This window comes from Bidens hawaiensis, unplaced genomic scaffold (assembly GCF_021521415.1).
Source record: "Bidens hawaiensis isolate Kalapana, Puna unplaced genomic scaffold, B.hawaiensis_p1.1 tig00018130_1, whole genome shotgun sequence".
In the NCBI taxonomy this organism is placed as follows: Eukaryota; Viridiplantae; Streptophyta; class Magnoliopsida; order Asterales; family Asteraceae; genus Bidens; species Bidens hawaiensis.
Window position 1 is genome coordinate 144,504 of NW_027492738.1, and position 71,834 is coordinate 216,337.

At 38.3% G+C, this 71,834-nt stretch overlaps 3 protein-coding genes across 3 annotated transcripts; all 3 read right to left on the minus strand.

Moving 5' to 3' along the window:
* Positions 1–18,973: 18,973 nt before the first annotated feature.
* On the minus strand, positions 18,974–43,626 carry LOC143555409 (uncharacterized). Its single transcript, XM_077044972.1, has 8 exons — positions 43,578–43,626; positions 43,319–43,469; positions 41,984–42,912; positions 41,522–41,852; positions 20,582–20,779; positions 20,127–20,347; positions 19,905–20,024; positions 18,974–19,533 (listed from the first exon to the last, which is right to left on the minus strand). The coding sequence occupies exons 1-8, from the start codon at positions 43,624–43,626 to the stop codon at positions 18,974–18,976; spliced, it is 2,559 nt and encodes an 852-aa protein (XP_076901087.1).
* An 11,570-nt stretch (positions 43,627–55,196) lies between these two features.
* On the minus strand, positions 55,197–56,949 carry LOC143555410 (uncharacterized). The gene is made up of 2 exons (XM_077044973.1): positions 56,560–56,949; positions 55,197–56,042 (listed from the first exon to the last, which is right to left on the minus strand). The coding sequence occupies exons 1-2, from the start codon at positions 56,947–56,949 to the stop codon at positions 55,197–55,199; spliced, it is 1,236 nt and encodes a 411-aa protein (XP_076901088.1).
* Positions 56,950–65,999: 9,050 nt separating this feature from the next.
* Positions 66,000–70,520, minus strand: LOC143555405 (ras-related protein RABH1e-like). The gene is made up of 6 exons (XM_077044969.1): positions 70,398–70,520; positions 69,754–69,824; positions 69,572–69,660; positions 67,898–68,009; positions 67,228–67,318; positions 66,000–66,355 (listed from the first exon to the last, which is right to left on the minus strand). The coding sequence occupies exons 1-6, from the start codon at positions 70,512–70,514 to the stop codon at positions 66,212–66,214; spliced, it is 624 nt and encodes a 207-aa protein (XP_076901084.1). The 5' UTR covers positions 70,515–70,520; the 3' UTR covers positions 66,000–66,211.
* Positions 70,521–71,834: the final 1,314 nt, after the last annotated feature.

Sequence of the window (71,834 nt, forward strand, 5' to 3'; positions counted from 1 at the left end):
ACACAGGGATTCCGCACCTGTGTATATCGGGATATCTCGTGTGATCCGTCCAGGGAACCTACAGGCGGCAGCCCCTAGCGGGGTCCAAGGGGCAGAGCCCCTCGCTGGGGTCGAGCTGCCAGGTCAGCTTGGAAAAATTTTATTTCCATTAACTGTCATAACACATTTTCCATTAACATTTTGAATCGTTAATTATTTTCTACTTAAAAGTTCAAGGGCCTAATTGTAATTAAATCATTCTTTTCTAAGTCCAGGGACTGTTCTGTCATTCTTTCAAAGTTCTGATTCGTTAAGATGCTCTTTAGCGAATTGGTGTTCATTCGTTACTTCTGTCCTTCATAACGAACTGGCTAATTTGTTACTTCATAACGAATTGGCCTTTTTAGCGAATTGGTCCATATTCGTTTGGTCTCCTTAACGAATTGGTCTTCTTGGCGAATTGGACCCTCATAGCGAACCAGTCCTCATAAGGAATTAAACCTTATAACGAACTGGTCTTCATACGAATTGGACTTAACGAACTGAAGCTAGTTCGTCAGTCTTTCCTTAACGAATTAGTACACGAATCAAAGCTAGTTCGTTATATTCCCTTAGACGAATCAGCTAGCGAATCGCTTCTAATTCGTCAATTACTCCCTAGCGAACTAGGGTTAGGTCAGGGGATGTCAGAACATTCCCTGACACCCGTAACCTCGTATTAACTTTTCCGGCGCCGCCTTTCCGGCGCCGCCATTGCCGGAAAGCCGCCGGAAAAAACGCGAACTCACTGGAAAAACGAGTTTTAACTCGTTTTTCGCCGTTTTTCGCCCCGTTCGATCCAGATCTGAGCTAGGGTGATCCCTAAGCTCATCATAGGTTCGGTTTATACCCGATTCCACCCGGATCTCGTGATTTAAACGGTTAAACGGTGTCGGCTCGTCGTTTCGCAACTATATCTAACGGGTTAAGCTCATACAATATAATACTATCATTACCTCGGGTCGGTTCTCGGTTTCCTTCTTGATATCGGTTTAGAGAGAGAGAACTAGAGAGAGAATCTTAAGTGTGTGTTTTGGATGGTGTAAGGGATATGTGTAAGTGAATTAAATGGAGGATTTAAGGGTATATATATTTTTGATCATGGGCTTAAGCCCATGGTCTTTCCTTCATTCCTCCATACCAAAATCCATAACCCATATCCATTTACCCAACACAAGTCCATCTCGTATTCTATTCAACTAAACCGATAACGACCCGCTATAAAATAAACGAACTTTATTTTATTAATATAACCGAAAGTAGGATGTACATAAATCTATAACTAAAACATACCTGTCACAGCAGTGAGAGAAGCCACGACTGATAAGATTGATCCAGATGACATGATAGTCAGCTTGGTCGGGTTCCCCTTTAGGATGTATATTAGTGATGGGGATTAGGGTTCTTGAGAAACCGAATAATATAGAGGGAGAGAGGGTGACGAATTTTTATGTCCGGTTTAGGGTTATGTCATGTGATGTTAATTAGTCTCTCCATATATTTATATACACCCAAGGGGAAACCCTTGATTAGCAAGAAAGGGTAATTGGGTCCATCAACAATTACCTAGCTAATATAATTATAAGGTATAATTTAATATTTTGATCTAATTATTATATAAATGATAATGATGGCCATATATAAATATATATATCCATATATTTATTCTTACATTCTCTCACTTGGCCGAGTAATCATTTATTATGAGCATTAGATTAGTCTGCAGATTTTAACACTCATTTTAGCTTTAAACTTAAACTGGAGCAGAGAAATACAGTCATTGAATTGAACATCAGCTCAAGACCCCCATTAATCATACTGCAGTCCTTGTTTAAAACCTAAGTAGTTATGATCAAAATTTTATAAGTAAGCCCTTCAAATATTTGATTTGTATACTAATTTTTCTATATGTCATTAAGCATGCAGAACATATTAAGAGACATACAAAATCAAAATTGATGAGGAAAGTTAATAATTAGTCATTCATTTAACGATATACAGTTACATGGTCATTAATAATCCAGTCTTTATTATAAGCGCTTTCATAAGACTTATGGGTGACAGACCTTTGGTTATAGGATCCTTAAGCATATCATGAATGTATTCGATATGAAAATGTAGTTTCCTCAATTCGTTCATAAAAGATTAATATATTTCAAATAGAAATTTAATGCAGCACCTCTCGAACTGTTACTGTTTGAGAAAACATTGTAGCTGACTTTATCACAATAAGTCTTCAATATAATTTATATGGAGTTAATAACTTGTGAGTCCAATGATAAATTTTCAACAAAATTTATTGACATTTGCGTTGTGATTTAACCACATATTATGCCATTAAAATTTAGATTGTTGTTATAAGTTCATTATGACTTCTCCATGAGATAGATATATCTGCTGACATAAAAATATATCCCGAAATTACATTATGTTATATTTGAATATAACAAAGTTTTAGAGTAATCAACCGGTTTGAATTTTCACTTCTTCTTCTAAATTATAGTCTTTCGTTTCTTTTAAAGATATTTTAATACTCTTTTAAATGCTTCACATTAATCTAGACATATCTAGTGTTTTGTAATTTGAGCAATATCTAAACGAGTATAGACTTGAACTTATATAAGGCTTCTAATTGATAAAGCATAAGGAAATAATCTATGTGATCCTATTATCCTCTAAAGTAGAGCAATACTGTTTGTTACATGTGTATGGAATATCTCTGAGATCTATAATATCAAAGTATGTGTGAAAAATGCTTTGACTCATGTAACATATATTTGTCAGAAGAATGTCATCTATATAAGGACAAGTTTGTTTTTAGTTGCTTCCACTCATCTTGAGGTAGGTACATTAATCCACTAGTTTTTTAATGAAAATAATTGTATAAAGATTTCATCATATTTTGATGTTTGCATTAACCCATAGATGAATTTTATTGACTTATAGACTAAATGTTCTTTGACCTTCAGTTTATAACTTTTAGGTTGTTTTATGAACATATAAATATGTAAGCCGATTGTTAGGAAAAGTTGTTTTAATGTTCATCTAATGTAGCTCTTAACTATTATAAGCTACTGGAACAATAATGATCCTTAAAGAAATCTTTTATAATATAGGTAAGAAGATTCTTTGATAATTGGTATATCATTGAATATAACCTTTAACAATCAATCGTGCTTTTTATTGTCTTAACATTTCGTATTGGGATTTAGTTTAGTTATGAACACTCTTAGGTGATTCAACCAAATCTCAAAACATTAGCCTGACTTGTGGAGTCAATTATGATTGATGATAATGGTTTAATTATAAGGGGTAGGATCATTAACCTTTCCAACATCCATTTCAACTTTAGTTAGGGAGGTGACATAATCATCAGTGTTAGTAGGTTTTAAAACCTAGATGGCCTCCTGAGTTGATTATTGGATTAGCTCTTGTTTAGGTTGCTATCATTTTTAGGATTCTAAGTATGTAAGAGTTGGTGCAGTATGGTGTACAAGAGGTGCAATTGGAGTTTAAATACAGAGTAAAATTTAATGACTCTCTTCCCCCCGCCTCTTGTACTTCTTACAAGTCATTATAAGGACTTTTACTACTCCCACTGACCTTAGAAACCTTTAGAAAAATTTACATGCTTAGGGTCAATATTTAAAGACCTGTAGATTCTAATAGAAAAACGAGTTAATGATGTAAGTCGTCGCAGTTTCTTTTGTGAGGATCATTTCAGTAAGAAATCGGAGTATGCCCATATTTAAGAAACACCGAAACTTTTGTAAGAGTAGTAGTAAATTCTACAGAGATAAGTTTTGATGGAATAGTGTTGTGATGGAGCAGTGTCTTGTACAATAGGTGTAATTAAGATAATATCAAGTTTTCACTCCCTCACCTCTTGCAAATCTTGTAAGTTATGATTGAGACACTTAAGGCTCCCACTAATATTCGATATCTCTAGGAAAACTACATGAGAAGTTTCAATGATGTACGTGATGTGGGAATTTGTCATACATACGTTAGACTTAATTTGATTTCCTTTATGTGTCATAAGAAACTTAGGGACATATTTAGAAGAAATCATATTAAGTATATATGAATGGATCTCTTTAAGACCATGAATGATAGAAGACATCTATAGATACAAGTAAATAGCCTTTTAAATGATAAATAATTATGTCTGAATATTCTGTTTGAATAAGTTACACTAATGTAAGTGAAATATAACTTCTGGTGGACCCATACTTATTTCTTAAGCCAAACAATGTTTAGGGCATCTAACACATGATTTAAAATCACTAAGAATGATATTATATGAAAAATCACCCTCATTAACCATGTCATGATTTCTTATGAAATTTGGTTTAATGGATGAATTTTATATGTCTCATTTATCTTTTGTTAAATATTTATTTGTATGATAACAAAAGTTGTGAAAGTATATAGTATCATCTAGTTGTATTTTATAAATGTTTCAATCCAAATATTGATAACAAATCATATGAGAGTTTAAGGTAATTCAAAACATGAATATTATGATAAACCTACAACTAAAACATACCTGTCACAGCAGAGAGAGAAGCCACGGCTGAAGAGAACGATCCAGACGACATGATAGTCAGCTTGGTCGGGTTCCCCTTTAGGATGTATATTAGTGATGGGGATTAGGGTTCTTGAGAAACCGAATAATATAGAGGGAGAGAGGGTGACGAATTTTTATGTCAGGTTTAGGGTTATGTCATGTGATGTTAATTAGTCTCTCCATATATTTATATACACCCAAGGGGAAACCCTTGATTAGCACGAAAGGGTAATTGGGTCCATCAACAGTTACCTAGCTAATATAATTATAAGGTATCATTTAATATTTTGATCTAATTATTATATAAATGATAATGATGACCATATATAAATATATATATCCATATATTTATTCTTACATTTTTTGGTTAAAAAATCATCTAGTTTTTTTTACTTTTATTGTAAGAACAGTCGTTTGAATGAATGAAAAACTTTTTGATATATACATGCCATATTGTTTGATCCGATCCGAACCACTGACACGAACAGAATTGTCGACCCAAAAATTTTTGGGTCCGTGACTTCGGTCACCGCTGTGACGAAGCCCAAGCTTCGCCATTGTCTGTAATTTACCTAAATATTAATTGTAAACACATGCCACGTGTGACTTTTATTCTCATAAATTACTACAAAATTATTTATATAGAGAAAATGATGGATTTCAGAAATTTTCTTATGGGGACAGAAAGAAAAAATCAAGTTAAAATAAGTTGAGTCAAAGAAACCAGATAATCACATTTGATATATTATTGCTTAATAAAACAACTGATGCAAAACCTAGTGGACTAATAATTGCTAATATTCTGTGCTTTGTTTAGTGGTTGCAAAAAGAGGAGTATAAACTTCGAAACTACCGTTTATGATGATTAATCTTTTACTAGGAATTTACCCGACGCAATAATCTGGGTGGTGGTCAAACTCAAGCGTTGTCGGTCTCGAGCGTTGAGATGATAAGTCGACTTAAATTCATTCGGTTTCTTATGATACCAGAACTAAAACAATAAATAAAAGCAATAAAAGCAATAACTTTGATAAATAAAAGCAATAACTTGGATAAATAGATAAAAGCAATAACTTATGATAAGCCGACTTAAATTCATTCGGTTTCTTACAAAACTCTTATACGAAACGATAAATAAAAGAAATAACTTGGATAAATAGATATCGCTAATAGAATTACCTTAGCACACCTAGCTATAAGGGGATGCCAAATAGTCTAGGATTTTATAGTTATCGTTAATTGCATTACGTTAACGATACCTTGCTATAAGGGGATGCCAAATAGTCTAGGATTTATTGATCAACCAACCAAAAGCGATAAACACATAGGCATATAATCATAGAACACCAAATCGAGCAATTATTTAAGTAAAGTATACAATAACGTTTGTGGGTTAAGATGCAAGTATAAAGCATTTGGTTGAATAAGTATGAAATGTCACCCAAAACAAAAGATAGAAAACGGGGTATGAAAGTACTCACATTCAAGTAACAAACTTGATTTGGTAAAATGTCGAGAAATCGGAAGGATGAGATTTAATGGGCAAAGTCTAGGTGAAAGGAAGTCTTGAATTAAAAAGGTTGTATTAAAAGTCTTTAAATAAAATAAATGTTGAGAAATGTAAACAATTAAAGTTCAAGGTTTAAAATGTAACTATTTAAGAATTTATAATAATAAACCTTTAAAAATGTAAGTTTGCTCGAAACCAGGTTAAATTATCTAACCTTAATATTTACTCAACCTATGTTAAGTAATAAGGTGGATAAAATGCAAGAATGCAAGTCCCTTTGGAATAAAGATACTAAAATGGGTTTTAACGAGTGTTTCGGGTTGTTGGTTCGGGTCTTGATAATTGGTTAAATCCAAAGTCACCTTTCCAAAATAATGAATGTTATGAGATAATTCAATAAAATTTAATAATACTTAACCAAGTATGTAGCTCTATTGTTTTAGAGCTAACAAACGCACGTTAAACGAGTGTTCGGTTTGTCGGTCCAAACGTTGTTATGAGATCAAGTTGGATCCAACATTTCCAAGTACTTAAGAAAATAATTAAAATCAGTTTTTAAACTATTTTTTAAAGATATATATAAGTCTTGATAGCTAAAAACACATTTGTGTGTCTTAAGCGAGTAAAAATCGGATTGGTTCGGTTTTCATCTCACAACAAGTTCATAGATGGTTTTCACATGCCCAAATATCCAAAAACTTGTATAATAATGTACAAATGAAAATACTTTAGTTATACAACCAAAAAGTTAACAACAATGTCTTTAACCAAAAGTTTGGTTTACGGTATTGAGCTATATACGGTTAAACCGAAGCATAGACTCTTAGAACCCATAACCATGGAACTTGTAAATATGACAAACAAACTAAAATGAGCAGAAGTTAAGCAAGATTAATATGTATAAACAAGTTATATAAGTATATATATATCAAGGACACGAAGTCCTCCATGAAGCTTTGCCTTACAAGGTCCGAAACCTCACCGACCGGAATCGGAAAAGTAACTACCAAAGTTAACAAGGGATATTATATTATATATATGTTGTTCCACCATAAACATGTATTAATAAGACTACATAAGCTAATTAGAATGAAATATTAAACTCAGTTTGACTTTTGGAAGTCAAACCTTCAAAAACACAAAAAAAAAATAACCGTGAATCTTTGATATTTGAGAGAGTTTTTGGAGTTGTATGTAACATCCCGAAATTTCAAAGTGATATTAATTATATTACTTACTAATAGAGGGAAAGTTTACTCGGGTTGTCAGGAAACAAATAATAGAGTAGGAGTTGGTATGAGTCGGGCTAGTGTTGGATTAATGGAGACGGGTTAAATGAGAATGGGCCTTAGGTCCATGGGATTTCAGGGATATAAATATCCCCTAAACCCAAAAATATCTTCATTTCCTTACTTTCTACACACACACTCCAAAAACACACACACCATCTACACCGCCGCCGGGCCGAGGAGATGAACGGGCAGATCCGAGAGAGAGAGAGAGCGATTAGTTGTGTTAACAAGTTAAACGAGATCCAAACAAGCTCAAAAAGTTATGATTCTTGATCTTTGAAGTTTAAAGATCCAAGCTTTTTAGTGTATAAACGACCGAAAATGGTCGGGAAGCGTAGTGGGTGATATTGAACCATAGCAAGGGTGTTAAAATCGCTCAAAATGCTGGACAGAAACCGAACAGCGGCTGATCTGGGCAACTTCGCCTGCAACTGGGCAACTTCGCCTTCAAAGCGATGAACTTCGCCTGGAAGCTAAGTTCACCTGATGAACTTCGCCTGCAAGCTAAGTTCGCCTGATGGCAACTTCGCTGTAAAGTTAAGTTCGCCTAACTGGTAACTTCGCCTGATGACAACTTCGCCTGAAGCTAAGTTCGCCTGATGACAACTTCGCCTGAAGCTAAGTTCGCCTGATGACAACTTCTCCTAAAGCCGAGTTCGATTAGGAAATAAATTAAAAGCGATAAGTAAAAGTAAGCTAATACTAGGCCACCAGATTAGATCAGGCGAGTATTGATACGTGTAACTTGTACAGTCAGCCGAGCTCAGTTAAAGAAGGGATTTACAGCTATCAGAAGAAAGAAGCAGAGTTCAGGTGAGTTTCTAGCCCCATTCCTTGTTATGTTTTCGGGGCTGTGTGCATACTCGATGTGTTGTTAATACATTTATCCTAAGTGATAAGTGTATGTCATATGTGATATGTGTGATAGATATGAATGATTGTTTGTCGGTACGCGAACGATCTTCGGATATTGCGCGTACTGTCAGGTTAAAAATAAAGGTACGAATATTATATATCGTAGATGTATGAATATTTCAAATGAATACTTGTCGGGGCGTGAACGATCTTCGGATATTGCACGTAACGACAAGGGGTATGGTTGTTAAATGAATGAGGTAAAGAATGCCTAGAGTGTTCTTATGTTATAATGTAAGTATGTGTATTTAGGTACACGAATGGCATGTGAGTTCTACGTTCGACATAGCTTCTGTCGGACATAGACTCGGCTGGTGATGGCGTAGTTAAGGACTGCGAGCCTTATACGTGAAGTAGATGATATATGTAAACGTAGATAAGGACTGCGAACCTTATACGTAATGTAGATAGGTGTCAGCATAGGAAAGGACTGTGAACCTTATACGTGCTGATTTTGTAGCATAGGGGAGGACTGCGAACCTCGTACGTGCTATGAATTAGGTTGCAACATAGGGAAGGACTGCGAACCTTGTACGTGTTGTGGATGTATTTCAGCATAGGAAAGGACTGTGAACCTTATACGTGCTGATTTTGTAGCATAGGGGAGGACTGCGAACCTCGTACGTGCTATGAATTAGGTTGCAACATAGGGAAGGACTGCGAACCTTGTACGTGTTGTGGATGTATTTCAGCATAGGAAAGGACTGTGAACCTTATACGTGCTGATTTTGTAGCATAGGGGAGGACTGCGAACCTCGTACGTGCTATGAATTAAGTTGCAACATAGGGAAGGACTGCGAACCTTGTACGTGTTGTGGATGTATTTCAGCATAGGAAAGGACTGTGAACCTTATACGTGCTGATTTTGTAGCATAGGGGAGGACTGCGAACCTCGTACGTGCTATGAATTAGGTTGCAACATAGGGAAGGACTGCGAACCTTGTACGTGTTGTGGATGTACTATGGTATAGGGAAGGACCGCGATCCTTGTACGTACCATAAATGGTGAACATAGGTAAGGACTGCGAACCTTGTACGTGTTCACGACCTTGAGTACAGGTATAGACGGTGAACTATGAACGTACTCTCGGTAGACTGAGGTTAGTGATTGTAGATATACATATGTATGTATGGTAGCAAGTATGTATGTAGAACAGAAGGGTAACTAGTGAAGTATGGATATGTATCTACGGATATGTATGTATGTGTATGTATTGTATGGCGTTCGATTAACTAGAACTCACTCAGCGTAGCTGACTTTTAGTATGCACGCAGGTGAGCTGATTATAGAGTTAGCATGAGGATGACACACGGCATGGATTGAACGGCTGGCATCTGAAGAAAGAAGTAAAGATGTTTTAAATATAAAGTTTTGTGTTATGGTATCAAAGAAAAGATTTAATGTTTTGTAACAAATGATTGATGTTTTATATTCCGCGAAAAGTTTTAATAAACTCTGATTTGAAGAACTGTGTTTATGAGTAAATCCGACGCTAAATTAGGGCCACCGGGTTCGGGGCCTTACATTGTAGCAGGAAATAATGGATGGAAATGGTGGTGTATATATAGGGTAAGTTGAAATGGTCAAGCATAAAGGGTTTTGCATGAAAATGGGATGGTTTAGTCACATGTTTGCATAAAAATGAACAAAAAACGAGCTGCTAGTGCAGACTGCCTTTAGCGCGGAACTAAGGTCTCTGCCCTTGACCTTAGCGCCGCGCTAAGGTCACATGGTGGAAATTCTGAACTTTCAAAATTAATAGTTTTGGCCCCCGGAGTTGTTTTTAAGCGTTTTAAGGCTTTTTTAGGGACCGAAAATGGTGTTTTTTGTAACATCCGGCCCCTCGCACCACCAATATTGTCCGCTCTACCCACGAAGAGCTCACAGATTTGTTTTTGGTTGCCCAGATGGAGACTTCCCAGAAGGTCACCCATCCTAGTACTACTTCCACCTAAGCACGCTTAACCATGAAGTTTTCATGTGCTCCACAGCCAACTAAGCCAAAATGCGTTGGTGATTGAAGAGGCAAGACATTTACTTATGAACCAAGGATATCTCTTGTCCATGGCCGATGTAGGATAGCCTAAGAGTGGGAAGATATTGTGTTTGTCAAGGGTGTTACAAACAACCCCCCTTTGGACTCATCGTCCTCGATGAGGCGTGTCCCATCATCCCGAAAGGCACAAGAGTGGCTTTGATACCACCTGTAACATCCGGCCCCTCGCACCACCAATATTGTCCGCTCTGCCCACGAAGAGCTCACGTATTTGTTTTTGGTTGCCCAAAACGCGTTGGTGATTGAAGAGGCAAGACATTTACTTATGAACCAAGGATCTCTCTTGTCCACGGCCGAAGTGGGATAGCCTAAGAGTGGGACAATGTTATGTTTGCCAAGGGTGTTACAAACAACCCCCCTTTGGACTCGTCGTCCTCGATGAGGCATGTCTCATCATCACGAACGAAACAAGAGTGGCTCTGATACCACCTATAACATCCGGCCCCTCGCACCACCAATATTGTCCGCTCTGCCCACGAAGAGCTCACGGATTTGTTTTTGGTTGCCCAGATGGAGACTTCCCAGAAGGTCACCCATCCTAGTACTACTTCCACCTAAGCACGCTTAACCGTGAAGTTTTCATGTGCTCCACAGCCAACTAGGCCAAAACGCGTTGGTGATTGAAGAGGCAAGACATTTACTTATGAACCAAGGATCTCTCTTGTCCACGGCCGATGTGGGATAGCCTAAGAGTGAGACGATGTTGTGTTTGTCAAGGGTTTAATAGAATAAGTTTGGTAAATTTTTGAGCTTGAAGAACATGATTGAATCGAGAACACACATAGCGTAGGTGATTAGGATTTCCATAGTTGAAGCAATTACATTTAGCAAGGTATAAACTTTGAGAAAACGTCATAGCGTGGGTTTAGAATTAGACGGCATGGATTGTTGTGGAACGGCTTATGGTACGTGGCAAAAGTTAACAAGATAACCGAACGGTTACATGGGGTATGAAATGATATGAGGATTGAATTAAATAGTGATATTGGCAAGTGAAGCGTAACGAGTGAATTTTGACGTAAAATTTATTGTTGTGAGACGCTATGATTTCTTGAGATTGATTGTTAATTTGATTGACGGCATATAGCTGATGTTTTAGACTTGCGTTTGTTATTGTTGTTGTTATGAGAATGAGTAGGGGTAAATGGATTGAATTTATTAGCGAATAAGTTAATGAACAAGATTGAATTGATTGTATGTTTTGGAAATTTAGTTGATATTTTAGAGATTGCATAAGCTATCTACTTGACTAACATGTGGTCATGAATCATTTATAGAAAATAAATGATTTATGTTATTATTGTTTTTTTTATGTTTGAGAAACATCCTATGATTAATGAAGATGTGATTTAATGAGAAGATGGATAGTGGTGTAGATTTCATATGAGTTATTGTGTAAAACGAAACTTAAATATGTTATGCTGATGTTTATTCATAACTTAAGAATAAGTTAGAATCCAAATTTGAAAATCAATGGGTTAATTGAACGAGTGAATGAGCTTTATCAAAGTTTGATATGTTTTGACAAATTAAAAAAAAAATTGAGATTGAATACTTGAAATATGTTTAATAGTTTATGTATATGACATCATAAGTATAAGAAAGTCATTTGATTATTAAGTTGTGCAATAATATTACTGGATAATATAACAACGTGATGAGATGAAAATGTGAAGGCCAATAGTGTGTAAATTGTTTTGATTGGCTCGTGATAACCGAGTCTCAATGAATGAAGAATTTGCATCTGATCAAGAGAATAAAAATGTTTTGAGTGTATGAATAGATCGAATCAATAGATTTTGATTCAAAAATGATTTGTTAAATAAGGAATTGAATAATTTAATAATAGAATAATAGAATAATTGAATAGTTGAATCAAATCATAAATTGTATCGTATAAAATCAAACAAATAAAACAATTAACGAATGTTCTTCGAGGTGTTGGGTTTCCCATGAGCTTTCCATGGCATTTTGTTTCCCCAATTTATTAGCATACCAAAACCAGAACAAATGTGTTAGTCGGCTTCCCATGAGCATCACATGGCAATTTGAATGGCCCAACTTAATTAATGAATCAATTGAGTTTGTCGGCCCATGAGCGTTACATGGCGATTTGACCGACCAAACTAAATGACGAATAAACGAACTCAAGCATGAATAGTTGAAACATCTCGTGTATCATCACGGATGATAGTGTTCCAACAAAATATCGCAAATATAACAAATTGTGCAAATGTACAGTTGGCGTGTCCATGGCGTCCCATGGGTTTTACACCCGACTAGACATTTTAAAAACAATAAAAGTTGTAACCGTTTGGCCGATTACATTAAACGCTTAAAGTGTCGGTCGCATGACAATTTCCGCTATGGCGGGGAATCTTGTCACACTCCCTAGTTTTAACTGAAAACGAACAAAAACAAAGTTGGGAAATTCGCAAGGAAGTTTCCGACAATAAAAGGCAATCTAATAAAATTTAATATAAATATTTTAAGGTTAAGGCATAGCCTCGAAGTTAAAAAAAATATTTTGAGGATTAAACATAGTCTCGGAGCAATAAAATATTTTGATAGTGAAGCATAGCTTCGGAGTTGTGTGTGTGTGCATGACAATATAAATAAACAATTAATTAAACAGTTAAATAAGTATTTAATTTAGCAAGTAATTACCTAAGCTGTAAACAATCAAATAGAACACATCAGGTAAACAAATAAGCACATATGGGGTTCCTAAGCATGTTACTAAGGCACCACCAACAACCTATCTTAAACCTTCGGCTCTGATACTAATCTGTCACACCCCAACCTACGGCGGAAATGCCGGGGCGTGAGCTGATTGCCACATCTCTCAAGATACTATCATGAAATCATAAAGCGACAATATCTAATTAATTAATTTATTGTCAAACAACATTTAAATACAACAAAATAAAGAAATTACAAATACAAAACCAACTATTCTTGTATATGTTTATTATCCTAAAGTCATCACTACGTGAGCTTCAGTTCAGTAAGCAATCCAATCTATAACCTGCAAATGCGTACAAAATATATATTTGTCAACAACACATGTTGAGTGAGTAGATCACCAGTTTTGACACAAACAAAAATTGTAATAATAATAATGATATAAGTGAATAAAAATAGGCAAAACTGTTATCTGTGAGTATAAACAATTAAACCATAGCGCATACATAAACAATCAACCATAAAGAAAGGGCTAAAGCGTTGCCATGCGAATGGGCATTGGTTACCAAAAATGAGGTGTCGGTGAAACCATTGCCAATGCGATCGGACTCCGGCCACTACGACGGTCGTATGATCATACTATAATGAGATTATGTTGGACCTCTCCGAATGCGATTCAAGGAAGCAAGTAACCAAATAGCAAGTAACAGACAATCATTCAATTGATACACAGCACAAAGATCACAGTTTGCGTTTGAGAAATAATAAGATAAATAATATGATAAATGGTACGCATGTGTCCCCAAAACATTTGAAAACAAGTAAAATAGGGGAGTGATTACTCACCTGATCGGATGAATGAAACACAAGTGATAATGTGAGAAAGTTGAACCCCTTCGGGATACACCGACAAAGATCCCTAGTTACATATAATAATATAAATTAATTATAAATTATATATCATAATTTAATGATTTAAGATTTCGATGTGATTTGAGTTAAGTATTTTGATTAGAATGTTTATTAATTGATCAATAGATTTGTAATATTATTATTGTTGCGGAAACATTATTATTAGCTCAGGTAAATAAATATGAATTAAATATAAAACCATCATATTATTATTTAAATAATATTTAAGTAAATATATATGTGTGTATATATAAATATAACTTATAATATATTAAATACTTGAATACAAACGTTAACTAATATGTATTTATCATACAATATATCTTGGACTATTTAACGAAAATTTAATTTTATAAATATAATTATTACATTTAAAATACAATTGTTACAATTTTTAAAGAATGAATTAATAAATTTATAAAGAAGTTCAACGACTAGAAAGTACCAATAATGGTGTCGGGTGTTAACAAAAAAAAACGATGATTTATTATTATTAAAACATACTTACAACACATACGTTATATATATATATATATATATATATATATGTATATATATATATATATATATATATTAACCGAAAGCTTTTAACAAAATAATAATAATAATAATAATAATAATAATAGTAATAAGAAACATAAATCCCACTGTGACGGCTTTTAATAAGAAAATAATGTTTATTTGATAAATATTATTAATTACAATTATCCTATAAATCATTTAATACTTAAACTAAATAAATGATAATAAAAATAAAAATCAGCCTTATCTGGCCACTGGTCTACTCAATCAAGTAGTTAAAACATGAGAAAATTCTTTTATATTCAATACTTGTGTTACACCCCTAATCAACAACAAACCCTAGATCTGCAATCGATTAAACTGATTCGTTTTTGTTCAATTAGTGTTAGGGTTATTGATAGACGGATCAAAACGAATCTGAAACATACTTTAATTACCTCGTACGACGATGGATTATCAGTGTAATAGAGGAGGACAGTAGCGGCTGCAACATGAACTAGAACACGATTAACAAGTGACGGTAAATCAATTGCTTCAACAGTTGGGTTCGCGAGATGGAGTGGATGGATTGCTCAGAATTAATTGGACTATTATCATGCTTAACAAACCAAAATCGTTTCATAACTATAGACGGTTTGGTAATTTTGTTAGCATAATCAAATTAGGATTCATTTTCCTGAATTAGTTGAGGGATAATGACGGTTTCTAGTTTACCAATGATTTAGTATGATCAATTCTAATTGTAATTACGAGAAGTAAGCTGCAAGAAATCAATCGGGTATCGGTTAAGATATGGATACGGGTTCTTGGGTAACTGGGTTATTGGGTTAAAATATTATTATGAAATCTTTTAAGATATTTACAGTTTAGTCCCTTACTTTAAGAGTGAAAATATTATGAGGTTAAAAAGTTGTATATAAACCAAAGTTAAAATAATAAATAAAGATAAAGAAAGAAAAAAAAAGTATACGGTAAATAGTTAATTATTATATTGATTAAATTACCCAAAACAAAAACGGGTCGGGTACCGATTAACAAATAATATATAGAGAAACTGAGTTGTTACATTTTTGAGACCCAGCAATTATAAAACAATAATGTAACATAAAATCCATCATTTTGATTATATCTAAGGTTTCGGTTTACAAAACGGGTTGGTTTACATAATAAAACAAATACAAAAGTGACCCGAAATTGACGAATGTCACATTTAGTATTGGTAGCATATCAAACGTAACGAGAATCGACCTAATGTCAATTTTTGTTTACATAACGAAAACAGACTGAATTCGTGTATACTCACTACATCAACGTCTGGCACTGACAATGCTAGGGTTTTGATGCCATTTGTTTTTCTTTGTTTTAGTTTCGATACCATAACGCACGTAACGAAAACCGACCGAACCATCAAAGCCACAACTTCAACAACAACCCAATTTTAATAACATTGAAAATGCAAATTGTAACGTATAAATAACAAATGTTTCATATACATTAAACAGCAAAATACATTTGTGTTTGGAAACCTTAGGTTGACTTGTGTGACATGGTGTAAATGGCGGATTTAGCCCAAAGAGAGGGTGGGCTCAGGCCCACCGTCCAGCCCATATATCTATAATATATATAAACGAAAATATAAAAATCATACGTGTCGCAATGTGGTTGCTTCCCCTTTTTTTGGAGTCACAAGATTTGCTTGATATTTAAATGAAGACTTCTCATGCATTTAACCCGAATTAATGGGTATGAGTCTTACCAAACCCATATATTCATTAAACGGGTTATAACATCTCATTAAATTAAAAATTATTCTCATCAAATTATTTATGTAAAAATCCTATAAAATAGGATATAATAAAATTAATAGCTTATTTATTTTAAAAAAGATATATATATTATTTAAATTAAAAAACCAATTTGATACTAAAAAAATAAACGGGTCTTGGGTCTTATCAAACCATAAGTATATTATTAATTTTCATAAATATTATTTATAATTAGAAAACCAATTTTACAGTAAAAAAATTAAATGGGTCTTGGATCTCAACAAAATTATATAACGTTTAAACCGGGTTATAACATCTCATTTATTTGTGAAACAATTTATCATAAAACCATAAGTATATTATTAATTTTCATACAATAAAAAAATATAAATTCAAAAAAATAAATAAATATCAGAACAAACAATATAAAACAACCCCCGTAATACGGGGGATAAAAACTAGTATAATATATATAAACGAAAATCCAAAAATCCTAGGTGTCGCGATGTGGTCGCTACCCCATTTTTTGAGTCACCAGATTTGCTTGATTTTTAAATGGAGCATTCTCATGCATTTTACCCGAATTCACGGATATAGGTCTTACCAAACCCATATATTCCTTAAATGGGTTATAACATCTCATTAAATTAAAAATTATTCTCACCAAATTTTTTTGATGTGAAATTCCTATAAAATATGATATACTAAAAATTATTATTTTTTAAAAAATATTATTTATAATTAAAAAACTATTTTATAGTAAAAAAAAATAAGCGGGTCTTGGGTCTTACCAAACACAGATAACTTTTTATAACATCTTAGTTATTTGTGAAACCTTTTTATCATCAAACTCTAAGTATATTATAAATTCATTACAATAAATAAAATTATACCCAAAAAGGTACATAAATATTAAAAACAAGTAATGTAAAACAGCCCCTGTAATACGGGTGATAAAAACTAGTATTTCATATAATAGATAGCCTATTTCTCATGTTTAAGACCCAATGCCCACCTTGAAAATTACAAGTTAAGGCCCAGTGCCCACCATGAAAAATACAAGCCCAAGGCCCAACCCAACCTTTTCTTTTAAACTTAAAAAAAACTGATAGGGAATTATTTATTGGATGAAATCGCAATAAAAAGGCTATATTGATTTACATGTTCAGATGTCATGCCAATATGCCATTATATAGGCCATATATTACAAGGAAACAATTATGAATGGGGAGTGATATATGGAATAATTCTAGAGAATTTTAATATATTACAAGAAAAGAATTATGAATGGGGAGTGATACATGGAATAATTCTAGGGAATTTTAATACAAAATATTGAATATTTAGCCTTTTGAATATGTTGCCAAATTATGTGAGGTTTCCTTGTTTAAAATCCATCCATGATTTGTGCTATTACACTGTTTGCGGCATCATCCAAGGTTTTTACTTCCTTGGAGTTAATAACTAGGTTAATACGTTACGTGGACTTATTTATTGGCATATCATCAGATGGCTTGTTTTACTTATAAACAATAGAATAATAGAATAGTAATTAGTAGTAGTAGTAATATAGAATTAAGTTTTTTAAATTTTATATGTTTCTTTATAATCTTGATTCCAATAAGTTTTTGTGTTGGTTTATAATAGTGTATAATATTTTATAGTCTTCTAAGTTGTGCCGAACATTATTTTCTTGTCTACATAAAAAAATTTTAGATCTATTTTAGCTTATTTAGTGAATTAGTGATTTTATCATGACTCATTTAGTGAATTTGTGATGTCTTTTAAAGTAAAACAAATTGAAATGTTTAAGGAAATGCTTATTTTTTACTAAATAAGAAATTGTGTTGTTTTGGTTTGTGGAAATTTGTTTATATTTAGTTTTCACTAGGTTATTGACCCGTGGGCGCCAAGGGTGGAAAAATATAAACTTTTTAACATGAACCGGTAATATTAAATTGGAAAACATAAGTTTATACATACATGTCGAGACAACAAATCAAATACACAATGGTTAATAATGTGGGTAACAAAATAAAAACTTTACTAAACATAACTTTAAAAGCAAAATAAACTGCATTTTACAATAATTCTATAGATTAAAAATAACAATTTCATATATTACTAAAGAGTTCCTTATAAACAACATTTGTAGTTTTATTTGTCACTTTTCCTTCCTTGTCTAATATAAGCATTTTCACACCGTCTCTACTCTTCACTCGTGATAAAGCAACATATAGTTGACCATGCGTAAACACCGGTGCTCGTACGTATATGCCAACTCTTGCGAGTGATTGGCCTTGACTTTTGTTAATGGTCATTGCAAAACAAACCGAAACAGGAAACTGTCATTGTTTTAATTTGAATGGCAGTTTCTTATATATAGGAGTTAGACCACTACGAGTTATATAAGTGTGAAACCCAATATTGGTACCTGAAATTACCTTGACTTCGATAAAAGGCCTCCCCATACTAATAACTTGTAATCTGGTTCCATTGCATAAACCGTTCTTTTGATCAATATTCCTTAGTAGCATTATCGGCACACCAACTTTTGGAACCAATCGATGATTAGGCATACCAGAAATCTTTAAACCATTTAGAAAATCCGGTGAGTGTCATGCTGCATAGAAACCAGGACCAACACTTTCAGAGTTGTCTAAACTATCATAACTAAGATATTCAACTTCTTCGCCAGGAAAAATAGACAAAAATCTGTCATTAATTTATTCGACAACCTCATTTAAAGGTGCGAGTATGGCCCTTTCTTGGAAATATATAATATCATTACATTTTTCCAATAATGCAGGATAAAGAAAATCAATCAAATCAGAAAGAGGATCGTTAGAATCACGAATCAAAAAATCATCCGGTATCTCTATAATGGCGTTACCATCATTGTCATCACCAAGTTTTCCTTCACCGAGCTCCAACAACCATTCAGCAAATCTAATGGTGTCTTCCAAATTTGATGATTGGCATCCGACAGTTAACCTCATGTTTTTGGTTAACCTAAGAACCTTGCATTTGGTCCAAATATGGGATGAACTAAGTGAAGCATTAACAATGTCACTACGTGACCCATTTTGTACCACGGGTAGGATTTGTCTGAAATCACCACCAAAAACAATCACTTTACCACCAAATGGATGTTCACAGTTCCTACGGTTACCATCTATTATAACATCTTTTAAAGTCCTATCCAAGGCTTTAAAAGCATGTTTATGTATCATAGGAGCCTCGTCCCAGATAATAAGATCAGTTTTGTTGATTAAGTTGCAAATATCTGGATTTCGTTTTATTGAACATGTAGAATCCTCAGTTAGATTTATAGGAATTAAAAATCTAGAGTGAGCGGTTCCACCTCCCTCAAGTAACAAAGATACTATACCGCTGGAGGCAACGTTTAAAACAATTTTACGTTTTGATCTTATGGAAGCTGATAATGTCTTCCATAAAAAGGTTTTTCCCGTCCCTCCATGACCGTACACAAAAAAATACCACCCCTCTTTTTATCAATTGCTTCCATTATTTGATTATATACATCTCGCTGCTCATCCATTAATGAAATAAAAAGACGTTCAAACTCACTAGTCATCACTTCTATGTCATACGCTAGCTCCTAATTCATAAAACGATTTGTTGATGCCAAAATACTATCATCATCAGGGAAAGGCATTGTAGGAAAACAACGGAGAGTACAATTATTTCTGAGAAGGAAGTTCTCAATTTCAAGTAACGCGAGGTTCTTTAGTTGTGTCTCTGAAAGCACCAAATCTGTAACGATAAATATAAAATATTTAAACTGACTATTTAACTTAACATTTTTATGAATGTGTGAAAGAAGTTCAAAAAATAACAAACTAAAAATAATTGTACCTGGATTTTTCTGGTCATTTTGTTGTTTGTAAAGAATTCCATCAATTAAATAATGCCAACACTTTTCCCATACATCGTCCGGTCTAGATAAACTGTATGTGATTAACATTGTAGCAAATAAACTACGTAAATAATAACCACTTGCAGTATGACTTGCTTCTTCAGTAGCTTCTATATACTCGTTGTCATCGTCTAGAAGCCCTCTTTTATAACACGCATCCCTGTAAGTAGCACACACTTCACCATCAACAGTACGAATATCTTCAAAACACAGGCCTTTAATATTGTTCAACAAAATTCTTAGATAGTATGCTTCATTGAAAGCCGGAGGGACATGATGAACACGACCAATTGAGAAACCTCATTTACGTAGGTCCCAAACCCTTTCATCGGGTTTCCAAACAAATTTTGTTGGAAACTCAGCGTAGGTTAGCGTTCGAGCAAGACCATATTACCGATTACACTCCATCCAAGCAATGAATTTTGAAGAACCAACACTCGGTTTGTTTAAAACGTCTTCCACGTCGTCGTCATCTACGAAAACAACAGTTTGTTGTCTAGGTAAATGAAACGGAAGCCGAGTCACAGAAGGTACTCTGTAATGGACGTCAAAAGCAAAAATTCTCCATGCAGCCTCACATGCAGAGAGATATCTGCAATCACAAAACGCCTTAACTTCGTCGACCACTTCTCCTTGATTATCAGTCTTGTCTTGTACAAGTGATATAGTAGCACGATTCCGGCAAATCCAGGTATACCCTAGCCGGTATATACTATTTACGTGTCATTTAATATTGATTATATGAGTTATAGTACGTTTATACGAGTATATATGATTCATAGTACGAATCATACTCGATTATATAGTGAATCGTATTGGAATTACAATTAACCAATGAACGATTATTGAAACCCGAACGAATCGGGAATTACATTATAGACGAAGTATATAATGTTTAGTGATGTTTACGAAGTATTAATGCTTCGGGATAAGTGAATTATAGCACAGAAAAAGGATTTCGATTTATTAGTACGTCGGTACGATAAACGAAACCTTTAACATCAAACCAAGCAAGAGACGATCGATCAAGCCGAAAAAGATGCGTAATTATTAATAATATGATGTTTTAAGTCAATAAACGTCATGGGTTAAGTTTTTTAAAGTTTTTAAGTCGGTTTTATGTAAATTTTATTTTAACCCGAAAAACGACCATTTTGGGCTCGTTTTAAGCCGAATTACGCGTTTAAACGAGAAACGAACTGAACCAGATTATCCAAAACATTATCCGGATTACGGAAATCCGAATATGTGGCTTAGAATGGACTTGTGGGTCCCATCCCACCCCATATGGTGGACCGATCGGCCCACCCCTTCCATAATATCATTTCATTTTTCTTTTTACAATATCAAACTCTCTCAAATCTCTTCATACATTTCAAGTGTTCATCCAAATTCATCACTTTTAACCAAGAACACAAGGTATAAACATGTTATAATGCATAATCTTTGGTGTTGATTTCTTAATTTTGAGTTGTTTTGCAAGAACAAGAGGTTCCAAGTGAAATATGGGTGAAAACCCGAGATGGAACCGATCCTTGCTTGATCAAGTGATGTATACAAGTTATACACGGGATCTTGGTCCAAGAAACGAGTTAAAAGTGTCAATAACGAATTTTTACGGTTAAAATCTTTAAAAATGAATTTCCAAGTGAAAGACGGGTGAAAACCCGAGATGAAACCGACTCTTGCATGATCAAGAGATGTATACAAGTTATACAAGAGATCTTGGTCCAAGAAATGAGTAAAAAGAGTCGAGAACGGATTTTTACGGTTAAAACCTTTGTTTTTATATCAAAACCGACACTATGAAAGAAATGGTTTGATTGTTGGTGTAACTTGCTTGGTATAGTGTTATTGTGCTTGTAAGTGTTGTATCTAGTGGCTAGCAAAGGCTAGAAACCAAGATCTTTGCGATCTAACGCTAGAAAACACAAGATAGTTCGGTTTTCGCGTGGTTTATGTATTTTGGACAGATTGTAGTACGCTTAGAGTCAGGTCACGAAATTTCACAGAGATGATCTACACATGAAAATATGAGATCTTTGAATTTTTGGTAATTTTTGGATAAAGGATGAATATTTGGTGAATTTAATGCTCGGTTTTATCCAAAAATGATGAAAAATAGCTAAACTTGATGAAAAATTCTGGAAAATTTAGGATAAGCTTTTTATAACATATAAAAGTCACACACAAAATTTGAGCTCAGTTGGAGAAGTCTAAGGGGGCTTTTCGGTAAAACGAGTTCTAGGGCTTTCTAGCTCGGTTTTTGTGAAAACAGCTTGAAAAAAATGAGTTTTGGGTTCTGGAAAAATTCCAGGGAGTTATGAGGATGGCATGGATCATCTCGGAAAAATTTGGGATTTTTCTAAAGTCTTTTGGTATTTTTGACATATTTAGTGTTTTAATGATGATTAAAAATAGATAAATAAATGTAAATATAAAAATTAAATCTGGAAAATTTTTATAAAATTTCTTACTGTCAAAATAAGTGTTGTGTAAAATTTCAAGACCCGAGACTAAACGGGTAATTATTTGTGCTAAAAAGAACATAAAAACAAATTTTTAAAGCTTAAAATGTGTAAACCGGCAAAACTCGCATAAGCGAGCTGACTGGTATATAAAAACCTAAAAATGGACCATTTTCATAATACTAAGTAAATTAAATAAAAGTAAATCATCCGAAAATAATTCGGATGATTTGGGTAATTTTACCCGATTTTACTGTTTCCGGCACCTAAATGACGGAAACGGGCCCCGCGGCCAAACGGGGTGTCCAAACCGAGCTCTAATTTCATCACTTTAACTAAAATAACAGTCAAACACCATTTTTGGGTCGGTTGTGAACAAACTCATTTTTGAAACTAAAAACGGATAACCGTGCTAGGCACGCAAATCAAGGAAAACATAAAAATCATAATTTTGACCGTCAGACTCTAAGTAATGTCACAATCTGAGCCCTTAGAAGTGTCACGGGGTTAACATTGTCCCCGGATCGAGTACAGTACTGGGTTAACAATGTCCCCAGATGTACCGATTGGCACGGATTTAATTTATGGGAATTATATAGTAACGACTTAGATATCATATTACAGATCCAGGCTTATAGCAGTTCATTGTAGCACGCCCCGACTCACAGAAAGGTGAGTTTTCACGAGCCCCTTTTACTGAACTGTTTTAAGTATTTTCCCGGGGCGGAAAGCATGTCTTTATTAAAGTATTTAAGTACATACCGATCGTATGGAAACACTTGTATATTTATATATATATGGTTTGATGCACAGAATATATAAATTGTTCATTGTGTGGGATTGTTCTGGGGTAACATAGTTCCCAGAGGTTATTATTGTTCTGGGGTAACTTAGTTCCCAGAGGTTATTATTGTTCTGGGGTAACTTAGTTCCCAGAGGTTATTATTGTTCTGGGGTAACATAGTTCCCGGAGGTTATTATTGTTCTGGGGTAACATAGTTCCCGGAGGTTATTATTGTTCTGGGGAAACTTAGTTCCCAGAGGTTATAAATGTTCTGGGGAAACATAGTTCCCAGCATAATTACATTGCTAATAAATGATTATTAAAATGATCTGTCAGTGTTTATTTAAATTAGTGAAACTCACCAACTATTCGTAGTTGACCCGTTTTCTTTACATGTTTTCTAGGTATGCCCAAGTTGGAATGATTGATATGTGCTTAATGATCTGTGCTACTTGTTGGAAGCTTGCTGATCTATATTTTGTAATGAATATATTAATGTCTTATCGGTAAAACTTGTGTGTAACACCTAGACAGTAACGAAACTTGCAACAATGTAATATGATATAAATTAATGTAGTGGTATTTTCTTTATAAGCAATGCTGTTGATATCAGATGTGTCTGTTGCATCCCGTGTACGTTTCCGCTGCGGTTACGGGGTGTTACAGAACTTGGTATCAGAGCCATTGGTTATAAAGAATTAGGATGTCTTTAAAAGATACCTAAAATATAACCAGTAGCTCAAGTATTATAGGATCTGAATATCAACTAAATATATATTGTGACGAGATCGGGATGAACTTGGATGGACAAGTGGGTTATTATGGTCCGGAACATAATAACAGACTTGTCTACACGAGGGAATTCAGGGGAAGTCACGGGGGACTTTAATAGGTAAAATTGGCAACATATGTGCAAATATGTGATAATATTGTTATGTGGTCAAGTTGTATAAGTAAGTGCATATTAATTTGATTATGATTTACACTATGGAAAGAACTATATGTTTGTTAACTTGTGTGCAGGTAATATGTCAAGAACCCCCAGTGTGTCGATCGAGGAGGACCCGGAGGAGGTCAGCTCCGGGGACTCCGGGAGCCCACTTGTAGCATCTAGCACCGAGCCTTCCGAGGCTAGCTTTAGGAGTTCCGGCCAGTCCTCCTCAGCTAGGATGGCCAGATCCCCGACCCCACCCGCACCACAGGTGTAACACCCCGACCAAAGGCGGATTATACATCGGGGCGCCACATATTGTTTCATTACTCGTGACACTATTGGGTGTCAATATTTAATAAATACATTCATTCGCGCACGCGCAGAGTAAACACAGATAACATAAATCATCATAAATCAATATATTATAAATCATAATATTCGAACAGCAAAAACTTGTCTTGATACATTTTAATCTAGGTCCAAAATAAAGAAAACTTCCTACGTGTCCACAAGCTCCAAAACAGCTACTGCAAACCTGAACATGTGTTAAAATAAACGTCAAACACTTGCGTGTTGGTGAGAAATCAAGTTTAATACAATACATAGATAACAATAATTCTGCGCGCAACACGTGTATGTCTGGTGTTTAACAAGGGTGTAATCAGATTGTGATCAAGCCTAAATAGATCATAGCTCATAGTTCATAGTTCAATCCGTGCTCCCAAATGAGCACAAAAACGAGAAAACATCTGTGCAAGTGTAAACAAAGAAAACCGTAAACGATAGGTCTCCCGTGTTCATCTAATGGATCCATGAAAACTGCGGAATAGGCCGAACAAAGCGGTTAATGATGCACACATACAAATAAACAGCCAAGTAAACGTCCTCAACACATGGGATACTGCGCGACTAAAGTTCATAAACAAGTTAAGACTCAAGTTTGTACGAACACATGAACATCCCAAAACATTAAAAGCAAAAAGGGATTAGGTACGAGATTACTCACTTGATAACGATGCGGTGTAAGATAAAGCAAGAACCAACTTTTAAACAAGCACAAGTTAACCTATAAACAAGATTATTGTTTTAATGATTTGTTTTAAGTCTTGATTACAAGTTAGCATAATTAATAAGTAAGTTATTATATATAATATATATTACCGGAAAAACAGGGCAGAACAGGGAGGAAGACGGAGGCAGAGAGGGAGGCGGCAGAGAGAGCAAGGAGGAGGACAGGAGAGATTAAGTGTTTTGTGTGTGTAGTGTTAGGAAAAATAATACTATTATTTATAGAGAAACCCTAGGGAACACAATCCCTAGAAAAAGGGGAAAAGATCTCAAAAAGCAAAAGATTCCAAAAGCAAAAGATATCAAAAGATATGGTAGCAGGGAAAAAGAGAAAAAGCTGACAGGTAACAGTAAAAAGGCATGGGCGGATCAGATAAAGGTACTGGTCAAAGCATGGAAAAAGCAGATTTCCAAAGATAATGTCAGTCACTTTTTCTGCCAACCAATGGGGTTGGTGCGCATGCTGCGCCAAAAGTGGCTTTTCAGACATAAAGCAGATTAGGTCAACAGCACAAAAGATAAGACAACACAAAAGCAAACGGCTAGATTAAACAGAAGAAAACTCAAAGGGTTTAGCGCGAGAAGGCTCGAGCGCGAAGGCAGACATAGAAGGTCAAGAGAGCGCGAGCGCGAAGGCAGACAGAACCAACCTTAACGCGTCGCGGAAAGGACTACATTTCTAAGCGCGCCGCGGGAAGAATCACATTTCTTAGCGCGCCGCGGGAGGAACTAAAATTCCTAGCGCGCCGCGGGAAGAACTATAATTCTTCGCGCGTCGAGGGATGAACTACGATTCTTAGCGCGCTGCGAGAAGAACTACAAATCCTTAGCGCGTCGCGGGAAGAACTACCGTTCTTAGCGCGCTGCGAGAAGAATTACAATTCTTAGCGCGCTGCGAGAAGAGTTCGTCTCGCGTATCGCTGTAACAGGTGGTCTTCACGCAGGCTTCCTTGTAAGGAGTCTGGCGCGTGGAGCTGCGCAGACAACCTTAGGCGGGAAGGAACAAAGGACAAGCAAAGAGTTAGAAGAAAAAGAGGGAAACAAGGCGTAAGGGCGGGACGGCGACAAGAGGGAAAAGAAGGCGGAAAGAGAGAAGGAGAGGGACGGGACGGCGGAAAGAAAGAGAGAGAAAGAGGCGGGAAGGAAAATATATTATTATTATTAAAAATAAAGTATAAGTATAAATAAATATTAAATCATAAAAGAAAGAGATCGGGTCAGAGAAACGGGTACCTGGGTCGGGTCGGATCGGGGCAGATGTCACAGTCTCCCCTACTTTAAGAAATTTCGTCCCGAAATTTATCTCGAAGTAGGTTGCGCAGAGAACAGGTGCGGGTACTTGATCTTCATTTGATCTTCCCTTTCCCATGTAAACTCGGCTCCGCGCTTGGACTCCCAGCGAACTTTCACGATAGGGATGCGACTGCGCTTGGTTTGCTTTACCTCGCGATCCATAATCTCAACAGGCTTCTCAACGAAATGCATAGATTCATCAACTTGAACTTCATCAAGCGGAATGTGAAGGTTCTCGTCAGCTAAACACTTCTTGAGATTGGATACATGGAACGTTGGATGCACATTACTGAGCGCGGGCGGCAGGTCTAGTCTGTAGGCAACTTTTCCTACACGCGCGAGAATCTTGAATGGACCAACATAACGAGGAGCAAGCTTACCTTTCTTCCCAAAGCGGACAACACCCTTCCAGGGCGACACTTTGAGGAGAACAAGATCACCAACTTGAAATTCGAGAGGCTTCCGCTTACGATCTGCGTAACTCTTCTGTCGGCTTCTGGCAGTCAGCAGATGATCACGGATCTTGGCGATTTTATCGGTTGTCTCTTGAACAAGTTCGGGTCCTGTGATTTGAGCTTCTCCCACTTCGCTCCAACAAATCGGGGAGCGGCACTTACGACCGTAAAGTGCTTCAAATGGGGCCATACCGATACTGGAATGATAGCTGTTATTATAAGAGAACTCAATCAAAGGCAGGTGTGAATCCCAATTACCTCCAAAATCAAGAACACAAGATCGGAGCATATCCTCAAGAGTTTGAATAGTTCGCTCAGACTGACCGTCAGTCTGAGGATGATATGCCGTACTCATGTCCAAGCGAGTTCCTAGCGCAGATTGGAGAGATTTCCAAAAGCGAGATATAAAACGGCCATCGCGATCGGATATGATGCTCAAAGGAGTACCATGGCGGCAGACAATCTCCTTGACATAAAGCTGCGCGAGTTGCTCAACACGGTAGTTTTCACGAATGGGCAGGAAGTGAGCAGACTTAGTCAAACGATCCACTATTACCCAAATGCTATCATGTTTGCTTGCTGTCAAAGGTAACTTGGTAATAAAGTCCATCGCTACACATTCCCATTTCCACGTAGGAATTTCTGGTTGTTCGAGCAAACCAGATGGGCGTTGATGTTCAGCTTTTACCTTAGAACAAGTCAGGCATTTAGCTACGAACATAGCAATATCCTTTTTCATACCGGGCCACCAATAAGTAATGCGCAAATCCTTGTACATCTTATCAGCGCCAGGATGAACGGAATATCGAGATTTGTGCGCTTCACTCAGGATATCAGCGCGAAGATTCTCATCACAGGGAATCCAGATGCGATTAAGATAGCAGAGAATTCCACTCAGATTAGGGACAAAGTGCGCTTCCGCGCCACACGCTAACTCGGCGCGAAGATTACCATTACTGATGGATGCGCGCTGCGCGTCACGAATGCGCGATTCAAGGTTGCTTTGGATCGGCGCGAAGTGAAGCTGGGTGCGCGGCAAGATACAGTTAAGCTGGCAGGGTTTTCGGCTGAGCGCATCGGCTACCACATTAGCCTTACCAGGATGATACCGGATCTCACAATCGTAATCGCTGATGAGTTCGTTCCATCGGCGTTGTCTCATGTTGAGTTCCTTTTGATCAAAGATATGCTGAAGGCTTTTATGGTCAGTGTAGAGGATACACTTAGTACCATAAAGGTAGTGTCTCCAGATCTTCAAGGCAAAAACAACTGCACCAAGTTCGAGGTCGTGAGTTGTATAATTCTTTTCGTGAACCTTAAGTTGCCTTGATGCGTAAGCGATAACCTTGCCTCGTTGCATAAGAACACAACCGAGACCTTGGTTGGAGGCATCGCAGTACACGACAAAATCATCATTACCCTCAGGTAGCGCAAGGACAGGAGCTTCACACAACAATCGCTTGAGCGATAGAAAGGCTTCTTCTTGCTTCGAGCCCCAAATATATGGTTTACCTTTGTGCGTTAGAGCTGTTAAAGGCAAAGCGATTTTCGAGAAGTTCGAAATGAAGCGCCGGTAATAACCAGCTAAGCCCAGAAAGGAACGGATCTCAGAAGGAGTGGTCGGCGTAATCCAGTTCTTGATTGCCTCAATCTTGGATGGGTCGACATGAATACCCATCTTGTTCACAACATGGCCAAGAAACTGTACTTCATCAGACCAAAATTCACACTTGGAAAGCTTGGCAAAGAGCTGCTCGGCTCTAAGCTTTTGCAATACCATTCGGAGATGTTGCTCATGCTCGGCCTTGGTCTTAGAATAAATCAGAACGTCATCGATAAACACAATCACGAATTTATCCAAGAAAGGCCTACACACCCGATTCATTAGATCCATGAAAACGGCGGGTGCGTTGGTTAAACCGAAGGACATGACCAAGAATTCAAAATGGCCATAACGAGTTCGAAAAGCAGTCTTCGGAACATCTTCATCGCGGATGCGCAACTGGTGATAGCCAGAGCGGAGATCAATCTTAGAAAAACAAGAGGCACCTTGGAGTTGATCAAAGAGGTCGTCAATACGCGGTAAGGGATACCGGTTTTTAATGGTGAGTTTGTTCAACTCGCGGTAATCTATACACATGCGAAACGATCCATCTTTCTTTTTAACGAACAACACCGGAGCACCCCAGGGCGAAGAGCTAGGGCGAATGAATCCTTTAGCAGTCAACTCTTGAAGTTGGCTTGCCAATTCTTGCATTTCAGCGGGCGCAAGACGATAAGGAGATTTAGCTACGGGGAAAGCACCAGGGACAAGATCAATACGGAACTCAACTTCACGAGCGGGAGGGATACCAGGAAGATCATCAGGAAAAACTTCAGGAAAATCACGCACAACAGGGATATCGCGAAGCTTCTTCTTTTCTTCGGCAGGTTTAACCACATGGGCTAAAAATGCAATACACCTTTTCCGCATGAGCCTTCGGGCTTCGGCGCAAGACATAAGTTTAAGACCGCGGGAGGGTTTTTCGCCGTAGATGTGAAGATCACCATTTTCTCGAGGAATGCGAATCATCTTCTTGGCGCAAATAACTTCGGCGCGATTATGCGTAAGCCAGTCCATACCAATAATAACATCAAAGCTTCCAAGAGGCATGGGGATGAGGTCGATCAGAAAATCGTTTTCGTTAAGGTTAAGCGTGCAATATTTAATCACAGAGTTAATTAAAACAGTTTCGCCATTAGCCAATTCAACTGAAAAATCTTCTTTTAAGTTATCGCGCGGTCGCGCAAGCTTCTGCTCAAAGGCGCGAGAGATAAAACTTCGATCGGCGCCAGTATCAAAAAGTACAGAAGCATAAAATCCGTTAAGCAAAAATGTACCATTAACTACGTCATTATTCGCTTACGCTTGGTGCGCGGTTATGTTAAAAGCTCGTCCACGCGTCACTTGGTTTGAAATCTGGTTCACCGGATTCGCTTGTGTGATTTGCACTTGTAGCCTTGGGCACGCGTTCCGGAAATGACTGGGATCACCGCAGTTATAGCACGACCTGGGTCGTGGGTTTTGGTAGGTTGGTTGTGGGTTCTGCGGGTAGACTGGTGGTGTTGGCGCAGTTGGGTTGGCGAGAGGGACTCTACAGTATTCGGCAGAGTGACCAACACGGCCACATCGGTTACATTGTCGACACGGGGTTTGGGTTGGGTGGTGAAGTCTACAGGTTGGGCAAAAGGGTTGATTTCCTGTGTAAGGTTTCTTAAGTGGCGGGGCAGGGAGTGCGGGGTTGGTTAAGGCATAGTTATGGACTACAGGAGGTGTTGGGTAGGCTGTCAGTGGGTTAGGCGTGTAAACTGGAGGTTGGTAGATGGGTTGCTGGACAATGGGCGGGTTGGTAAGCGCATAGGCTTTGCGCCTGCGCTTGAGGTTGTTACGGTTTGAGGGTTCTGGTTTGGTTTCTGTTGGTTCAGGAACAGTCTTGGTGAGTTTGGCCTTTTCTGTTCCCCGCAGGAACAGGGTTCCTGCTCTGACATGGTTGTCGCTGAGCACAGCGGCCAACTCGATGGCGTCAGAGAGGGTAACTGGGTTTCTGGCCCATACAGAATCTTGAATTTCCATGGGGAGACCCCCAAGGAATTTCTCTATGGCTCGGCGGGAAGGGGTAACAAGGTGAGGGACAAGCAGGCTTAGTTCATGGAAACGCGTCGCGTACTCGCGCGCTTCGCCACTGTATTGCTTAAGATTCCAAAATTCTTCCTCCAGGCGCTTAACTTCGTTGGGAGGGCAGAATTCTTGCGTCAGAATTTCCTTGAATTCCTCCCAGAGCATGCTAGAAGCAGTTTCTGCGCCACGCGCATGAGCTACTCCATTCCACCATGTAAGCGCTCTAGATTCCAGGACACTGGAAGCATACAGGGTTCGTCTGTCTGAGGGGCATTGGGTGTGGAGGAAAGTGTTTTCTATTTTCTCAAGCCATTGGAGCATCACGGTGGCTCCTTCAAGGCCTGTGAACTTTGGAGGGTTACCCGCATTAAAGGACTTAATATTGTAACCGGAGGTATTGTTTTGGCTCAAAGCTTGGGCTATTGCGGCGGCCATTTCCTGGGAACGTTGCTGCGAACGTCTGCGCGAGGCTTCTTTCTTCTTGAGATGGCGAGCTGATAGCGGAGGCATTCTATAAAAGTTTTAATTTTAGTTAATATCTTGGTTTTAGCGCAAAGTATAACCTCGAAAAGCTTGGTTTCACGGAGTCAGTTACTGTCAAAAGTTAAAGTAAAATAAATGACCCTAAATGCAGACTTAATAAAGGTAACAAATTCGAATCAAGAATCGACAATTCATGTATCACCATGAATTTCCGAATTCCCAATTTAAAATATACGAGCAAACGAGTATTGGAGATTGACGATTCATGTATCACCATGACTTTTCAATCTTCAATATAAAATATACAAGAAAATGAGTATTGGAGGTTGACAATTCATGTATCACCATGACTTTTCAAGTCTCCAACCTCAGAACATAATCGTAAATGGAAATTGAAAATCAACTATTCATGTATCACCATGACTTTTCGGATTTTCAAATCCAACAAACGAATATGTAAGAAAATCAATAAAAATCGAAATTCAATCAAAAATCGAAATATCGCGAAATAAACAGAAGAAAACGGCTAGATTAAACAGAAGAAAACTCAAAGGGTTTAGCGCGAGAAGGCTCGAGCGCGAAGGCAGACATAGAAGGTCAAGAGAGCGCGAGCGCGAAGGCAGACAGAACCAACCTTAACGCGTCGCGGAAAGGACTACATTTCTAAGCGCGCCGCGGGAAGAATCACATTTCTTAGCGCGCCGCGGGAGGAACTAAAATTCCTAGCGCGCCGCGGGAAGAACTATAATTCTTCGCGCGTCGAGGGATGAACTACGATTCTTAGCGCGCTGCGAGAAGAACTACAAATTCTTAGCGCGTCGCGGGAAGAACTACCGTTCTTAGCGCGCTGCGAGAAGAATTACAATTCTTAGCGCGCTGCGAGAAGAGTTCGTCTCGCGTATCGCTGTAACAGGTGGTCTTCACGCAGGCTTTCTTGTAAGGAGTCTGGCGCGTGGAGCTGCGCAGACAACCTTAGGCGGGAAGGAACAAAGGACAAGCAAAGAGTTAGAAGAAAAAGAGGGAAACAAGGCGTAAGGGCGGGACGGCGACAAGAGGGAAAAGAAGGCGGAAAGAGAGAAGGAGAGGGACGGGACGGCGGAAAGAAAGAGAGAGAAAGAGGCGGGAAGGAAAATATATTATTATTATTAAAAATAAAGTATAAGTATAAATAAATATTAAATCATAAAAGAAAGAGATCGGGTCAGAGAAACGGGTACCTGGGTCGGGTCGGATCGGGGCAGATGTCACAACAGGTCGCTCCTGCACCTCCTGGATTCGGACCCCGCCTCACGGCGCGGATCAGTATCCCACCGGTCCGACCTATCTCGCCCCCACCCAGACCTGCTACTCGTAGGGGCGAGTCCTCCAGCTCTCGTCCCGAGCCTGCGACTCTACCGGTGTGGGGTCTCCCGAGACAGGAACGGGACGCTGCGGCCTGGCTCCAAACGCTCACCGAACAGGTGAACGAGCACTCCGCCGCCTTGACGGTGGGAGTCCAAAGGAGAATGTACTTGGGTGATTGCATACTGGATCATCAGTATGCAATCACCCAGCTGAAGAGGGAGTGCTCATACTCCCAATGGATGCTTGACCGGATGGAGAGTCGGGTTCGGGTTATGATGGCGGTGTTAGTGGTGTTGGTGGCGATGTTGGTGGGGTTGGTTTACCACCGTGTTTAGTTGTTTTGGGTTGGGGATAGACAGGGACCATTTTTTTTGATACTCTGTGTAAGTAGTTAGTGGTGATGCTAACATGGAGTGAATCTTGTTTAGTTATAATACAACCACTGGCCCCTAGGGTGGGTCTCTTTTGGGGCATATCATTATAGATACTTTTGGGTATCATTCAAGCACTGACCCCTTTACGGGTTATGTCAAGATGATGCCGACATAGGGCCCTTGTATTAAAACTTAGTTATGTAATGTTGACTGGAAAGTATGTAAACTGATGTTTGTGTAATATGTATCAATGTTTACTAATGAATGAAATATGTATTGTGTTTTATGATTTGAGATGGTATTGATTTTATGTATTTTCTTGATGTTGTGTAGAATGGCACCGAAACGATCAACGAAAATATCGGAAGTAGATGTGAGCCGTTTGATTGCTCAACAGTTGGAGGCGGCGATACCGGATATAGTATCGCGCATCGCCGCCAGTATTAACAACTCGACCAATCCAACCCCTCCGAGCAATCAAACACCCATAAATAATGACGGGGAACAAAATGCTAATCCTCCAAGGAATGGTAACACGATTCCGAGTAATGACGCACCGCCTAGGGTGGTCGTTACAGACACTAATGGCCCTATACCTACGGTAGAGATGAACCGTACTGAACCGATTCGTGCATCCAGGGGATGTTCGATCAAGGACTTTATGTTGTGCAAGCCATTAGAGTTTAGCGGGTCTGAAGGACCGAATGGGTTAGTTAAATGGATAGAGAAAATAGAATCAGTAGTGAATATCAGCAACTGTCCCGAGGATTGTGTCGTTAAGTACGCCACCTGTACATTCACAGACCATGCCTTGACATGGTGGAACACCATAGTACAGACTCGAGGTCAGGCGGCGACAAACCACATGACCTGGACAGAGCTTAAGGCTCTTGTGTTGGAACATTTCTGCCCAAAGAATGAATTGCAGAAACTGGAAAATGAGTTGTGGAATCTGGAGATGAAGGGGGCGGACCACTTGGGTTATACCAACCGGTTTAATGAACTGTCACGATTAGTACCGTGGTTGGTCACCCCAGAGACGAAGAGGGTGGAACGTTATATTTGGGGACTTACTCCAGTAGTGAGGAGTATTGTTAACGCGGGGGGACACCAGACGTATGAAAGTGCAGTGACACAGGCTGGCATTGTCACGTATGATTTCTTACGGAGCGGATCACTAAAGGTGACAGGAGAATCCGCTGGGGGAAAACGGGGTACACATGACCATAGGATCCAGGAAAAGCAGCAAAGCAAACGAGCTAGGCCCGCTGCCCAGAGCTATGCCATGACTAGTTCGGGCGGAAGGCAAGAACCGCAGAAGGGAACGTTTCCTAAGTGCGGGAAATGTGGTTACCACCATGGTGGCGTGTGCAAAGAGGTGGTGTGCCACCGGTGTGGCAGGATTGGACACTACGCACCAAATTGTAAGACAAATCTGAACAACCTGAACCGACAACCGCAACCTATCCGTGCGCAACCATTTAGGACTCAACCAGCCCGACAGCAGAACCCACAAGGAAACCAAATGGTGACCACCAGCCGTGCTTGCTATGAATGCGGCAGCACGGATCACTTTAAAAGAAACTGTCCGAAGCTGAACCAGGGAGGAAATGGGCGGCAACCCGCGGGTCAGGCATCGTCGTCCAATCCGGCGCGAGGCCGAGCATTTGTGATGGGGGCGAACGAGGCACGCCAGGACCCCAGCGTAGTGACAGGTACATTCCTCGTCTCTGATCATTACGCTTCTGTATTATTTGATACAGGCGCCGATAGAAGTTTTGTCTCCGTTAGATTCCTTTCGATAGCAAACCTTCCTATTGGTGAAACCATAGAACCTTACACCGTAGAAGTCGCTAACGGTAAAACCATGTTAGTTAATCAGATAGTTCGGAATTGCCCTTTTATTCTGAACGAACAATCCTTTCTGATTGACTTATTACCGGTAGAATTGGGTAGTTTTGACGTGATAGTGGAAATGGATTGGTTAGCACGTAACAGGGTAGAAATAAATTGTGAAAAGAAAATCGTCAAGATCCGGGTGTCAGATGACGAGGAGGTATTAGTGCAAGGAGAAAAATCCGGCACCATGATACCATTTATATCCCACCTCAAGGTGTTAAAATATATACGTCAGGGAAGTGTGGCGTATCTAGCGAGCCTGACGGCCACTGATTCTGAGGAAAAACGGGTGGACGATATTCCAGTGGTACGCGAATTTCCACAAGTTTTCCCCGAGGAACTGCCTGGATTACCGCCAACCCGACAGGTCGAATTAAGAATCGATCTGTTACCTCAAGCTGGCCCTGTTGCTAAGGCACCTTACCGACTTGCACCATCTGAGATGCAAGAATTATCCAACCAGTTGCAAGAATTGTTGGATAAAGGATTTATTCGTCCTAGTTATTCCCCGTGGGGCGCACCGGTACTATTCGTGAAAAAGAAGGACGGGAGCCTTAGAATGTGCATTGATTACAGGGAGTTGAACAAGTTGACAATCAAAAATAGGTATCCTCTTCCCCGAATCGATGATCTGTTCGACCAACTACAAGGTGCGAGCTACTTCTCAAAAATAGATCTTAGATCGGGATACCACCAGGTTAGAATCCAGGAGGAGGATATCCCAAAAACCGCATTCCGGACTCGCTACGGCCATTACGAGTTCTTAGTTATGCCCTTCGGGCTAACAAATGCGCTAGCCGTATTCATGGATCTCATGAATCGAGTCTGTAAACCCTACCTCGATAAATTCGTCATCGTGTTTATTGACGATATTTTGATTTACTCGAAAAGTAAAGGAGAGCACGAGCAACACTTGAGATTAATTTTAGAGCTTCTTAATCAGGAGAAGTTGTATGCAAAATTCTCCAAGTGTAACTTCTGGTTACAAGAGGTGCAATTCCTTGGTCACGTCATAAACCATCAAGGAATACACGTTGATCCAAGTAAAGTTGAAGCAGTTAAGAGTTGGCAAGCGCCTAAATCACCAAAGGAAATCCGCCAATTCTTAGGCTTAGCTGGATATTATCGTCGATTTATAGAAAACTTTTCCAGCATTGCCCAACCTTTAACCCTTTTGACCCAAAAGGATCGAAAGTATGATTGGGGTGAAAAGCAGGAAACGGCGTTTCAAACGCTAAAACAAAGGTTGTGCCAAGCGCCAATCTTAAGTCTCCCCGACGGAGACGATGGTTTTGTCGTGTATTGTGACGCATCCCGGAGAGGGTTAGGATGCGTGTTGATGCAAAATAATAAAGTCATAGCCTATGCTTCCCGACAATTAAAAGTACACGAGAAAAATTACACTACTCATGACTTAGAACTGGGAGCAGTTATCTTCGCACTTAAAATCTGGAGACATTATCTCTACGGTACAAAGTGCACCATCTTCACCGATCATAAAAGTTTGCAACACATATTCGATCAGAAAGAACTGAATATGAGACAACGAAGATGGGTCGAATTATTAAGCGACTATGACTGTGACATCCGTTATCACCCCGGCAAGGCTAACGTCGTAGCCGATGCCTTGAGTAGGAAGGATCGGGTTAAGCCATTGCGAGTGCGAGCGCTGGGGATGATAGTCCAGTCGAGCCTTTCGGATTTGATTCGAGTCGCTCAACGCGAGGCGTTGAAAGAGGAACAATTGGAAAAAGAGGGACTTTACGGTAACGAGAAGAATTTCGAACAGCGTGTGGACGAAATTCTCTATTTCAAAAATCGGATTTGGATTCCGACCCTCCACGACCTTCGTAAATGATCATGGACGAAGCACATAAATCAAAATATTCCATACATCCGGGATCAGATAAAATGTACAAGGATGTGAAAGAATTTTACTGGTGGCCAGGTATGAAAAAGGATATAGCCACATACGTCGGCAAGTGTACGACGTGTGCGAGAGTTAAGGCGGAGCACCAGAAACCCTCGGGAATGTTACAACAACCGGAAATTCCCGAATGGAAATGGGAGCAAATCACGATGGATTTCGTGACACACCTCCCTAAGACATCCCGGGGACATGATGCAATTTGGGTAATCGTGGATCGATTAACCAAATCGGCACATTTTATTCCGATTAGAAATAATTATAACACCGAGAGACTTGCGCAAATTTATATAAATGAAATAGTGTCTCGTCATGGCATCCCCATCTCGATCATCTCCGATAGGGATAGCCATTTCACCTCCAAACTTTGGCAAGCTGTCCAAGAAGCATTGGGAACACGTATTGACCTAAGCACAGCTTACCACCCTCAGACCGATGGTCAGTCTGAGAGGACCATTCAAACTTTGGAGGATTTGCTTCGTGCCTGCGTACTGGACTTTAAGGGAAACTGGGATCAACATCTCCCACTCGTTGAATTTTCCTATAATAACAGTTACCATAGCAGTATAAAGGCAGCACCTTATGAAGCATTGTATGGACGGAAGTGCCGATCACCACTTTGCTGGTCTGAAGTGGGTGACTCGCAGGTCATTAGATCGGATCTGGTCCAGGAGACGACCAGCAAGATTCTTGAAATTAAGAACAACCTGAAAGCCGCGCGGGATCGGCAGAAGAGTTATGCTGATACCCGTCGAAAATCGTTGTCATTTGAGAAGGGGGAAAAAGTATATTTGAAAGTATCACCCTGGAAAGGAGTGGTCAGATTTGGAAAGGCAGGGAAGTTGGCCCCTAGATACATTGGACCATTCAGCATCACTGCAAAAATCGGTCCGGTAGCTTACCGATTAGAACTGCCTGAGGAACTAAGTGCAGTTCATAACGTGTTTCATGTGTCAAATTTGAAAAGATGTCTGGCGGATGAGACATCGGTGTTACCCTTAGAGGGTGTTCAAATAAATGATAAGCTCAACTTCGTAGAGGAGCCCATTGAAATAGTGGACGGTAAGATCAAGCAACTTAGACACAATAAGATCTCGTTGGTCAAAGTTAGATGGAATTCGCAACGAGGCCCAGAATTTACTTGGGAACGAAAGGATGAATTTCGGAAGAAGTACCCCCACCTATTTCCTCAAAAGGAAGTAGTTGACGTGTAAAATTTCGAGGACGAAATTTTTATAACGGGGGGAGAATGTAACGATTCCGGCAAATCCAGGTATACCCTAGCCGGTATATACTATTTACGTGTCATTTAATATTGATTATATGAGTTATAGTACGTTTATACGAGTATATATGATTCATAGTACGAATCATACTCGATTATATAGTGAATCGTATTGGAATTACAATTAACCAATGAACGATTATTGAAACCCGAACGAATCGGGAATTACATTATAGACGAAGTATATAATGTTTAGTGATGTTTACGAAGTATTAATGCTTCGGGATAAGTGAATTATAGCACAGAAAAAGGATTTCGATTTATTAGTACGTCGGTACGATAAACGAAACCTTTAACATCAAACCAAGCAAGAGACGATCGATCAAGCCGAAAAAGATGCGTAATTATTAATAATATGATGTTTTAAGTCAATAAACGTCATGGGTTAAGTTTTTTAAAGTTTTTAAGTCGGTTTTATGTAAATTTTATTTTAACCCGAAAAACGACCATTTTGGGCTCGTTTTAAGCCGAATTACGCGTTTAAACGAGAAACGAACTGAACCAGATTATCCAAAACATTATCCGGATTACGGAAATCCGAATATGTGGCTTAGAATGGACTTGTGGGTCCCATCCCACCCCATATGGTGGACCGATCGGCCCACCCCTTCCATAATATCATTTCATTTTTCTTTTTACAATATCAAACTCTCTCAAATCTCTTCATACATTTCAAGTGTTCATCCAAATTCATCACTTTTAACCAAGAACACAAGGTATAAACATGTTATAATGCATAATCTTTGGTGTTGATTTCTTAATTTTGAGTTGTTTTGCAAGAACAAGAGGTTCCAAGTGAAATATGGGTGAAAACCCGAGATGGAACCGATCCTTGCTTGATCAAGTGATGTATACAAGTTATACACGGGATCTTGGTCCAAGAAACGAGTTAAAAGTGTCAATAACGAATTTTTACGGTTAAAATCTTTAAAAATGAATTTCCAAGTGAAAGACGGGTGAAAACCCGAGATGAAACCGACTCTTGCATGATCAAGAGATGTATACAAGTTATACAAGAGATCTTGGTCCAAGAAATGAGTAAAAAGAGTCGAGAACGGATTTTTACGGTTAAAACCTTTGTTTTTATATCAAAACCGACACTATGAAAGAAATGGTTTGATTGTTGGTGTAACTTGCTTGGTATAGTGTTATTGTGCTTGTAAGTGTTGTATCTAGTGGCTAGCAAAGGCTAGAAACCAAGATCTTTGCGATCTAACGCTAGAAAACACAAGATAGTTCGGTTTTCGCGTGGTTTATGTATTTTGGACAGATTGTAGTACGCTTAGAGTCAGGTCACGAAATTTCACAGAGATGATCTACACATGAAAATATGAGATCTGTGAATTTTTGGTAATTTTTGGATAAAGGATGAATATTTGGTGAATTTAATGCTCGGTTTTGGCCAAAAATGATGAAAAATAGCTAAACTTGATGAAAAATTCTGGAAAATTTAGGATAAGCTTTTTATAACATATAAAAGTCACACACAAAATTTGAGCTCAGTTGGAGAAGTCTACGGGGGCTTTTCGGTAAAACGAGTTCTAGGGCTTTCTAGCTCGGTTTTTGTGAAAACGGCTTGAAAAAAATGAGTTTTGGGTTCTGGAAAAATTCCAGGGAGTTATGAGGATGGCATGGATCATCCCGGAAAAATTTGGGATTTTTCTAAAGTCTTTTGGTATTTTTGACATATTTAGTGTTTTAATGATGATTAAAAATAGATAAATAAATGTAAATATAAAAATTAAATCTGGAAAATTTTTGTAAAATTTCTTACTGTCAAAATAAGTGTTGTGTAAAATTTCAAGACCCGAGACTCAACGGGTAATTATTTGTGCTAAAAAGAACATAAAAACAAATTTTTAAAGCTTAAAACGTGTAAACCGGCAAAACTCGCATAAGCGAGCTGACTGGTATATAAAAACCTAAAAATGGACCATTTTCATAATACTAAGTAAATTAAATAAAAGTAAATCATCCGAAAATAATTTGGATGATTTGGGTAATTTTACCCGATTTTACTGTTTCCGGCACCTAAATGACGGAAACGGGCCCCGCGGCCAAACGGAGTGTCCAAACCGAGCTCTAATTTCATCACTTTAACTAAAATAACAGTCAAACACCATTTTTGGGTCGGTTGTGAACAAACTCATTTTTGAAACTAAAAACGGATAACCGTGCTAGGCACGCAAATCAAGGAAAACATAAAAATCATAATTTTGACCGTCAGACTCTAAGTAATGTCACAATCTGAGCCCTTAGAAGTGTCACGGGGTTAACATTGTCCCCGGATCGAGTACAGTACTGGGTTAACAATGTCCCCAGATGTACCGATTGGCACGGATTTAATTTACGGGAATTATATAGTAACGACTTAGATATCATATTACAGATCCAGGCTTATAGCAGTTCATTGTAGCACGCCCCGACTCACAGAAAGGTGAGTTTTCACGAGCCCCTTTTACTGAACTGTTTTAAGTATTTTCCCGGGGCGGAAAGCATGTCTTTATTAAAGTATTTAAGTACATACCGATCGTATGGAAACACTTGTATATTTATATATATATGGTTTGATGCACAGAATATATAAATTGTTCATTGTGTGGGATTGTTCTGGGGTAACATAGTTCCCAGAGGTTATTATTGTTCTGGGGTAACTTAGTTCCCAGAGGTTATTATTGTTCTGGGGTAACTTAGTTCCCAGAGGTTATTATTGTTCTGGGGTAACATAGTTCCCGGAGGTTATTATTGTTCTGGGGTAACTTAGTTCCCAGAGGTTATTATTGTTCTGGGGTAACATAGTTCCCGGAGGTTATTATTGTTCTGGGGAAACTTAGTTCCCAGAGGTTATAAATGTTCTGGGGAAACATAGTTCCCAGCATAATTACATTGCTAATAAATTATTATTAAAATGATCTGTCAGTGTTTATTTAAATTAGTGAAACTCACCAACTATTCGCAGTTGACCCGTTTTCTTTACATGTTTTCTAGGTATGCCCAAGTTAGAATGATTGATATGTGCTTAATGATCTGTGCTACTTGTTGGAAGCTTGCTGATCTATATTTTGTAATGAATATATTAATGTCTTATCGGTAAAACTTGTGTGTAACACCTAGACAGTAACGAAACTAGCAACAATGTAATATGATATAAATTAATGTAGTGGTATTTTCTTTATAAGCAATGCTGTTGATATCAGATGTGTCTGTTGCATCCCGTGTACGTTTCCGCTGCGGTTACGGGGTGTTACATACTTAATCGAACCCTCTTGATTACACCATTCAACATTGATATGGGCCTGATATTTTTTAACAATCTGCTGTTATATGGAACAACATGTCTGTTGTCTAAATTCACCCCAGACTTGACAACAACATTACCCAAATCTATTCTTCGGTAAACAGGAAACCCATTCGAATCAATTGACGTCTCTTTCTGAAATTTCTTTGGGAATTTTTTAGAACACGAGTTATCGACCATGCACGGGCATTTTGGATTAGCCACACCGCAAGGACCATGCATCATGTGGTCGGTTACAAGAGAATAGATTTCTGGATCTTCATTCGGATCTGGAATTTCGGCTGAAATAAATTTGTCTGTATTCTCAGGATTATGAATTTTGTGCTCGGAATGCAAAAAAAGATAAATATGTGCATGTGGCAATCCACTTTTCTGAAATTCAATTGTATAAACAACTGCAAAATAACAAATAGTTGTAGATTAGAAAACTTATTGAATACCAATATTATATATGTTAACAATATAAGTCATATTAACATAATTTTCATAAAATAATTATGATCAAAAAATAAAAAGAAACCATTACCGGCTTGCAGCTTTCCAAACAGAGCCCTATCCTTCAGGTCTTTCATTAACGAATCAAGCTTCATCTTGAATAACCTACACAGTATATCTGGCCTGTCTTCGGATTTTTGATTTTTGTTTAGTAAAAATCGCTTGATTTCTGGCCAGTTTGGGTTGCATGTTATGGTGAGAAAGAAATCTGGATAACCAAACCATCTACATATAGTCATTGCATCCAGATAATTCTGCATCATATATCGAGCACCTCCGGTAAATGATGATGGTAAAATGATACGTTGTCCGGCGGTAGAAACATCGGAGGTCCCAGCCGAATGTATGTTTCTTAGGTTCTCATAAGTTTCAGACCTAAGTTTTTTTTGTTGTGTGCGGACATAATGCAACCTTTGAGTCTCTATCATTGTATAGGCATCAACAAACAGTTGCTGAGTTAGTATTCCGCCGTTTAAAATCAACGAAAAACCATGTGGCCTATCTTGAAACTGATATGAAAAGAATTCACGCATTGTGCACTTCTTGCGTTTGCGCTTTGTCGACCCTCGAAGTTCACGATGTGCCATGTCAATTCTATACCCATCTTCACCATATGGAAAAAGTATAGGGTATTGAAGAGGAACATAACAAGGGTGCAATTCACTGATACGTTGTAAAGCTCCACTTTGAGTTGTAACAATTATATCTCGTTTATCAATTGCTTCACCAATATCTCCAACGATTAACGCTGCTACTTCAGATGTTGTTGGCAAGTTGTAAGTCCTTGCATTTGTTTGTCGTGTTCCAATTATTTTCAACTTTAAATCCATATTTGGATTTTGTTGAAAACAATCCCTTGCCATCCGATAACTATTAACCAATGGATTTTTAGAATCCAACATGTCTTTAAGATAATTAATTATCTGGTTATCTAATACTTCAGAATTTGATTCTGTATCCCTAAATAACAAAATAAACATGAGTTAACATATAGATATGGCGAGAAACTTAAGTTGATTTAGTAAGGTATAAAAAATTTAGATTTCAATATTTAAAAAATGAGAATACTTACCGAAAAATGGATCGTCTATTTGATATTTCGTTCTCCGTATCGTAAATGTATAGTTGAGAGAAACGTGGGTTTTGACCAGACATAGGAAGAAGACTTCCCAAGGAATGATAATTCTCTCCACAAAGTCTGAAACTTTATGGCGCATTTCCTTTATTAACTGAACTATCTACGTTCCCACCAAGAGACGTAAACGTAAACATGGAATTATATCGCCTGATGTTTTTCAAAAAAAAAAAAAACTTGCTCGTACTATCATGACCAAGGAATATATTTACGTAACTCAATGGTTCCGACTTCATATCAGGAAGTTGCACGTCACCATAACTACAACTAAGTGAGTAACTTGTAATCCCATTGTTTGTTTTTCCTCTTTTGCTCTCGGCTTCCCATAATAATGCATTGCACATTCCACACATGAATTTTTGATCACCATGATCTAAATACGCTGTAAAAAAAGGAAAATTGACTAAAAAACATGTACTTAAAAAACACCAACAATCATATAGATTATTAATTTTACGCATACATATAGATATCCCTTGGTAAACATTACCATGATCGGCTGGTGCGTCATTCGCTTCAAATTCATCTAAGTTTGGCATACGTATGGGTTCATTTATATGAACATTTCTGGAGATGTACGCTGCGTTGATGACGATCCAACACTGAATGTATTAAAAGTGGCCGAACATCCAGGGGTTGATATATTTGAAGAAGAGCTAAAATTTTGCCTCGTAATATTAGACAATGGCGTCAACTGATTAGTGGATGAGACATTGACACCTATAAACAAAAAATAATTTAATTTTATAAAAACAAATAAATCTTTGATGACTATTATAAACCAATTTTTTTACTACAATACCATTGGAGCTGGTATTTAGTTGTATTACTTGAATATATTATTCTTTGCCATTGATTTGTATTTTGAGTATTAGCGGTCTTTTGTCTTTCGTGTAAAAACATCATCTCAAGCGTTTTGTTATCCGATAACGGACCATGTAATGCGCGTGTAGAAGAAACTACAAAATTAGTAAATAATTACAACTTAACTATAAATGTAATCATTTAATTACGAAAAGATAAAATTACTAAAATGAGGATGTACATTAAATAAATCAAATTTTCAAAATAATCCATGATAGGCAGGGGTGTGCATAGATCGGTTTTGGTCGATTTTAGGCTCAAACCAAACCAGTTCTGAAGTGTTTGTTCCGTTCTGGTTTGGTATATTGTATGGGTTCCATTTGGTTGTAAATCAGTTTTGGGTTTTACATATGGGCTTGAAGCGCTTGAGTCGGAAAAAAGTTGGCTCAAAATAATAAATTTTGGTTTAACCTCTTTACTCCTATAATGAATATAGACGGGAAACTTTTCGTCTAAAACAATGAATCTTGGCTATAAATTCGATAACATTCAAGCAAATTTATTGTGGTTCGGTTTTGGAGCAAGGTATAACCGAACCGAACCTAATATTGTTTCACAAAGAAAACAAAACCGAACCATAATTTTATTTCAAATTTATTGTGGTTCGGTTGTGGTTATGTTAGTCGGTTTTGCACAAAGAATGGCACGCCGAAGAGTTTTACTTGGATCGATAGACCATCAAAATGTTAGGTATCAAATAGTATAGGGGGTTATGTGTCATTGTTAGGAAGTAGGAGGGTACATATGTAAATAATAATTGTAACCGACTTCGTTAAATATACAAACTGGGATGTGGATAAGCAACTAATGATTTGAGAGTAAATCTCGTTCTCTATGATTATTCTTCTTCTACAATTCTTTAGCTCAATTACCGGGAATAAACTACATTCATTAACTCGTAGTATGCGAAAATAAATAAATAAACAAATAGAAAAAAAATACAAAAATTAAAAAACACTGCATAAATATATAACCGAAATGTAAGTGTTAAAGGCTTAATAATGTTTTAAACCTTGCTTTATTCATTCATTCATTCACTAATACATCTTAAAACATGTGAACATACAATTCCATGTGATGCTACAAGAGCCCATAATTTAATGGGAAATAGATATCAGAAAACAAAAACATGAGTCCAAAAAATTCTTAAATAAATGTACAAAAATCCAACACAAATTTATGCCGACTCGATATACTCGAGGTACTGAGAGTGTGACGCTGCGAGAAGAGCAGCACCGAGGCCTGACCCGTCATTCGATAGCTCGATGATAATGTTTCTAGAGGTTTCTTCGCCTAACAATTCATTCATGGCGTTTTGCATTGCGTTTCTGAACTTGGTATAGTGTTCGAATAATCCACCGTCCATTGCTATTATTGATTTTTGATTTTCTTCGCCTTCCTTGGAAACGTCTCTTCCTATTTTTTTGAGGATTCCGAGGATTCCTGCAGCCAAGAGACGAGCACCGCGAGTTGCCACGATTTCACAAAGCAGGACGACTACTTTTCTCATCTTTAAAGAAGTGTTGGATACCTGTAAGTAAACGGTAGACGTGATTAAATATAAATATGGATACGAGAATGAGTTGAAACGACATTTAAGTCCAAACGAGTTGGGTTGACCCACAAACACGTTAATTCTCCACTTTCTGGATTTTTTAATAAAAAAATGTCCTAAATTTGAATACAAAAAACGTGGCTCCATCTTGATAGTTTCAAAATACGGACCTTTAGGATACACTCACTGTTAAGAACATCGAGTTGGTTCAACATGGTGATATTTGTTGGCACCATCTTGCTAGAGGTGAAAAATTTAAAGAAACACAAAAAAACTTAAAATTAAATAACAATAACACTTTTAAGCCTCAAAAATGAAATATGTAAATGGAAGATATATAAACAACAAAAACTAAAAACCTTGGCACAAAGCTAATCGTTTTTACTAAAGAGACTTTGATGGTGTAAGAATTAGCCTATCAAATGTACATATTTATACGAAATGAATTAGGGTAGACTAAATTATAAAAGGAAGGTATAAATGTAATTGATTAGAAACATAAATTTAGAAAATTTCAAAAATTTTCAAAAAAGTTATTATAGTAAGAAAGAATAGAATTGATATCGTAATTAATGGATTTTCAAATAATATGCAATGTTACATAATATATTTCCAAATTTTGAATTTTATGTAATGGTAATTCTGTAAAATGCAATGTTACATCATGTAAAAATGTAAGTTACTAATTATATTATTATTTACAATAATATAATTAATCATCAATTAGAACACCATATAGTATGTATTGTAATTCATATAAGGTGTGAAAATAAAAGGTTACTAATTTTGTTATATATATGTAACTCAATTGTTAATTAGTAAATCGTAATTATAAGTCAATGTTTACAATAATAAGTGAATGGGTGAATGGGTCAACAATGGATTTGTAAATCAATTGTTACTGTTAAACAATAATAAGTCAGTGGATTTTTATTTTAATTGTTAAAACTTAATGACTGTAATTAAATCACTGGGTCAATGGGTCAACTAACGTAATTATAATAAAACTTAATGATTGTTAATTAATTAAAATTTACATTCAAATTTAGACCATAATTTATATAATAATTAATTCAAACAGGAAGGGGGGAATATCATATTTACAAATTTACAAATCCGTAATTAAACCATTTCCTTAATAAAATGGGTCATCCTTTCCTAATTTCCTTAATTTCTTTACGAATTTGATAAATTTAATTTAAATATTTAAATACTATAATATTTTAACAGAATTATAATATTTTAAATCGGTAATCTCTCTCTATTATATATATATATACCTATATAGGGGATGAATCTTGCGAGAAGTGATATTACAGCGAGAAGTGCGATAAGTGAATGTATAACTCCATTAATCTCCAATTTCACTCTCTTTCATATGATGTTACATACATATATGTCGGTTAGTTGTATTTATGTCTTAATTACACATTCAAACCTACCTACAAACATATAAATATACCGATCCACATTCAAACCTATGTACCTACACGCATACAAACATGCATACACATATACAAACATACGTACACATATACAAACATACGTACCTACACACATACATATGCACCTTCACTTCTCGCACTTTTCGCTGTAAAAAAACTTCTGAAATGATCCAACACCTATATATATATATATATATATATATATATTATCCGTAATCTCTTCTATTGATGAAATAACAAATAATTAATTAAATTATTTATTATATATTATCTATAAAATTAACACAGGTGGTGAATGAAATCAACCAAAAAATAACAAAGGTGGTGAATGAAATCAACCAAAAATAAAATATTCAAAAAGAAATTTGAAATATTTCGTATTCAAACTATAGCTACGATTTTGAATACTACATTAATTAGCATATTCAAAATGAAAAATTAAATATTAAAGGAAAAAGGAAAGGTAATACTTTAATAGCATTAATGAATCTTATTTTAATATATTGTTGATTTATTTTATTAATTTGAAAATTAGAGAAGGCATTGATATACATGGAAAGTATGAGAATCAATCAATAGGAATGAGAAATATGGATTTAAAGCTTATTGCTTTAATAGTATAGTAGTTAGTTAGATATAAAAACACTTAACAATTTCTTTGAATATAAGTTAATGTTTCAATATTAACAAAATAAAATGAAATTTTATAAAGAAATTTATAAAAGGCCTCCAGAAGTTCATTTTGTTTTAGGCCTCCATAATGATTGTTCCAACCCATTTTTTACCCGCTTCATTTTGTGCCCACCATAACATAAATTTCTGGATCCGCCTCATGTAATCCTTGTGTGTAGTTGACCTCCACTTTCTTACTCCACCAAACCTATGACTGTACCACATTTGATGTACTAAACAAGTACAAACATAGATACACATGGTATAAAACCGTGATGCAGACTCCTCCTGAAATTGTATGTATATAAATTGTAAGTTGGCAAATGCCTATCTATACATAACACTTCTATGGGGACAGTTTATTAATGTCATGATGTCATCTAAAAATTAGTTACTAAACTTGTACACATATGTTTTGTTATAGAACTAGTATTTTACCCGGAGCGTTGCACTGGGCAGTTTAGTAAAACACGAACGATGGTAAAACCCAAGTGTTGTCAGATTTTGCGCGAATTTGGTCGGTTTCTTTCTCGTTTGTTACGGTACCAGAACTAAAACAACAACACAAAAATTTGGCATCCGGTCAGTTTTCATTATGTTCGTTATGGTACCAGCTTAAAACACAAAAAAAGAAATGGCATCAACACCCTAGCATTGTCAGCGCCGGACGTTGATGTAGTGAGTTTACACGAATTCAGTCTGTTTTCGTTATGTAAACAAAAATTGATGTTAGGTCGGTTCTCGTTACGTTCGATATGCTACCAATAAAGAAAATCAAAACGGGATGGACAAGTTTGGTGCCGCCACTTAGTTAGCGGCACCAAACTTCTCTTTTATATATATATATATATATAATAATTTCAGTCAATACATCTATATGCTCTAATAGATCTACAATGCTTTACCACTCTCACTCAAACGTTAATCCTCACAATTTAAAACCAATTAAATCCCTAAAATCATTCATTACCATATTGAAGAAACATAAATTCACCCCTCAAGGTCTAACACGTTAGTCCAAGGGGTTTGGGTATGTATTCCCCACGATGGATTATAAAACCTTCTTGGCGCAGACGAGTGTATCCTGCAAAACAGAACACCGTGAGCTCGTTACGAGGAATGGGGGGATTCTCTCGTAACCACCCTCCGGCGTGAGAATCAGTACTTGGTAGTATGAAATGTATTAATAGTGATAGTATGAGAGAGTATATCCTTTACCATTCGGAGATCGACTAGTATTTATAGCCGGAGGAGAGAGAGAGGATGGTCAACTACTTTGTCAGGTTCCTCCACCAATAATATTCTCCATTCGTGTGATCGTGGAGGTTGGTGGAAGTTGATAGGCATCATGGCCTTTTGACAGGGATGTTTTGTACTATATTATACCGTCCTTTATGTGTTGTCCGGTCCCCATTGGTTGGGTGTTTATTCCCATGTAGATTGTACATTTTTGTCCCATGCTTATGAGACCTTTGCGCCACCATTCTCTATGCGTCAGGGAATGTGTATTATATTAAGAAGTAACTTTAGCGCCATGTGTTGTGCCTGGCGCATGGCTTTTATGCCCGCCGTTTGTTCCGCCCAGCGTTCTGGTTGCGCTGGATTTGGGTGTTATACTTGTTAAACGGTGGGTTTAAAACCCTACCTCTACAAGTCCCCCTAGTTCATAATTGTCCTTTCTAAAGGGGGGCTGTGGACTTATCATGGTCTTTTGGCTTTTATTGTATCTTTCATCCGTTTGTATTCCGCTTGTCTTTCACCTATATTGCCAATTTTGGTGTCTGGTTAATGAAAACCATTGTCCTTGGCGCAGCCTATTTTTGGCGGAGCCTATTTTTGGCAGGTGATTTATGATAATCATCCCTTGGCGCAACCTATTTTTGACGGGTGATTTATGATAATCATCCCTTGGCGGAGCCTATTTTTGGCGGGAGATTTATGATAATCATCCATTGGCGGAGCCTATTTTTGGCGGGTGATTTATGATAACCATCCCTTGGCGGAGCCTATTTTTGGCGGGTGATTTATGATAATCATCCCTTGGCGGAGCCTATTTTTGCCAACACTTGTCATCTTTTTCTCGTATGCTGATGACGTGTTATTTGGCGTGAATGGGTGAATTAAATGCAAATCAGTGAAATGGCGGTTTGACGTGACAGTTTGGCGACGGTTGCTCTGTTGTGCAGCTTTTTCGCCTGTATCAGGCGAGTGGGCGAGAATCCCGGTGGCGTGCCCAGCTGTAACACATTTCCACTGTCGTTTTGTTATCGTGTCGCTCGTTTATTGGACCGCGTGTCGTCTATCCATTTTGTACCCCTCTCCTTAATTAATTACGATTAGTATAAAAGGAGGGATTACTCCATTTGGAAATCACTTTTTCACTTTCACCTGCATATTTTCCCACCCCTCCTTCTTTGAATCATTTCTCTTTTATGGCTGAGTCTTCCCAATCTTCGAAGACCAAGAAGAATAACAACATGGAGTTCTTCGGTTGTCGCATGACTGCCGACGACTTCAATAATATAGTCAAGGTTTATAACCTTGGCCCTGAGTATGAGCCTGAATTGCCTGCGTTAGGCAAGACGGCTCAAGAGGCTCCTATCGGCAAGATTACCGTGTATAGGGAGTACTTCTTTTTGGGAAATTTTCGATTGCCCCTCACTGTATTTTTGCTGGACGTCTTGGATGTTTTTTGGCTGCACCTCAGCCAGATTCATCCGCTTGGGATGGCTCGTCTTCGCCATTTCGAGTATACTTGTCATTGCCTCGGTATTACGTCTACGGCTGACAAGTTATCAGCGTTTTACCGATAGCGTTTCTTCCGGGGATGGTATAACTTGTTTACTCGCCCTGGAGCCAAGGCTATTGCTTTGGATGCACCGCAGAGTCTGCACGAGTGGAAGAGCCTGTTCTTCTATGTCTCTACGCGCGTGGTTCCCCATTCTATGCACTTTACGGATGTGAAGGAGCTTGCTGAGCCGAAAGTGGCTCCTTATTCTAGTTCGGACTGGTTCACCACTTTACAGGCCAGACTTTACCCTCTCCGTCATTATTCTGAACGCGCGCTGGTGTTGTGGGGCATGAGTCACATCTGGGAGGATGCAAATATGGTGCTGGTCATCCATAACAGCGGTCAGGGTTAGTATCGTTTTTTTTTGCTTTTATGTATATGTATATAATAATAACCCAACTTCCTTCTTTTAGAGGTGGATGATCCGATGCTCCTTCTCCAGCCCGCGCCTGAGGGCGCTAGATTGTTGAGGCGGAGAGACTTGGGTCCTCGTGAGGAGCCAATCCTTGCAAGAAAGGCCCGAAACTTTGTGTTTCCTCTTCCTATGGGGCAATCACTTGCTCCGTGACCGCTGCCACCGCCCAGCTTTGTTAACCATCAGGGGGGTAAGTTCCATTTGCTACTGTTGAGCGTATTTTTCTATTTGTTTCTTCCCTAACGTTCCAACTTGTTTTTCAGGTAGACGGCCTAACGTTGTGCGCGTTCCTAAGTGCAGTAGGAGGGGCACACAACGCAGTGGTGGGGAGGCTGTTGCGTCTCCGATAGATACCGCCACGAGAAACGCTGTGGATGATGATGACGATGTCGTTCTCATCTCCGCCGTTCCGTTTGGGGCTTTGGTATCTTCGTCCCCGACATTGCTTGAAGCACTCAGTTCCGGTGCTAGCTCGGTGTCTTCCCCAACCACCTCTGCACAGGTTTCTGTTGGCTTCTCCTTGCCTTCAGTCTCGCAGCCTGTGACTGCTGTGTCTGTCTTGGACACAAGTCTGGTTGTCGCCACTCCAATTTTGGTGGCGACATATCTTGTGTCTTCTGCAGCCACAACTTCTGGAATTGTTGTGGATACGAAGTTCGTATCTGTCCACCTTCTTCTTCTACCGCAGTGGGCGGGGCGTTCACTGTTCCACACAATTCGGGTTCCACCCCTGTGATTAATGAAGATGATGAAGAGTTACATCGCCTCTTCAAGAAGCCTCGGCTTGGCGATTTCGTGAAGACGGGCAGTCTTGTTAAGTCGTCAAGTATAACATTTGCGATTAATTATTAATTATGAAATCTTTTAACGCGATCCACTTTAACTTACCTTGTTATATAGTTTTAGGGACTTTGGCAATTTCTTCATCGACTGCTGCTTCTGCTGCTGCATCTTAACTGGCGACTGTTTTCGTCAGTTTGCCGATGATGACAAGTGTTGGCGGCTTGTCGTAAGCGATGCCTACTGTACAGGCGCTGAGTTTGCCAATGATGATGGGTGTGGTTGGCCCATCTTAGGCCGAAACCGTTGTGACGACTGCGCGTGTGTCGACAGGATCTTCTATTCCGGTCGATTTTCAGCCAATGTCGTCTGCTGCACCGATGAAGGCGATTGTGGACGAATCTCCTAAGGTTAGTCTTGAATCTGCGGGTATTTATTTTGCCGATCTCATGAAGTCAAGACAGTCCTCACCAGACAAGGGCTACATTCTTGATGGTGACGAGGTCGTGCCGCTGCCGCCTTTCACTATAGGTGCGACGATGCGAGGTAGGTTTTTTTTTGCGCGGTGACAGTAGTGGCGGGTTTAGTGGCAGTTTGAGCGGTGGGGTTTTGAATGTAGATATGGACCCCCGTGATTCTGTGGAGGCGAATCAGGTTTTTCGCCCTCGATGAAAGGTTACTTGCGGCGCCAATTTTGATGACCCAGCCACTTGTACAGAATTTTTGGAACACGTTGTTCCACCTGGCGAGTGCATTGCTCGCAAAATCCAGCCTCGGAATAGTTTGTATTCTGACGCTGCCTTACACCAAGTCCAGGCTTTCTCTAGTTTCGCGGAATTGCTGCGCAAAAATCGCGCTCTTCATGAGGAGAAGATCGAGGCAAGTGCCCGGATGGGGGAGATGGAGCAGTCGGTGAAAGATACTGAGGCTACCACCTGGAAGGCGAATAAAGAGTCATCGGAGCATCGCCAGGCTCTGATTGATGCTGAAGTGAAATTGGTGAAAGTTGAGGAAGATTTGGCGGACTCTTATAGCGAGCGCGCCGCTCGCTATAAGGAGTTTGAGGCTGCCTGCAAGAGGTCCAACGCCGATCTTGCGGATGCACGCAGCCGTGCTCTTTCTGCCAAGGAAGCTTCCGCCAAACTCGAGAGTGAAAACGCTGTTTTTCGCAAGCGTATTGAAGAGTTGGAGGCGGAAGCTGAGTCGAGCAAGGCGGATGCAGGCAAGCTGGCTAACACGTTGGTCTCTAATGAGGAGACTATTAAAGCTTTGTCTACTGAGTGTGCCGCTGCCGCTGCTGATCGCGATTGGTTGTTGAAACACGCCATCTGCAAGGTATTCTGTAAATACATGTTTATACCTTTACTTGCATATTACTAACGCCTTTGTTATGTAGGTTGCCCAATGCATCATCATTGACGATGACTTGACGCGGAGTGTTGGGGCCCTTGTTACTGCTTCCCGGCCACTTTGTCACAAGATGGGGTTTCAGGACGTTGTGACGCATCTGCGTGATAGCCTTCCTAAGCTTATGTTCTTAAAGATATCGATGTGGAAGCAGAGTATGCCGCCGCTGAGGCGGAATATGAAGCTCTTACCTTTCTCATTCTTTCTGTAGTTGTTGGGTACGCAAAGGAAGAAAATGGTGTGCAGCTACTGAGGAAGCTGCTTAAACCTTTGCAAGCTGGTCCGTCCACCGCATCTGCTGGCGACCAAGGAGATAGCGCGACCGTCGTCGACCAATCGGGAAAAAGTATAAACGACGTCGACAAGGCTCTCTTTGGCTTGTATAGTTGTAATTTTTTCTCTGTTTTTTTTTACTTTATTTTGCGGGTGTTGGTACTCGCTTGTTATTACTCGTACATAAATGCAATGAACTTTCTTCAATTGTAAAATACGGAGTGTCGTTTCCATTCAAATTTGTTAGGAGACCCTTGGCCTGTTTTTTCAATTTTGTAATCGATTTACATATAACACCTTCGCAATTGTGTCGGCTTCCAGGTTCTTGGAATCGGTGAGCCATCGAGTTGCATCAGGACATAGGCGCCTTTTCCCAATACTTTTTTAATTTGATAAGGGCCTTCCCAAGATGGCGCTAGCTAGCCTTGCGCGTGCGCTCTTGATGCCTCGTTGTTGCGAAGGACGTAATCTCCGGCATTAAACTCACAGACTTTTACTTTTGCGTCGTAGTACTTTTGTAGTAAGCGCTTGTATTTGTTCTCTGATTGCGGCCAACTCTCGACGCTCTTCCAGGAGCATTAGGTCTAGGTGCCTCTCCGCCTCATTGTCATTTTGTAATGTGACCCTTGGTGATGGAACGCCAACTTCTGCGGGAATCATTTCTTCGGTACCATAAGTAGGCTGAGCGGTGTTTACGCGTTACTTGTATTTCTTTGGGTTCGTATGGCCCACAGGATGTGGGGTAATTGATCAACCCATCCTGACTTGTGATTTGCCAGCTTTTTCTTGATCCCGCCCACAATAGTTCTGTTGGCGCGTTCCATCTCACCATTTCCTTGTGGGTGAGCAACGGAAGTAAACGTTTGAGTGATGTTGAGTTCTTTTAACCATCGTTGGATATGTTGGTCAGCAAATTGTGTTCCGTTGTCGCTGACCAAATTCATGGGTAATCCAAAACGACATATGATGAACTCCCATATGATTTTTTTGAAGCTGGCTGCGTTGATTGTTGCTACTGGCTTTGCTTCAACCCACTTTGTGAAGTAATCAATTGCCACAATGAGAAACTTCACCCGCCCTGGTGCCTCTGGAAATGGTCCCGTTATGTCAATTGCCCATTTCTGGAATGGCCAGGAGGCTGTTACCGGGATCATGGCATTCTTTGGGCGAAGGGTATTTGGCGCATGGCGTTGACACGCGCAGGGGCGGACCCACATAGGTCCGATCGGGGTCCCGGGATACCGATGTTTTTTAAAAATTACTTAGAGATGGTATATTAAATTTTGTAAGGACCCCATAAAAATTAATACTTGGAACCCATACTATTAAGATTGAACTGGTACAGTGGAAAGTCCTTGTTTTACTTGTGAGAGGTTGTAGGTTCAAGCCCCATCATACTCCTTTTTTGTTGTTTTTTTAATATCCTAGTCCTAGTTATTCAGATAGGGTATTTGTGCTTTTTGTTAGTTTCTCTCATATAGTCATTATCACCATGCAACATATATAATGTTAACATGGATTTTGCATATTCTTTTATTATTTACCTTGTGTATGTATATTATAATTAATCATTTATTTGTGTTAGAGTTATTTTTTCATGTTTTGGTCAATTATGTAAGACCATATATATAGATTACGTTCATGTTTTTCGGGTATGAATTAAAAGTGTATGTTTCATCTAGTTTGTAATTAGATTCTTTCTACTTACTCGTTTCCAATGACACCATAGTTCCGTGTTTTATTATGTTCCTTGCCTCGACCCGACCCGAATAACGACCGACCCTAAAAATTTTGTAAACCGAAAAAATTGGGACCCCATTGACAAAAAATCCCGGGTCCGCCACTGGACACGCGCTGCATCGTCTCAACTCTTTTTTGGCGTCTACATGCATGCCCAGCCAATAGTATCACGTATTCATGATTTTGGCGACTACCATTCTCGGACCCGCATGCACGCCACATATTCCCTCGTGAATTTCTCTCAGCAGATAATTTGCGTCTTGCGGATCTACGCATCTGAGAAGTGGCCCTAAGTATGATCGCATGTACAAGATGTCGTCCTGAATTGTATAATTCAAGGCTTTGTGGCGAATCTTTCTGGCTTCTACCTTCTTCTCTAGTAAAATACCCCTTGCGAGGTAACAAACAATTGGTGTCATCCAATTTGTCTCTGCCTCTGAACACACGTAAACTTCTCTGTTCATTGTTGAATGCATTGTGAGGACTTCAATGCGGACGTCTTTCGCGAGATGTTCAAAGCCAAATGATGCTAATTTGCTTAAAGCATTTTCTTGTTTGTTCTCACTTCGCTTGATGTGCTTTACCTTGCCTGTGGCGAAGGCTGCCATTAGCACTTTGGCCTGTGCCAGGTATGACGCCATTTTATCATCTTTTGCGTCATATGAGCCATCAATCTGATTTGCCACGAGCATTGAATCCACGTGCGCTTCTAAGTGTTGGGCTCCCAACTTCTTGGAGATTCTCAACCCTGCCAGCAACGCTTCGTACTCCGCCTCATTGTTTGTACTTTTGAATTCTAGGTATATCGCGTACGTGAAGTGTTGTCCTTCGGGATTGGTTATTCTTAGCCCTGTTCCTGCACCTTTGTCGTTAGATGCTCCATCTGTGAACAACTTCCAAACTTTATCTTTTTGTTGATCAACAGGAGGTTCAGCTTCTTTTCGGCATTCTTCCTCTTTTCCTTGAGGAATTTCCGCTATGAAGTCGGCCAAACCTGGCCCTTGATTGCTGGCCTAGGTTTGTATTCAATGGCGTGTTCTCCCAATTCTATCACCCATTTTGCTAATCTTCCTGACAGTTATGGTTTGCTTAATACATTTTGTAAGCGATGGTGAGAACATGTATTGGGTGGCCTTGAAAGTATCTTCTCAAGCGTCGCGCTGTTTGTACCAGAGATAGAACCAGCTTTTCTGAGGTGGAGTATCTTGTCTCTGCGTCCGCTAAGGTGCGGCTTACGTGTTAAATGGGTGTTTGAACACCATTTCTTTCTTCCATTAGAACCACACCGATTGTTCTTTCTGAAGCTGCTAGGTACACTACCAATGGCTCTCCAACTTTTGGGGCTGTCAGCGCTGGTAGTTCTGCTAGGCATGACTTGATTTCTTGGAATGCCGTTTCTGCCTCCTCTGTCCATCGAAATTGAGATTTCTGGAGGCAGTTTCTCAAGGTTGAGACGAACGGGAAAGATCTTTCTGCATGGCTTGACAATAATCTATTTAGCGCGACTACTCGTCCATTAAGCGTTTGTACTTGCTTAATAGATTTCGGTGAAGGCATTTTCAACACTGCCTCTAGCTTTTCTGGGTTGGCTTTGAAGCCGCCATTGGTCACAATTACGCCTAGGAATTTCCCCTCTTCCATTCCGAAGGAAAACTTTCCTGGGTTGAGCTTCATGCTGATTAACCTTAATGTTTTGAAGGTTTCTTCAACGTCTTTCAACATTGCTATCTCCGTTTTGCTTTTTATGACCAAATCGTCCATATAAACTTCCAAATTCCTCCCGATTTGAGGTTTGAACTCTTTGTCCATCAATCGCTGGTATGTAGACCCGGCGTTCTTGAGGCCGAATGGCATCATCTTATAACAATATGTTCCGCTGTTTGTTCGGAACGTCGTTTTGTCCTGGTCTTTTACCACCATGTGGATCTAATGGTACCCTTTGTACGCGTCTAAAAAACATTTGAACTGAAAGGGTACCAGTGCGTCCACCTTAAGGTCGATTTCTGGCAACGGGTAGCAATCTTTTGGGCACGCTTTGTTAAGATCTTTGAAGTCGATACACATGCGCCATTGTCTATTCGCCTTGGGTACCATTACTGGATTGGCTACCCATGTTTGGTATTGGATTTCACATATTATGCCCACATCTACTAGTTGCTGGACTTGTTCATCACAAGCTTTTGCTTGATCTGGCCCCATTTTTCTTCGTTTCTGTACCACTGGAACAAATGCTGGATTAACTTTTAGTTCATGCTCCGCTTTGCTTCTTGGGACTTCCGTCATGTCTGCCGGGGTCCAAGCGAATACGTCTATATTCTTGATTAACAATCTTTTTAACGCCGGACGCGCTTCTTCAGAGATAGTTGGTCTAATGGTTATGCTTTGTTCTGGGAATTCTTTGTTGTGCACCCATTTCTCTATTCTCCTTCTTTGCTGGTCTTTGACATCTTCTTTGACGGTATTTTTCTTTCCGGCATGTTGCACTCCTTGTTGGCGTGGATCATTGTTATCCCCGTTGGGGTTGGTACTCCCAATATTCCATGAGCTGTTGAGGGATTAGCGTTGAAGTCACCGATTGCTTCCCTTCCCAGGATTATATCATAATGTGGGTGAGGTGTTTCCATTACTAGAAAGTCAACGTATTCCGTTCGTGAATGGACTCCGTCACTTAGTTCGACCGGGAATGTCAGCTGTCCTAGCGGGTATTCAACACTTTGATTGAAACCCGCGATTGGAGCATTAACGGGCATTAATCGCTGCCTATCTTTGTCTTCCAGTAAGTCGAAACTCTGGCGGTACATGACGTCGGATGTTTCCCCCGCGTCGATGAAAAAACGCGGTGTCCGGTAGTGACCGAATACAGCTGTAATCACTAAAGGCGCTTTCTTGTTTGCCCCTCCTTTTACTCTTGGGAAAATGACTTGTTCCTCTGTCCAGGCCGCATATTCTGTTTGCCTTCGTTTCTTGGATTGTACATTGCCCGAAATCATGTTGGCGTGGAGATCTTTGATTTTCTTTTCTGGCCTTCCGCCATCTCTTGGAGGTGGGCGCCTGTATCTTCCTTTGATACTCTTTACGAGGTGATCCAACTTTCCATTTTTAACATACTCTTCGATGGCATCCTTCAGGGTAGAACACTGGTTTGTTGTGTGACCATGTTATTCATGATAATCACAATAACTTTTCATGTCTGTGTTTGGCCCCTGCTTGATTGGTTTCGGTTTCTTTAGTTGGATCCCCTCCGTATACATGATGTGGGCTGAGCTTTTTTTCAGCATAGTCCATCTGGATGCATTCGTCTGACCTTTCTGTTTAGCTTTGAAAGATTCATACGTCGCGGACTCCTTTTCGTTATTTAGTCTTGACCACACGGAAGATATTCTTTTGCCTTGGCAGGTTCTATTGATATCATTTCTGGCAACGTTCTTTGCCAGTTCTTTCCCTAGACTTTTCTCCGTTCGCGCTTACCTCTTGGCCGCGGTCATAACATCATCCCATCGATGCGGCATGCCATCTCTACCCGTAAGGTTCCGAATGAGTTCGTCACACTTTACGTTTTGGCGAAAGGCTGCCCGCAGCAATTCTTCACTCACACCGCCGATGTTCAAGCCTTCTTGGTTGAACCTGGTAATGAAATCTTCTAGCGTTTCATTATCTTTCCTGACCACATTCAGAATGTCTGCTGGGTCGCTGATGTGACGCCGTTGTTGGCTAAACTGTTGGGTGAACTTTTTTGCTAAGTCCTCCCAACTTGTAATATGCCCATCTGGCAACCTTTCAAACCAAGCTCTGGTGGCTCCGACTAGTGTTAATGTGAAAATGTGGCACCATAACGGCATGGTCCACCCTGACACTAGCCCAGCAGATGTGAAGGTCTGCATATGATCGTCTGGATCTGAGATGCCATCATACTACCCGACCGTTGGCGGTATTTTTGGATTTTCTGGTAACTCCGCCTCAGCTATTCTCGCCACCAACTTTGATTTTCCCGCCGACGTTGTTGGCCGGTATGGTTTGGAAAAATCTTCGCCGCGTCTGGATGATATTTCACCAGTTTCTTGGCGTTGTCTAGACCTTTCCAACTTTCTTCATAGTCTGGATCGTCTAGACGTGAATCTACTTCAAGACGCGACCGATGTGACTTATCACCTGCCTTGCTATTCTGCCGAGCAAGTGGTGATATATCAGTTGGTCCTTTCGTACGAATCGACGTTGGGTGTTCTTCGTACTCTTCTTCGTCGTTGCTACTAAAGGCTATGTCGAACAGCGTTATAGGTTTCACAACGGACACCATTTTTTCTTGGACCTTGTCCCTTAGTTTTTGTTGTTCAGCTTCCAACCAGGCCATTATGTCTGGTGGCATGGTTGCTTTGGAACGTGATTTGGCTTTTTCTCTCTCTGTGATGGTAGGGTGAATGGTGTACGCGTTAGCGAAGTCTTCACCGGCACCGATTGTGTCCAAGATTTACATATTTCCTTCTTGGTTGGCCTTTGAGTTTTGGCCAACCTCTTTCGGTGTAGTCTTGTCACTCATCTGAATCAAGAACGGAGTGATTTTTGAGTAACTGTTCTAGCTATATGTACGGATGGTGCCAATGAAGAAACACAAATCCACCCCTCAAGGTCTAACACGTTAGTCCGAGGGGTTTGGGTATGTATTCCCCACGATGGATTATAAAACCTTCTTGGCGCAGACGAGTGTATCCTGCAAAACATAACACCGTGAGCTCGTTACGAGGAATGGGGGGGGGGATTCTCTCGTAACCACCCTCTGGTGTGAGAATCAGTACTTGGTAGTATGAAATGTATTGATAGTGATAGTATGAGAGAGTATATCTTTTACCATTCGGAGATCGACTGGTATTTATAGCCGGAGGAGAGAGATAGGATGGTCAACTACTTTGTCAGGTTCCTCCACTAATAATATTCTCCATTCGTGTGATCGTGGAGGTTGGTGGAAGTTGGCAGGCATCATGACCTTTTGACAGGGACGTTTTGTACTATTTTGTACCGTCCTTTATGTGTTGTCCAGTCCCCATTGGTTGGGTGTCTATTCCCATGTAGATTGTACCTTTTTGTCCCATGCTTATGAGACCTTTGCGCCACCATTCCCTAGGCGTCAGGGAATGTGTATTATATTAAGAAGTAACTTTAGCGTCTTCCGCCCAGCGTTCTGGTTGCGCTGGATTTGGGTGTTATACTTGTTAAACGGTGGGTTTAATACCCTACATCTACACATTTATTTGTTAAGTTGATAATTATTAAATTCTGATTTCAAGGACGAAAATAACTAAATACGGGTTTCAAGCAGCCAGTGTAAACATGGAAACAGTTGTTCCATTATTACCCTTGTAACATGCAGTACAAAAGCTGAATTCATCTGTCCTTCGATCCTGAACTCTGAAGATACATTTTTGTAGATAGAATCCAAGTAAATGAATGGCTCATATCTGCCTTGCCTTTTCTTTTTTCATGATTATCATGTGTTTGTTTTCTTTGATGTTGGTCTTGCTTCATTATTTTCTTATATGCTTAATGTTGTTGTGACTTGTGAGAATATGACTCACTATATGAGTGTTCTTTTAGGGCATTGATTTTACATGTATGGAAAGATTACAGAATTTGATGCGTTTGATTAGTGGATTAATTGGTAGAATATGTTTTTTTAACATGTATCTGGAATGCTTCATTAGAACATTTGTCACCTTTTTTTTAACGCTGGTTAGGGGATGATTGCATACTACACTACAGCTTATTCATGTTTTGATTGAATATTGATAGCAATGGTGCTGCAGGTTTTTGTATCTATAACTGCTGTTTATGATTTGTTGTTTTTAAGGTTAATGTTTTAGTAAATGATCTTTTTAATCCTAAGGGTAACGGGGCGCCAAGGGACGCGATCTAGGTGGCAACCGCGCACACCACTACCACCCTCACGCGAGCAGGGGCGCGAAGGCGGGGGAGCCGGACCGCGGGGCTAAAACTAGCCGTTGGACATTGATTTGCTCAAAAGAGCCGTTGGGCTTGAGTTTAAAAAAAAAAATTAATTACAAACCCTACCACTACCACTATAAATAACAACCTCATTTTATAAAAATAACACACCAATCTCACTCCCTTTCTCTATACTATTATTTACAAAACTTCTCTAAATTTCTCAAATTTATAACAATGTCGGGTTCGGGTAATTTCAACATCAACGACCCTCAATTTCCCGAAGGATTGAACTACTTGGACGACGAATCGTTTCAAGCTTTCGTGTATTCTCAAAACGCGACTTTTTACAACTCCGAGATGTCACAATCCGAATATTCGAACCCGGAGACACAACCAGAGCCACAACCGGAGCCGGAACCGGTGCCGGCTAAACCCGCAAAACGATCTCACAAAGGTAAGGGGAAGAAAACCGGAGAAGCGGGTGGTTCATCGGCACCGGTTATGAGTAAGCGGAAGGTTACTCCGTGGTCTAAAGAAGAGAAACTCGCGTTGACAAATGCTTGGTTTGAAATATCTCAAGATCGGAACACGGGTAAATTATTTTTTGAATTTTATTTTTTAATATATCTTTTTAGTTTTATGCAATTATTACATTTTTTGTTATTTATTTTGTAGCTGACTTTCAAAGACGTCGAGTTTTTCGGGCCAAGGTTTGGAAATGTTTTTATAAGCAAGTGGGGAGTATGGATCGTACCGAAAATATGATATCAGGTCGGTGGACCGATATTTGTAAATTTGTAGGATTGTCTACCAACCTACATAACCGAAATTCTAACCGAATGCGGCCGAGTGGGACCGATGATCTCTCAGCTTACCAATTCACTTGTGATGAATGGAAACAAGAGGTGTTTAGGAAGTACGGGATGGTGAAGACGTTTGACGAGGGCAACTTGCGGGAGTTGTTAAGGAAGTGCTCGAAATGGATGCAACAATGTGCGGAAGACTTTGGCGAAGGTGCAAAACGTACGAAAACTAGTACGTCTGGCATATACGTCTCTTCGAGCGGGTCGGAGAATAAAATTGACTTCGACCTAAACTTGTCCGAAGGTCATTTGAAAGACCAAGGTTGTAGCCACCCTCGGGTAGGGAATGTGGGACGGTTGGTGATATTGACTATAAAAAACAAATTAAGGAATTATCAAGTGGCCTCTTCTCGATTGGCGAAGCTCGACATACAAAAAACCGGTTTAAGAGTTTGGCTTTTCTAGCCAAAGACTTTAGCCACCTACTGCCATCCGACTAAGCGATAATGGAGGAAAAAAAAGATCGTATTCGGAAGGAACTGACGAAAAAAAACGCTATTTTTATGTATTTTTTTAGAGGTGGTTGCATTTTAAATTTATGTTTTTATTTTCATTTTTATTTATGTTTTATGAAATGCTTTAATTTAGTATTTTCGTGTTTAACAAAAAAAATCAACCAAGCCCCGAATCACCTGGATCACTACACACTTAGCCTACATGTCGTATTTGTATTGGATCACTTGAGTTGGGATCAAGCCCCATTACCCTTAGCCTAGTGAAGCTGGGAATACACGATAGTTTATTTTTAGTTATTTTAGTACATACAACATCTAACTTATACACTTAACATAAGTACATAACACATGATAGATACGACGACACCAACAAGACAAGAGGCAAAAGTACGAACCGCGACAAGACCAAACACGTGTGACACTAATACTGATAACCTGAAGTCTTTTGCAGAAATGAAGCCTCTGTATTTTGTACAAGGTTAACGAAAACTAACCTAAGACAGTGGCAACATGCATCTATTGTCGTGAAGCCACATAATTAGACTGCAGGCTACATTTTGTATATTTAGACCGTCTCTTTTGTATGTGGCCTACCTAAAAAATATGCTGAAACGCTACTGTAACTAATGTCAAGAAACATTTGTCCTTTGTGTGATACTATACTCTTGCAGCTAAGGAATTGGAAAACAATGCCTAAAACAGTAGAACCAACTTACATGATTTTAACAATTGCATATGTTACTTGCTGCACAACACATTGGCTCACATGTAAATGAAGCAGTAAATACTAAATACCAAACAAAATTAGAATAATTTGGAAACTGCTAACTTTTACTGTTGGTTCGATTCAATTAATGCGGTTCAGTTTTGTTGGTTAATTCAATTACTGTTCGGTAACTTGCTTACAAAACAAATAAGTAAATAACATCAAACAATTACTGTTCGGTTAATTCAAACCTAGTTTTAGTTTAATTGTTCAGTTTTAACATAGTACATTTTAAAAAAGTAGAAAAACAAACGAGCCTGAACATGGCTCGTTTAGCTAAACATGTTTCAGGAGTTCACCCCAAGACTGACCCGAACACGTTCTACCCCAAAGACGTGTGAAGTCTGTGTTAGTACCATCCACTTCACACCCTTATAAACATTTATGAGGTTTAAAGATAATAACTAAGAATATATTTGAGTAAAAGATGATAGAATGCTAAATTCAACATGATGATCAATCGTTGAGATTACACAAAAACAACAAAGCTTCAGCGTCCATAATAAGGGAAGAACATCTTATAACTTATTAAAATGATAATAAGTGATCTGGTTAATATATAAAACTCCACCGAAAAAGCAAAAAAACAGCGAACTTGTTCTACTAGTTCATTTCATTATACTAATTCTTATTTAAATTTATTATTATCAATCTATTTATTTAAAAATAAAAGTTAATTATTATTATTGTTATTAAACACTTAATTTAACCAAACTGTGAAATTGTCAAATCGAAAACGTTGTAAAAACACAAAATAAAGGGGTCTTCAATCGTACATAATCACACAAATTTGACTATTGTTAAGCATCTGAAAACAATAACCGAAAGAAGGGGGCATGGAAATACAAATGAAATTAACGTGAGAATCAAGTAGAGTAATTATATATACGAGTAGTGTAATTATGTAATTACATCACTTATATATACAATTACTCTACTTGATTCTCACAATTAGCACGTTAATTTCATTTGTACATTAACTTTAAAACATATAATGAAAGTTTAGAAAAAACGAGTCAACGCATAAGCTGGCAAGTCAAGTACGGCTTGGTTGATAATAGCGAGTCGAATTAGATCAACTCGTGTTATTATTTGCGCTCGTTAAACAACCATAGTAATAAATAAAATTAATATAAGAGTAAATTATAGTTTTCGTCTTTAGGTCGATAGCAAATTCAGGTTTCTTGTTTGAACTAAAAGAAATAATAGAAAGTGGTCTTTATGTTCAAACTTGTGTACATGTTTCGTTCTTTACACTAATGAGCTTTACATTTTTCGGTTAAGTTCAAGTATGTGTGTGGCACATGAAGGTGATTTGATTATTTTTCTTGCCGAGTAAAAGCGGATTCAAAGAGGGTTAACTTAAATTAGGGGCTAGCGAAGATGAACACAAGAATATGAAGATAGAATTCATTTTGTAGGAGGGGTAATGTTAGGGTTAGATGAAGCTAGTGATGTTCAACGAAACCGGTTCCTGGAATCGAACCGGTGGACCCGAACCGGTTCCTACTCGTTTTTTGTAGGAACCGGACCCTATCTGATTCAACCCGATGATCCGTGACCGGTTCTTGCATTTCTGAGTGGGGGCGGGTAGGAACCGGAACCGAACCGGAACCGGTTCTGGAACCGAACCATCCGGAACCGGTTCCTAACCGGTTCTAGCCGTTGGATCGAATATAGCCGTTGGAAATCGTTTTTTTGGCCGTTTTTTGACCGTTGGGGTCAAAAATAGCCGTTTTTTGGCTCCCCCAAGCACCCCACTACTAGTATAAATAGGTATTTGGTGTCATGGGTTCATCACAACACTCAAAACGCAAACCCGAACGCAAAAAAATACAAAAAAAACGCTATTACAACGTTTTGAGTTCTCTAATCTCTTGTTTTCTCTTCTTCTATATTCATATTTGTTGTTATGGCTGCCTCACAATCATCGGTTGGTCAAGGTTCCAACGCCGAACCAAGTTTCGTTCGTATTGTACCTCATAATCGTAATCAAGAGATTTTGTGCAATTGGGATTTGGTTGAATTGAGTGATGACCATTCATTGAAGGCTTGGTGCAAGTTTTGTGGGATTTATTTAAACCCACTTTGGAATTCAAATTTGAAGAAACACATCGAAAAACCGTATTGCAAGGCGTTGAAAAAGAACGTCGATTCGCAACAAACGCAAATGGATAGTGAAGGCGGAATATTTACATACCAAATTGATCGAGTTCAAGATCGTATGGCGAAGTTTGTGATTCAAGAAGCTTTGCCGTTTAGCCACTTCGACAACCCTCACTTAACCGCCATGATTCGAGATACGCTTCAACCACAATACACTCACGTAAGTCGTCATACTCTTAAACGTTATTGTTTAAAATTATGGAAGAAGGCCAAAGAGGTACTAATTGCATATTTTGAAAATATAAATACGGGAATAAACTTAACTAGTGATGTTTGGTCGGCTCCACATGGTCTACCCGAATCTTTTCTTCATCAGTTAATTGTTTATTTTTATGTTAATTGTTTTTTTTATTTTTCATGTTATACAAATACGAATCGTAGTTTAGAATCCAAATCGCAAACGAAAAACGAAAAAAAAAAAAAAAATTTACACTGTAACCGGTTGGAACCGGTTACGGTACAGGAACCGGGTTAGGAACCGATAAGAACCGGTTAGATAGGTTAGGGGTCCGAGGGTGGGAGAACCGGTTCGAGCCTGGAACCGGTTTAAAGGGGGTTTTGAATATAGGAACCGGTTAGGAACCGGTTCCGGTTCCTAGTCCCAAACCGTTTTGAACATGCCTAGATGAAGCTTTGAGCAGACTAAAGGGTCTCTAACATCAAGTTATGTTTTAATATGCACTTGTTTCATCTAATAAGCTTAAGCCAATTAATGTTGAATAGATTGCACCAGGTTTGTTTCAGTTTATTTGATTTGTAACTTGAATTACGGGAATGCTACAATTGAATATAAAACAACCCATTATTTGTATATTAAACAAAACAAGCTAATAAAAAAAAAGCACCAATCATATCATCATGAATGTCTTGCTCTATGATATATCTAGAAATGTATATCGAAGATACATCATATCTTCTTACTTTCTTCACCATGTCACTTACAAATCAAAATTATCAACAAATTAACCAACCAAAACCCATTACAAAATGCATCTCTAGCACGCACAACCTCCGCCTTGTTGTTCCGACTGTGAAGCGTTACCCGAAGATTTCAAATTGACATCAACCATGTCTTCTTGTTTTGTGGAGGAAAGAGTCTCCATTCCCGGTAATGCACCCGCAATCTTCCGAAACAAAGGCTGTATTATAAAAAGACAAGTGCTTTTTGATGAGAGATTGTTTCACTTTTATTAATTAAATTATTTTCAAAAGTGTTTTGTGACCCATCCCAACTCGACCCGCACTACAAACCTACATACTTTGACTCGCTACACAGGTTTGACCTCAACACAAATGTAATTGCTTTATACACAATTATATATTTTCTGTTGTAAATTTGTAATTTTGAGTACTGATACTAGGAGTGTCACTGTAAGCGAGCCAAGCAGCTCATGAGTTAAGATTGGCTCGCAAAAAGCTAAACAAGCTTCAGCTCGAGCCATCTATCCATCTAATAAACAAGCTCGATCCCTATTTAATATATTAAATATATTTAATAATAACAATTATTATTATTTATTGAATTATAATAAATTACCTAAATAATATATCATGATACATAAATATTATAATTATAAATATACATAAAAGTAACTATATATACCATTATATATAAATAATTAGATAATTAAAACAGTAAATAACCCGAGCTCGGGAGGCTGAAAAACTACCAACGAGCCAGGCTCAAGCTTGAAAAACCACCCACGAGCCAAGCTAGAGTTCTCTTAACTTAAACTAGTTGAGCTCGAGTTTAGACAAACTCGGGCCCAGCTCATTCTCGCATGTAATTAATACACGAAAAAATATAATTTTTTTTAGGTGAAACAGGCTGTGCTCTTTATGAGTATCGTGTTTGGGTTCGACCAGTTTAGCATCTCTACCCATGACTTACAGTTGATGAGTAAAACTATACAGACACATAATACGTAACTAAGCAAATCACTTTGGTGTATAAAGAAAGCCCGGTGTATAAAGCAAATCTATTAGATAAAAGCTAAGTAAGAGATTAAACCTTGATGTTAAATCCGGCTTTTGCACTGGTCTCTATAAACATGACTCCAAATTCTCGAGCTTTGCCATCTCCTTCTTCAATTGAAACTTGCCTGTTTAGTCATTAAACTTTAGCATCAAGTAAATGAGAATCATGATAACATCCTCAGTGCTTCTCACATAGTCACATTATAATATACAAATGGCGCCCAAATTGAAATGCTAAAAAACCAAAATGAATAGAAGCTAAAACATACCTCAACCCGAAATATGGTTCTAATGTTAAGATAAACATATATTTGGGTAATTGGGTTATTATTATCTCAAACGAGTTAAACTGGTAAACGAAACAAATTAGCTAGAAAAGGAATGCTTCAGATAATCTGAGTATCCGACAACTCATATACGTTGAAAATCGCCCAAAAGTATATTTTTTATGTATATAATTTATTCAATAATTTTGATATTTATTAGTCTTGTTATAAAAATGTTGGTTTTAATGAATGCATGATGACAGTTGATTCCAACCCAACTCGTCTCATTTTGACCAGTAGCAAACAAAAAAAAAACAGTATTGACCCCAGTCCCCAACCCTATTTTATCCTCCCGCCTATCTCACCACCTCTACACTACAATATCTGCAAATAAAAAAGTTGGACTTATCAGATGTGTTCAAACAATAAATCTCAAACCTTTTGTCAACAAGATCGGTTTTGTTTCCAACAAGAACTATGATGACATCAGTGCCACGCTCAGTACGTACTTCTTCTATCCACTTAGCAGTGTTCAAGAATGACTGTCGGTCTGCAAAATAAAAAATCCCACATAGGGAACGGGTTAAAAAAGAACAAACAATTGTCTGATACATTTATATGAATTCTTGTTTCAAGCAAGTGTGCGAGTGTATTTACTCGATAATAACAAAAATTATATTGCACATATCAAAACAATATCCTAGAGAGCAAATGCGCAGTTTGGGTAATAGGTCAAACCGGGTTGGGGTCAAAAGGGGTGAATTTAATATGCAGGTCAAATAGATAATATTGGAAGTCAACTCTTCTTTGACCCTTTAGATACATTGTGTAGACAATTAATGTAATAAGTAAGGCTACAATATTATATATATTAAAATAGTAAGATAATACTTTTGTACAAAAATTAATTTAAGACGTTGCAATTACAAGTTTGATATAAATATTACAATGACGTTAATAAACGAGGTCGAGCCTACAGATAAGCTTGTTCAATAAATGAGCCCAAGCCCGAGCTTCACTTATCGTGCTCGAGCTGGCTCGCGAGCCTAAACTTATGATAAAATAACTGAATAAAATATACAAATTATTATGCTATATATAAAAAATATAATTACACCATATGTAAAAATCAATCAATCAATCAATCAATCATACCCAGTAAAATCCCACCGACAGCAAAGCTATAAGTAGGGTCTGGGGAGGGTGGGATGTAGGCACACCGTACCTCTATCCAAAGGAATAAAGAGGTGGCTTCCAGAGAGACCCTCGGCTCTAAGTACATGTGTATGAAGCAAAATAAAGGAAATCAAAGTTTAACAGTTATATAAAAACTACTACTAATTATAATAATATTAATAGTAAGATCACAGTTTAACAGCTATATAAAAGCTAATAATAATTATAATAATAATAATATATGTAAGGGAAATACCATTATGGTATGTGACCTAAATAAGTTAAGTCTAAGCCCTAAGGTATTCAATTCTCTCTAAAAATCCTTAACTTTAATTTTACTTCTCCACGAATTCCTATCCTCAACCATGTCCTCGGAGAGGTTTAGGTCTATCAAATCATGCCTAATCCTCTCATCCCAAGTCAATTTCGGTCGTCCTCTACCCCTCCTCCCCTCTATAGTAATGTTTTCTACGGATCTAACAGGATTCGTCGTCTGTCTTCTCTATAGTAATGTTTTCTACGGATCTAACAGGATTCGTCGTCTGTCTTCTCTTTACATGTCCAAACCATCTCAAACCATATGTAAAAATCAATAATAAAATTATCAATGAATAAGAAACGAGCCAAGCTCGAGCTCAAAAAACTACTAACGAGGCGAGATCAACCATTAAAGATAGAGCTCAAGCTATCATAAGTTAAACGAGCCAAGCTCGAGCTCGAAAAACTACTATGCCGAGTTCAACCGTTAAAGATAAAGCTCAAGGTCTCATAAGTTAAACGAGCCAAGCTCGAGCTCAAAAATCCACTAACGAGCCGAGTTGAACCGTTAAAGATAGAGCTCAAGATCTCATAAGTTAAACGAGCCAAGCTCGGGTCGGCTCACTTACACCCGTAATCTGAAATAATAAAATGTAACGCATGTTTGGTTCTACTCACTAGCAACATCATATACAATGACTGCAACTGATGAATCTCTTATATAGCTTGGAATCAGACTCCTAAATCTTTCCTGCCCAGCAGTATCCCTGAAATGTGACCAGACAAAATTTTATGAAATTGTAAATGAAACACATGAACTCAATGATTTATAAGGAATGATTAAAAAACGAAACAAGTACCAAAGTTGTAATCGAACTGTTCTATCTTCCAGGTACATTGTTTTTGACAAGAAATCAATGCCGATGGTAGCCTGCAGTGCAGTCAGAATCCAAAATGAATATAAATCAGAGGTTTAAAACACCGCCATATTACCAGAAGATCAATCACAAAAAACAGTTATTAAGGATAAGGGCAAATGGAACATAAGAAGAGCATAACAAAGATAAGAGGCTAATTAATGTACAGTGTGAATAATAATAATAAAAAGTATGCGCTTGAGAACATTGTTTCCTTCCTTCAAGGTACATATTCTACCAGGTATAGCATCGTACAAGTAATATATGAATGTTCTTGTATTTCCGGGATTGATATCAAAGTTAATCATGCTTACAGATGATCAAGATAATATTAGGAAAATGTTTAACATTTGGTAAATCAAAATCAATATCTGAGCGTCATGAAATCAAATTCAAATGATCACTTTCAAAGTTTAGGAGGAGAAATAATTGATGAATCCCCAAAATACATACATACATACATGTAAAACAATAATAACGAACGAATGAACGCAAAACCTATATATACAATTGGCATGATATCATCGATCATAAGTTACAAAAACCTCCGATCCGATCATCGCATACAATTTAGAAAATAATAATACCTGATAGGTTGTATCGAATTTGTCGTACATGAATCTGGTGATGATGCTGGTTTTGCCGACTGATTGATCCCCCAAAAACACCAGTTTGTATTTGGCAAGAGGTGATACACCCGCCATTATTATTATTATTATTATTATTATTATTATTATTATTATTATTATTATTCTTGACCTTCCTTCCTCGGCGATCAGATCTGAATATGTGGAATGTTTGTTAGAGAGAGAATGGAGCAAAATTCGGGGGTTGAGTATGAGAGAGAAACAAAATGCCAAGAGTTTGATCTGATTATTATTATTATTATTAATTTTTATTTTTATTTTTCCAATGGGTGGGTGGGTGGGTTTCTTTCTTTGTTTTTATACAACGCGGGCAAGAGAAGAAACCGCCACTGCCAGCACACCATTTTACCATTTTTTTTATTTTTATTTTTATTTTTATGAACAACGAACGAATCAAATTATGTTAATTTTCAAATACATTCGATCCGGCTCCTATTCAAACTACCTAATTCGTATTTGAGTTCATTTCAATTTCAAAGTCACTATAAACATGAGTTTTTAACAACAAACAAATAAATCATTCAAACTCACAACATTAAAGTTCTATAACTAAATCGAATTCGAACCTTCAAACTCGAATGCCAGTCGACTCCAATTTCAGGCTTCTCGACTCTGATTCAAACACTGAACTCCCCGATAGGAACATAATAACATATATGTTACATATGAGAAAAACATATTGTCACCACTTGGATTTTGTGGGTTTTCATGAACATATAGTTAGTTGTCTTAACGTAATATTTGTTGCCCTATATGATTGTATTATTAACATTAGAGATTCTATAGTCGTCATACATGCATCGACAATGAAGTGAGGCTTCCTCAGAACAATTCACCCAATACACATGTTTAACCATGTACAATATCGATGACCCGAGGGCTAACCCCATGCGGTTTTCTGATGTTCCTAAGGCTGTGATGAATATCACATATGAAAATAACGTTAAAACCACCTGATAAAGACTATACGGTAAATATAAGGACTATAAGATTAAGAGAAAATATTAGATTAGATGAAAGGAAAGAGGTAAAAAGAATGCCCAAAGATAAACTGAAGGGTTTTTGTTACTATAATTGATGAATAAAGAAGTACAAGATAACTCATTATATAGGGAACAAAGTTACATATTACTACCATCTAAAAATATAAAATATAACAAATGTTCTCCCGCAAGATAAGGGCGGGGAATGACCTGAAGCTTGGACCGTAGAAGGAGAAAACGTTGTGATGGTAGAGGCTTTGTGAAGATATCAGCTCAGCTATTTGATCACCTGTGGATATAAATCGAACATTTAGTTTACCTTGAGCCACCTTTTCTCTAACAAAGTGAAAATCAACCTGAATGTGTTTTGTACATGCATGAAACACGGGATTTA

Coding starts and splice junctions, on each gene's coding strand:
- LOC143555409 (XM_077044972.1), bottom strand. CDS start 43,626: ATGCCAAACTTAGATGAATTTGAAGCGAATGACGCACCAGCCGATCAT. Junction 42,913..43,318: donor GTGCAACTTCCTGATATGAA/GTCGGAACCATT, acceptor TTTGTTATTTAG/GGATACAGAATCAAATTCTG. Junction 20,348..20,581: donor GCTTGGATGGAGTGTAATCG/GTAATATGGTCT, acceptor TGCTACTTACAG/GGATGCGTGTTATAAAAGAG.
- LOC143555410 (XM_077044973.1), bottom strand. CDS start 56,949: ATGGTGGTAAAAGACCAGGACAAAACGACGTTCCGAACAAACAGCGGA. Junction 56,043..56,559: donor CACCGAAATCTATTAAGCAA/GTACAAACGCTT, acceptor ATACAAACCTAG/GCCAGCAATCAAGGGCCAGG.
- LOC143555405 (XM_077044969.1), bottom strand. CDS start 70,514: ATGGCGGGTGTATCACCTCTTGCCAAATACAAACTGGTGTTTTTGGGG. Junction 69,825..70,397: donor AATTCGATACAACCTATCAG/GTATTATTATTT, acceptor ACTGCACTGCAG/GCTACCATCGGCATTGATTT. Junction 69,661..69,753: donor ACAGTTCGATTACAACTTTG/GTACTTGTTTCG, acceptor GTCACATTTCAG/GGATACTGCTGGGCAGGAAA.